Source organism: Dermacentor andersoni, chromosome 1, assembly GCF_023375885.2.
Source record: "Dermacentor andersoni chromosome 1, qqDerAnde1_hic_scaffold, whole genome shotgun sequence".
Lineage (NCBI taxonomy): Eukaryota > Metazoa > Arthropoda > Arachnida > Ixodida > Ixodidae > Dermacentor > Dermacentor andersoni.
This window is the reverse complement of record NC_092814.1, coordinates 78,018,480-78,090,568: the sequence shown is the minus strand read 5'-3', so window position 1 is coordinate 78,090,568 and position 72,089 is coordinate 78,018,480. Positions and strand designations below refer to the sequence as shown.

The 72,089-nt window shown below is 44.0% G+C and overlaps 1 protein-coding gene and 1 long non-coding RNA gene across 2 annotated transcripts; one reads left to right on the top strand and one right to left on the bottom strand.

The window, feature by feature from the left end:
* Positions 1–31,526: 31,526 nt before the first annotated feature.
* Positions 31,527–65,726, bottom strand: LOC126544060 (uncharacterized). The gene is made up of 5 exons (XM_050191264.3): positions 65,430–65,726; positions 64,335–64,476; positions 61,183–61,335; positions 39,129–39,425; positions 31,527–34,870 (listed from the first exon to the last, which is right to left on the bottom strand). Exons 1-5 carry the CDS (start codon positions 65,495–65,497, stop codon positions 34,280–34,282), a joined length of 1,251 nt encoding a protein of 416 aa, XP_050047221.2. The 5' UTR covers positions 65,498–65,726; the 3' UTR covers positions 31,527–34,279.
* LOC129380509 (uncharacterized) lies at positions 46,026–50,690 on the top strand. The gene is made up of 2 exons (XR_008608610.2): positions 46,026–46,238; positions 50,216–50,690. It is a non-coding gene; the product is annotated as an uncharacterized lncRNA (long non-coding RNA).
* Positions 65,727–72,089: the final 6,363 nt, after the last annotated feature.

Here is a 72,089-nt window from a genome sequence, read left to right as displayed (position 1 = left end):
ACAGCAGATTTCTTGAAGGATGGTGGTCAGATTGTTCTAGAGAAACTGGCCACCCTGTATACGCAATGCCTCATAACCTCGAGCGTACCGGAATCTTGGAATAACGCTAACATAATCCTAATCCATAAGAAAGGGGACGCCAAAGACTTGAAAAATTATAGACCGATCAGCTTACTGTCCGTTGCCTACAAAGTATTTACTAAGGTAATCGCAAATAGAATCAGGAACACCTTAGACTTCTGTCAACCAAAGGACCAGGCAGGATTCCGTAAAGGCTACTCAACAATAGACCATATTCACACTATCAATCAAGTGATAGAGAAATGTGCAGAATATAATCAACCCTTATATATAGCTTTCATTGATTACGAGAAAGCGTTTGATTCAGTCGAAACCTCAGCAGTCATGGAGGCATTACGGAATCAGGGTGTAGATGAGCCATATGTAAAAATACTGGAAGATATCTATAGCGGCTCCACAGCCACCGTAGTCCTCCACAAAGAAAGCAACAAAATCCCTATAAAGAAAGGCGTCAGACAGGGAGATACGATATCTCCAATGCTATTCACAGCATGTTTACAGGAGGTATTCAGAGGCCTGGAGTGGGAAGAATTGGGGATAAAAGTTGATGGAGAATACCTTAGCAACTTGCGATTCGCTGATGATATTGCCTTGCTTAGTAACTCAGGAGACCAATTACAATGCATGCTCACTGACCTGGAGAGGCAAAGCAGAAGGGTGGGTCTGAAAATTAATCTACAGAAAAATAAAGTAATGTTTAACAGTCTCGGAAGAGAACAGCAGTTTACGATAGGTAGCGAGGCACTGGAAGTGGTAAGGGAATACATCTACTTAGGGCAGGTAGTGACCACGGATCCGGATCATGAGACTGAAATAGCCAGAAGAATGAGAATGGGTTGGGGTGCGTTTGGCAGGCATTCTCAAATCATGAACAGCAGGTTGCCACTATCCCTCAAAAGGAAAGTGTACAACAGCTGTGTGTTACCAGTACTCACATATGGGGCAGAAACCTGGAGGCTTACGAAAAGGGTTCTGCTGAAATTGAGGACGACGCAACGAGCTATGGAAAGAAGAATGATGGGTGTAACGTTAAGGGATAAGAAAAGAGCAGGTTGGGTGAGGCAACAAACGCGGGTAAACGACATCTTAGTTGAAATCAAGAAAAAGAAATGGGCATGGGCCGGACATGTAATGAGGAGGGAAGATAACCGATGGTCACTAAGAGTTACGGACTGGATTCCAAGGGAAGGGAAGCGTAGCAGGGGGCGGCAGAAAGTTAGGTGGGCGGACGACATTAAGACGTTTGCAGGGACAACATGGCCACAATTAGTACATGACCGGGGTAGTTGGAGAAGTATGGGAGAGGCCTTTGCCCTGCAGTGGGCGTAACTAGGCTGATGATGATGATGATGATGATGAAATTGTTTGGTGCATAGGCACGGTGTAACCTGCTTTGACGTCGCGCCGCGTCGCCACGTCCAGACAAACGGATATCCATGGAAAAGTCTATATGTATCCAGCAACGAAAAGTGCTGGACGAGACGACGCAACTCCCGCGCGTACCAATCAGGTAGACCCCAGCCCGGGCCTTGCACATCTGCTCGCGTGTCTAAAACAATTAAAATCCCCGACAAGCACCACGTGACGGCTGTCCACGAAGTACACGTCGGGGTCACGAAAAAAATCATTGGACTTAGTGACCTGCGCTGGTCCATAGATGCTCAAAATACGTAAGCTAAATGAAGATAGTGCACAATCAAATGCCAATATCCGCCTGTCCTATCATAAAAAAACATGATCTCTCATGAGAGCTCTATTGAAAATAGCAATATCGACTATAGAGCGTGATGTTGCGAAAGAGAAAAAATCTAAGTTAAAGTGCGTTTGAAAGCAACAACATGTTCGATGGTGAAGAAATGCTTCTTGCAAACACATAATGTCACAATTTTTAGCGCGGGCCACACTGATAATTTTGGCTTGTCTTATAGGCCTTCAGAACCCCTGTGCGTTTCATGAAATAATATTCAGGGTGTCAGCCATATTTAGCCATAAAAGTGCCACCGAACTGACCTTATCGTGTTGTTAAGTCACCGGCCAGGGAACAAGTCCAGGGTAAATTCACTACACACGTCACAGGACACACTTCGACCCTCCCAAGGAAGGCAGAGGTTTCTTTGGTCGCTGTAACTTGCCGCGGTGATCCGGGGCGCCGTTCGAGCCAGAGGCTGACGCGTGGGCATACTTCTCGTGTGACCACCATTTCTACATCGAGTACATACAGGCTTGGCAAAAGTCCAATGCTACTATCAACTCCAAGGCTGCACCTGTTTTCTGATGATGATGATGATGATAATGATGATGATGATGATGCCGGTAGCGGTATGGCTGCGGGATCGATGTCACCGCCACCAACAACTTCGGCAGCCGACGGCGCAGTGGCTTTTACAGAAGAGCCACTAATCAGATGCGGCGTTGTAGGCGACGCAATTGAGGCAGGTGGAGCCACAGCAGATTTCGTAGGTGTATCGAGTGTAGAAATCGTAGGGTCAGCTATTGTAGCTATGTTTAAAACTTTGGTGGGGTCAGGAGGGCTGATGGTAGCAGCCGAAGTGGAGGCGCTATCGGCCAAAGCATGCGTGTCCTTTGCTGCTTGGGAGGCCAGCGAACATGGTGCATTGAGATTAGCCACGTCATCAATAGCACGGTCTTTTTCGGTCGAGGAAGCCGGCGAACATGGCATGTTGTTATTGCCCGAGCTGCTTACTTCTTTGTCATTTGCCGACGCTGGTTGATGCGGTGTTAAGGCAATTTCATTGGTTTCGGCGTCATGCGCAGTCGCGGCCGCAGCTGACACCGACGGTAAGAGGGAGAGGCTCCAGCAGCAGCGTCTGAGTATGAGCGCCGTACAGTGCACACGACCGTAGAGTGACCATCCCCGCAGCGCCGACAAGGACGATCACATCCTTCGCTTTCGTGCCTATGGATGCCACAACGGCCACAGAACGCTGCGGTGCACTGTGCACGGTAGAGGTCACTGGAGCCGCACCGATGACACACGCGTTCCAAGCCGCGGTAGTCAAACGTCACACGGTGACCAGAGACCCGCAGGTAATTGGGGACAGGGGTTGTGGTGCTCATTTCCATCCAAACGAAGCATGTGCCCGTGAGAACGCCACGTCGTCCGCTCATAAGACCAGCGTTGACAGAGAGAACCTTGCCATATGGTGATAGTGCCTGGACGAGGACTACGTTCCAAACTAAGGACGGCAAGAAGAAGCAAGTTACGTTGGTTACCTGCGGGCGGAAGGGAACGACAGGACAACGCCCGCCATCGATGACGAGGCAGCCAGTATAGACGATTAGAGTAATTGTAGCCATGCTCTTGACGATGACTTGGAAGTTGAGGCCTCCCATGTGCTGAACGCAGTAGAACTCAGAAATGCCAACTATTGAGGCCATCGCGACGACGGCGGTATCGGGACCATTCCTCGTAGGGACAACAATGTCCAAGACTTGGGCCTTCGAGGGACACTGTGCGCCATGACGTGGGGGGTGGACGTGCCTGCCGTGAAACATGCAGAGACGTCAGCAGAAAAAGTTTTCTTTGTGAACTGACCATGGCTGCTGCGTGAGTGCTGGCTGGTAGCGCGCTGTTGCTACTGTCTACCCGGTTCGCTGCCACCCCATAAGCCGCCTCTACATGAATACGACAACTGGCGCATCGCATCACATCACATCAACTTTCTAGCGCATCGCATTTATGTAAACGGGCCTAATATGCTAGGAAATCGCGTCACATTAATGCGCCAGACCGAGGTGGATTCAGACGAGTAAGTCGACTTTCGCAATGCATCTAAACGCGATCGCATCGCATTAGGAATTCTGGGAAATTGAATGTGCTGCTGATCTGCTGCGCTCGCCGAGCTGCAGCATGGCGTGGCGCTGAACGCGTCTGAAAGCGCTGCTTTACGTTAGACGCTCGCCGACCTGCGGCGCGGCGCCGGAAGCGTCTGATGCGCTGCTCTGCCTTTCGATGTGCGACACCGTGCGCGCCACCATCGCACCAAGGGTAATGCGCTACATGTAAACGCTGGCGCATCGCTCGTGATGCGCTAGGAAAGGTGATGCGCTACATTCATGTAAACGCGGCTATAGAGAGGGGCCACTCAGCGAAAACTGGCAACAGGAAACACGTCACGCCGAGTGTTAATCCCATCCGTTAGTTGACGCGAACATCGGAAAAAAAGAATGTGAAATGAACTTGCAGACAACGTTTTATTTTTATTCTTTCCCGCTAAACTAAAAAGTTTTGCGTATAAATGAATTTATACTTCGCGACTTTTTTTTTTTATTATCTAGCAACAAGCTAGCGGCACGCCAGACGCGCCATGTAATGTGTCATGCGCCAGACGTGCCACCGAAGCGAGCAAGGCCGGCTGCGCATGTGAAGTTCATCTGTTCGGCGACCCGTCTCTTTTGGATATGGCCCGTTCGTTGGGCTCCCGGCGTTTTCTTGCGTTCCTTCAGCATTTCGACACGGCACCACTGCACTATTGGACTACGGCAAGGTGACAAATTTAGTCTGACACTCTGCGACGCATTTCAAGCACATTCAGGCTTACGGCACAAAACCGAGACTAGTGACGCAGTTAGCGAAAAACAGCTCAGCCGTTCTGGCGCAGTTAATTTGAGTTAATGACTCGTACTGGGAGATGTTTGCGACGCTTTCTATGAGCCCGAACATTATTGTAACTTATTTCGGTAGTTTTTGGGCACGCTTGCCGCATCCGACTTTGTGACGCAGTTAGCGAAAAGCAGCTCGACCGCGCGGTGACGGCTTCGCGTGTACTGAATCTTGCTGGGGGCCTGGGGCAAGTTCGTGACGCTTTCCCTGACCCCCAACATTACCGTATTTCGCTACCTTTTGGGATACTTCTGAGGTACGCGCGCCGCGCCTGGCGTTATAACGCAGTTAGCGAAAAGCAGCTCTGCGTTATGCCGCAGTTTCGCGTGTGCTTAATGTGTGCGTGTGCTTAGTGTGCAACGAACTTGGCCCAGTATACTGGGTCAAGTTCGTGACGCATTCTCTTACCCCAAAAATTGTAATTCGTAACCTTTGGGGATACTTTTGAGGCATGGTCGCCGCGCCTGGGGTTGTGAAGCAGTTAACAAAAAAGCAAGCCGGCCGTGGTGACAGTTCGTTTGGCGTGTACTGAATTTTACTGGGACAAGCTTGTGACGCGTTTTATGGCCCTGCAACAACCACATCCTCCTGAGATCCGGCTATGGGGCATTTGTCCAATATATTGGACATCGAATATTCCGCCACTACCCAGGCCGCAGCATGTTTTAGCCTGTAAAACCGAATATTCCAATATTTTATACACCTACTAGCGCCACCTATCAGGTTTTGTTGAAAATGCATTAGTAGTTTGGCCACCAGGGGTGTTTGCAATGGCGGCATTCAGCAACGCATCATTTTGAAAATGGGATATGTAGTTGGGAAAGAGAGCAAGGAAAGCACAATGGCCAGTCCAAATTTGAACGCTGAACAAATAGCAAATATAGTCACTAGAGTTGAGGAAGAACTTGGAAAGTGGCCAAGTAAGGAGTGGGAATATGGCGAGCTTCTAAGCGTAATAACGACAGAAATACGGAAAGAGAAACATGTTCGTTGGAAAGGAAAAAAGAAACCGAAATGCTGGTGGAACAAGGAGATACGAGAAGCGATCGCCGAACGACAGAAAGCATCTCGAGAGCACAGGCAGGCAAAGAAGGCGCAGTTGCCACAGGATGAAGTAACCAGTAAATGGGAAATATACCGGGACAAAAAGTCTATGGTTCAAATACTGGTGCAAGCAAAATTAAAAGGTGAAAGTGAACGTTGGTTGTCAGAAATACGTGAGAAAAAGAAGGCCGCACCTAGAATATTTTGGAATCACATAAAATTATTAGGCAGGAAGTCAACAACAATACAACATATCCTAGACGAAGATGAAAACAGACTGGAAGGAGAAGCGGCAATAAATTACATCCAAAAAGTAACAGCCGAATCTTTCCAAGGCAAGGACGAGGTTGTATATGAAGAAAAAAAGAGCATGAAAGAGACCCAAGTGGAAAAGGAGCTGGTGCTGACAAATTTAGACTGGAAGAAAGCGGAAAAGAAAATTCCTAAGCGCACAGCCACAGGGCTAGACGAGGTTCCCGTTAGGCTGATAAATGAACTGGGACCAAAAAGTAAGGAAGCTCTGGTGAAAGCAGTGGAAAAAACTTTAAAAGATAGACGAATACCAGACAGTTGGCGACAAAGTAGAATGAATTTAATTTATAAAGGTAAGGGGGAGAAAGACAGAATTCACTCGTATAGACCGTTGACCATTACATCGGTAATATACAGGCTAGCAATGCAGGCAATCAAATTAAAGATTCAAGCATGGGCAGAGAATAATGGCATTTTGGGAGAGCTTCAGAATGGCTTTAGAATAGGTAGGCGTTTGGATAACTTGTTTGTTCTTACTCAGTGTATTGAAATATCAAAAGCAGAAAGCAGACCATTGTATGTGGCTTTTTTGGACATTACAGGAGCCTACGACAACGTAGACCGCAACATTTTGTGGGATATTCTGGAAGGGGAAGGCATAGGTAACGATTGTCTACAGCTTTTGAGAGAGATTTACCTAGAAAATACCGTTTGCGTTGAATGGGAAGGGATGAGGAGCGCGGAGAAAGTTAATATCAGCAAGGGACTGAGGCAGGGGTGCCCTTTATCCCCGCTGCTGTTTATGATGTACATGGTGAGGATGGAGAGGGCGCTAGAAGGAAGTAATATCGGGTTTAATCTCTCATACAAACAGGCAGGTACAGTAATAGAGCAGCAACTCCCAGGTTTATTTTATGCGGACGACATTGTGTTACTCGCTAACAAGCAAAGTGATTTGCAACGTCTGGCTAATATCTGTGGACAGGAAGGCAACAATTTAGGTTTGAAATTTAGTGTTAAAAAATCAGATGTTATGGTATTCAATGAAAACAGTGAACAGACAGTGGAGATACAAGGCCAAGAAATACCTCGGGTAACAGAATGGTATATGGATAAACGAAGGCAATGGATATATGGAAACACAGGAAAAGACCATAACAGTCAAGGGGAAGAGAAATGCAGCCATAATGAAGCACAGAGCGTTATGGGGATACAATAGGTACGAGGTCCTCCGAGGTATGTGGAAAGGGGTAATGGTTCCAGGACTTACTTTTGGAAATGCGGTTGTTTGCTTTAAATCAGGGGTACAATCAGGACTCGACGGGAACCAAAGGTCAGTGGGTCGCCTCGCATTGGGCGCTCACGGGAAGACTACAAATGAAGCTGTAGGGGGATATGGGCTGGACTAGTTTTGAAGTGAGGGAAGCTCGCAGTAAAATTGAGTATGAAGAACAGCTGAGGAATATGGAAGAAAGTAAATGGGCTGGGAGAGTGTTCAGGTATCTGTACAGGCAAAACATTGATTCACAGTGGAGGAAAAGAACTAGGAAGCTTACCAGCAAGTATGCGGCCTGTGGGGTGGGCAGCACAGCAACAAAGAAGGTCAAGCGGAAAGTCAGAGAGGCTGAATTAATCTCATGGGTGGCGGCAATGAAAAAGAAACCTGCCATGAGTAACTACTTAAGAGGAAAAAACGAAATCAGGAAAGAAACCATTTATGATAACTCAAAGGGAAGCTCATTACGTTTCGAAGTGAGATCGGGTTGCCTTAGAACACGCACCTATAAAACGAGATATAAGAAGGAAGAAGAAGCATGTGCTTGCTGCGGTAAAGCTAGGGAAACGACGGAGCATATTTTATTAGAATGTGAAGACGTCTACCCAGCGGTCGATTTAGGCACCACTGGCCTCCTTGAAGCCCTTGGGTTCAGCAGGAGCAGTGGTAAAGCAAACAGGTCCGCAATAGACATTAGTAAGAGGCGATTGGAGGATTGGTGGAATAAAAGTAGGGGAACGACAAAAGACGGAGACACACAAAAGCACAGTTCGCAATAGGCGATCAGAGAATTTGGACGTGGTAGTTCATAGTGTTTCTTTTTCTTCTTTTTTCATTGGTTAGCCTAGGTAGGATATTAGGCAGCATAGTAGAAAGAGCTTGGTGGCGCAACCAACCGCCCCGTTCCAAAGGGGACGCTCGTAACATCCATCCATCCATCCATCAGCAGCACGGCTTTCTACGGCGACTGCCGAAAAAGTAAGTTCTATTTCTCATACTTTATCGCACGTTCTTTTTCTGTTATGAAATTTTGATTGATAAACAGAGTTTGCACTTTTGAAGCCATTTTTAATATTAAATTTGCCCTTTGCTACTGCATACCCACTACCCCAAAAATGACCGGGTAGAGTTCCAGTGTCCAATATATTGGACATCATGCTGTGCTAAAACAACCGATAATTGGGAAATACTAAAATTCACTTTTCGTCTCTGTAACGTAAACATCAATTTCTGAAAAGCTCACAAAAATCTCTGAACTTTAATACACCTCGGAACTCGGGAGGATATACCTTCTTTCTGTACCCACGCTCGTCCAAAACGCGACGAGCGATTGCCAAGAGTGATAACACGGGAGTATGTTGCTTGTGCCGGCAGAACGCGCAAAAGATAACGCCGAGGAGCTCAAAAGCCAATAAAAAATTGTCTTCTGAGCGACACAGTGTAACATGGTCTGGATGAGAGCCTTTGTGGCCACCTCTGTGTACTTCGCGTACCATCATGTCGACTGAGGCCAAGTTGTTTTGGAAACGCGTAGTCACCCGTGTATTTGTGCTTTTAAAGTGCAGTAAATAATGCCTGGGAAGGGAGGAATGCTTGAAAATCAGATGTTTTCTTCATATTTTATGGCATTGTTTAGAAGTCTATTTGCTACGAAATGTATGTAAAAGTGAATTTATTTGCAATGCCGCCCGTTTACCACTTATACGCTCGTTTCGCCTCTACACGCAGTGTTCCTGTTAGGTCTATATACCAAAATTATACAAGCTTGTAACTTACTTTTTTTTCAGCTGATGGCATCCGGTGGAACTTCGTACGGCAACTACTGCTGCTTACCTGGTGCCACAACTTTGAATGAATGCACAGAAAGCCCGGAACGAGCATTTATATAGAGCAAGATAAACATTTCATCATTTCAGAAAACTTCTTGCGTTTACTTTATGAAATTGCACGTGGAACAGATTCAGTAGAGGCTTGTAAAGATAGTTTGCAATTATTTTTACTAAATAATGAAAGGATTCCGCGCCAAGGACGCGCGTGGTTCATCAGTAGAAGCTGAAAAAAAAATGCCGCGCCGATCATAAACGTATCTCCAACCGACGAGGGGTACTCAAAGAAGAAAGCCTTCTCTGCCTCGTGCAGTCCTTTGTCATATGTCGCATTACCTACGTTGCTGCGTACCGCAACTGGTACCGGGCTGAGCAAAACAAGCTCGACACCCTGATGCGAGAAGTCTACAAGCAATCACTTGGCCTCCCGCATTACACCAGCACTGAACTCTTCAACCAACTGGGAGTTCACAACACACTTGCCGAAGTCATTGAAGCCCAACAACGCTCTCAGCTTCAACGGCTCACCCTTACTGAAACGGTACGCTTTATTCTATCCACGCTTGGCTTTACCTACCATCAGCAACAGGGCCCCAAACAATCGATCCCGACTGACATCCGTAGCTGGATCTACACAGACCCTGTCCCTAGAAACATACACCCTGAATATAACGGCCCGGTGCCAAGCTCGGGCCGGAGCTATCATAAAAGCCCTTGCTCACGTACCTGTCGTCACATTTGTTGATGCAGCCCAATATTCCCATGGCACACGATTTGTGGCCGTCGCCACACGCGATGGAGTCCTACACCACGCCTTCAGCGTCACTACCCCCACTGCCGAGACGGCTGAAGTGGTCATCGCCCTGGCCACTCTATATATATCCCACCTTTCACACCATCGTGTGACTCTCGCTCAGCCGTCACTAACTTCTGCAAAGGCCGTATTTCTCGTCAAACTCTTCGCATCCTCTGCCAGGCACCACACTCTTAAAGACAGCATGATCTTCCTAACATGGATCCGAGCCCATGCGGACCCTGTCCCCCCACACCTCTCCAATCTCAACGAGGTCACCCATTCCATTGCGCGAGGCCTAGTCAACCGCGCCGGAGTCACTGGAGACGATTTGGACACCACGGACAATATGACAACTTATAACGATCTCGTTAAGGCCTTTTACCTCAGTCGCCGAACCTTCACCCACCTCACCCCAAGTTCAGCCGGGCGCAGGCTACCACCCTGCGTCTGCTACAAACACGTACCCTTCACCCGCCCGCCTCCACCTTATATTTCCAGACGTTTACACTACCCCCAACTGCCGGTGCTGTGGCACTCACCCGGCTACGCTTCCGCTTATGCTGTGGGAGTGCCCAGCGCAGTACACACATATTAACACCACGACCCTCTTGTCAAGGTTGCGTGAGGCTCTGCGGAGCTCCGCCCTCGACGACCAAACCTGGGCGACCCAGCACGACCGTGAGGCAGCGGCGAGGCAAGCCCTCGACGTCACTTCATGGGAGGCTTAGGCCCGGCCATCATGAAGTGCTGGTTCTATAATACAAGTTTATCCCCCCTCCCCCCCGCCGATCAGCGGAGCCGGCTTGGCGTGTGCGAGCTGACGTTCAAAACGCGCGCGCCCAAAACCGAAACCGGAAGGTGTTAATCCCATCCGCTTGGTGCTTTACAATCAATTCGGCCGCTGAGCTCTATGGGAGTGTCCGCTCTTGTTGAATGTTTTTCTCTATAGCCACGCGGTATATCACTGTTGTATTATCTTTACTACCCTTAAAGGTGTGCAGGCTGCTGGCCTTGCTTACTACGAAATTACTGAGTGATAAAACAAACGATACCTGAATATCCTCATTGCAACAAATACACGTCAGGAGCACAATTCCTTTAATGAAGCAAACTTTTCTAACCTATATACGCCTACTATTAGGCCGCAATCGCATGTATACTTCTATCGTGCCGACGCCAACTGCTTCATTGAAATGATCGCCGCGTATTGATGATGATGATTTCCATACCTTTGCAAGTAGCTACAACGGGGGATTGGCCAAGAAGTGGCCGGTACATTTAAATATAAATAAAAAGAAATGAAGAAATAAAAGGCAATACACGAGTTGTCACATTGCGTAGCACCGCGATGCGCGAGAGCACGTGCGTTTTCATTATGTTACAGACGCAAGAATGAAATCGCCAAATTTATAGCATTTCAATAACCGCTTCGCAAAAGCTTCGCTTCGCATAGATTCCAAAATACCCGTTGGATCGTCACAATTTATTCTCGCACTAAATATTCGTGAGCAGTCATCTTTATCACCGACGCTGAAGGCGGCTGCCATGCCTACCACTACAACAACTGCAGCAACAACAACAATAAGAAGAAGAACGGAATATGCAAACTGGCCATACCAAAATCAAGGGAGAAGACGTGGCGATCATCATTTATATTATCTACGAAAACTTTCTGATCGGCTTAATAACTTGAAAAATAGCTTCAACGGGCCATGCAAAAGTCCTAGACAATGTCACCACAGAGTACCTGCGGCAGCCACTGCAGGTAGGTCATTTCTGTATCTCCATTCACAACAACCAGATTTATTATGTCTGTAACGTATTCCGAAGCTACACAATGCAATACACAGAAGCACCATGGACAGCAGAAAGGTTGGGCGACACATCGGTGAGGACACTGCCGAGGGGCACCAAGTTGGCAAGCCTCGCTTCATCAGAGTAGTGACAGGAACTAAGAGCAGGCACAGCTGGAGCAACATCTGTCGATCTTCGGTGGCCAGGGCCACGCAACCACCGCTCGGGCTGCCCAGTTCGTCGGCGATCACTAGGCACAGCTAAGTGGCAGGGGGCAAGCACATGAACAGTGCGTTGCGCGCCCACTGACTGGATGGCATACGCAGAGAAAGGATACCCCTAATCTCTTGCGCGGCTAGCACTCAGACAACGTGGCCTCGCGCCAGCTTCACAAGGGTACCATGAGCGGCGCTACAGGCGTCCAAAGTGGCGCTCAGAGCAGAGTAGAGGCGACGCGTCCGTGTGTGGTATCCACTCTGCACATCCACCGCCCGGCTTGCGACGCGGTTCCGCGCCACCTCCATGACGGGTACCATGCGCGGCCGCTCCTGGCATCCAAAGTGAAGCTCGGTGCCCATTCACAGCAATATGCTCGGCACATTTTTCTTTGAGCGCATGAGCAACCTCTGCTTCCTTCTCCAAGCGAACCTCGAGTTCAGCCTTTTCAGCTGTGCTCTTCTCAATGCACTGTTGAGGTCTGACGAACTTTATCAACTTGACTGTTTTACGAAACGAGGTCATCATTGAGCTCTTCACGAGAATGAACAATCTCACGTAGTTTGTTCGCAAGCATGGCATTCTTTTCGTGTAATTTTACCAGTTCAGAATGAAGCAGTTCAAGCTCGGCCTCGAGCTTTCCAGACTTCTTAGTAAGAGTTTGCTTTTGTTCCTTGAGTCTGATAATCAGGACCTCGGACTGTTTGCTGCTTACTTGTTTCATCAAACTGGTCTTGCTAGGAGGCATGAAGTGCTTGCAGTTCGTTAATTTTGAAAAGTGCAATGTTTTCTTCGACAGCCACGTTAAGCTGGCACTCGCTCTCAATTGCGCCGAAGCTCGGAGCAGAGCGTGTCTGGCTGTTGCTTGGAGGCTTCGAACTCTTGTGTCCGTGCTTGAAACTGGTCTGCTCTGCACATAGCACTGTTCAGTTCATCTTGTACTTCCAGAAGTCGCGTTAACTGAGCCTCATCATCGCATTCAGCCTGATACAACTGTTGTTTCAGCTCTCTGCAGAAAGACCGACTTGCCTCCAGTTCAGTGCGCAGCATGGCTACGGCTTCCTCAAGTTTTGCGCACTGTTCCTCGCTGGCCGACAGTTGGCACGAAGTCAACTCACTTCTTCCAGCCGCTTCTGTAAGCTGCACTTCCAGATTCCCAAGTGTTGTGTCCAGAGCGAGCATCTTTGAATCCTGTTGACACAGTGCATCCTGATCTTTCCTGTTCTCCGCTACAACTTCACGTATCATATCGGCCTGTGCCACCTTTTCCACCTCCGATGATCGCAAAGCTGCGTTCAGCTCGGCGTTTGACTTGAGCTGCTCCTGGTTCATGGCATCAGAAGTGGCCGACTTCTGTGCGCGGCAACCACTCGGATGACTCGTGCCTGCGTCAGCACCACGATGGGTTCCGTGAGCAGCCGGTCTTGTCGTACAATGTGGAGCTTCGAGTAGACGCAGGCCGCCTGCGTGCGGTAACCCTAACGGACGGCCACCAGAGCTCCACGAAGGGTTCCGTGACAGGTTCCAGGCGTCCAAGGTGAAACTCCGAGTAGAGGCGGACTGCGGAGTTTGGTAGGCCCAGCCGACGTGGCGTGCCGTCGTCCCTGGCAAGGAGATAATCGAGAAGAGCAGCGAGTCCAGCGTCTAGTCTTGCCCAGCTCGAGAGCGCGTTCTCATTGCTCGTCGCTCGAGAGGCGAGCTCACGGGATTGGCGGCGCGGTTGCAATCACGAGTGATGATGATCGATCACGATGACGATGACGCTGTATTCGCCCACTGAGTGGGTGGCATAAAAATTCACTGACGAATACGATACTCCGTAATACGAAATTAGATCGCAGCTCTATACGTGTTATATATATAATTTGCATAGAGTTTCTCACTATAACACCTAGAGGGAAATCTGGCGCCACCGTCTATGGGAGTTTCTTAAGAGGAAGCTTTAGCTCGAGTGCTCCTATCTAAATACATGTAAAAGGAGAATTCGTTTTTCTCGGCAACCACTGCACCAAATTTGACGAGGTTTGTTGCATTTAAAAGACAAACTTAAAATCTAGTGACTGTTGGTTTCGAATTTTTGAGTTAGGTCGCCAATGTTTTATTAAAGATTGGCAAAAATCGCAAATTTTCAAAGAACGAAACTATGAAGTTTACAACTCTGTGACTCAACCACTAAAAATGATAATACAATTCTGTGAATTTCATCTCATAGTACATCTAAAGCGGACAAAATTGATATGTTACACATGAATATACAAAAATTTAATCATAGGGAAATACAACTTTTGCAAAACCGTTGTAACCAACGTAACAAATTCACGTAAGATGTAAAATGACATACTGAATTTGTCCGCTTTGAATGATCTAATGGATTCCGTTTACAGAACCGCGATATGAGTTCTGGATGCAGAGCTATGAATTTGTAAACTTCGTGCTTCTATTTTTTTCAAACGGTCAAATACTTGAAAATCATTTTAAGAAAATTCAAGCCCTAAATCGAAATTCCGCTTCCAACAATCACTAGAATTTAACTTTCTCTTTCAAATGCAACAAATTTCATCAAAATCGGTCCAGGGGTTATCTCATAAAAACGTTTTTGCGTTTTACATGTATTTGAATAGGCCGCGTCGGAGTTGGGCCCGAGCTAAAGCTTCCTCTTAAGGGGGCACTGTGCCGTCATGGGAATGACGGTATATGTGTCTGCGAGGCTCGTGTTGGCTGGTGTTGCAAGAGGCTTCGTCTAAAACTTGGATACAGCTACACAAATAACGCGTTCTCAAAGTAAAATCTTCATAGAATGTTTCCATTCACGCATATTACATCTTTACTCACCTACAATGCATGACCAAGCGAAGGAAAGCAAGAACACTGCAGACAACAAACTGTTTCAAAGCGAGCGCGAACCTTGTCGTCTGTTCTCCAACTTTAGCGGCTCGCTGATACTTTTTACGTAACATTTAGTCGTACACGCAATAACAAGTTCTCATAGTTAAACAAAACATGTTTTTGTGTAATAATAAAGCTAAAACAGCTTTTCACGTGCTGTTTTAGTAGAAAATGACTCATTGTGACAGACGGAACGGTGCTTGCCAAGCGCGTCTTCAAGGTGTCCTATCTTTATGCGAACAACGAAAAACTGCGCAAAAAAGAACAAGACAGAGAAAGAACCACAGAAAAAAAAAACACAGGCGCAGACTAACAACTGGTTTAATGCTCCAACGCCACTTTCCTACCAACAACAGAACGCATGCGCACAAACCGCAAAGACCAATGCCGCTATCATGTAGTCAAGCCCAGAAACTCCAACTCCTTGCGGTACAAATGTATGGAAGCCTCACTAACACATGTATCCGGCCCTATCTTGCGATTTCTAAAGCTTCGATTACTTCACGCTCTTTCTTATCACTTGCGCGTCCGACAATCTTAGTCCTGCCGAAAAGTGGAGTACAAACTTTGCCGTCATGCCTGCAGGTTTTGCAATGCTTAGGAAGATGCTGTCCTCTAGAATCATCTAGTGAATTGGCATGTTCTAATAATCTAATATTAATGCAGCGGCCTGTTTGTCCAACGTACACGTTGCCACAACTCAGCGGAATCTCGTAGATGACAGTCGCTCTACAAGGCACAAACTTGTTCCTGTGGTTAGTGCTGCACTCGATTTTCTTTTTCCTATCAGGTCTAGCTAAATTGCACAGACTGGACAGCTTACAAGGTGCCGAAAAGAGAACCTGTATGCCGAATTTACCCGCGACCCTCTTCAGGCCGTGCGAGACCCTGTGGACATAGGGCATAACTTCATAATTCCTCCTCTCCTGTGGATCCGCCCCACGAGGCTTTGAACTTGGTCGGAAGGACTTCAACAGGGACTCGGCAACAGCCCGAAGAAGGGCCAACGGAAAACCGGCCGACCGAAGGCGATCAGCTTGGGCATCAAAACTAGACTGAACCTTGTGTGGACAGGACTTCACTAACGAAGCCCTGAGGCACGTTGACGCAATCACCCTCTTGACCAGCTTCGAATGGCTCGAGTTGAAGGGTAGAAGTGCTTTTTTCGACTTAGGCATGTACGCCCAGCAGAGGTGGTCAGGATCGTTAAAAAATAATTTTAAGTCTAAGAATTGCAAGCAAGAGTTTTCAGGAAGTTCAATAGTAAAATTAAATCTGGCAAAAGCAGACTTAAAGGATGCTAAAACCTCCGATGCCACCTGTGTCAAGTTATCGTTGTAGTCTAAATTTAAAAGAATTAAAAAATCATCGACGTATTGGAACACACGAACGATGCGGTCGTCAGAAAGTACCTGCGCTAGCGAGTGGTCAAGTTCGGCTAAAATGATCTCCGACAAAACAGGGGCTACACACGACCCGATACAGATGCCGCGTTTTTGCACATAAAATTTATCCTGAAAACTCACAATGGTTGAAGAAAGATATGCCTTAAGCAACTCTAGAAAACCTTCCACAGAAATACCGCACGCATTCCGGAAAGACACTGCACCAGGTCGTTCAATACAGTTCCGGACTGCGCGGAACAGGTCTTCGTGGGGAAGGGAATAGAACAGCTCTTCAATGTCAACCGAGAAGCCCGAGTTAACAGCAGAAAGGTTATCCCTTAGTACTTGCGCCACACGGTCTGAGCTGCTGACCTTGTACGGATCGTCAGGTGCCAGACTTCCCAGATGGCGCAGAAGGTACTGACTGACCGCGGCTTGCCAGGAACCAGTTTCCGTAACGATGGCTCTGAAAGGGCACTCCATCTTGTGGCTCTTTCTGTTTTCCTTTCTTGCTGTTTTCCATTTCTATGGAAGGTTTTCTAGAGTTGCTTAAGGAATATCTTTCTTCAACCATTGTGAGTTTTCAGGATAAATTTTATGTGCAAAAACGCGGCATCCGTATCGGGTCGTGTGTAGCCCCTGTTTTGTCCGAGATCCTTTTAGCCGAACTTGACCGCTCGCTAGCGCGGGTACTTTCTGACGACCGCATCGTTCGTGTGTTCCGATACGTCGATGATTTTTTAATTCTTTTAAATTTAGACTACAACGATAACTTGACACAGGTGGCATCGAAGGTTTTAGCATCATTTAAGTCTGCTTTTACCAGTTTTAATTTTACTGTTGAACTTCCTGAAAACTCTTGCTTGCAATTCTTAGACTTAAAATTATTTTTTAACGATCCTGACCACCTCTGCTGGGCGTACATGCCTAGGTCGAAAAAAGCACTTCTACCCTTCAACTCAAGCCATTCGAAGCTGGTCAAGAGGGTGATTGCGTCAACGTGCCTCAGGGCTTCGTTAGTGAAGTCCTGTCCACACAAGGTTCAGTCTAGTTTTGATGCCCAAGCTGATCGCCTTCGGTCGGCCGGTTTTCCGTTGGCCCTTCTTCGGGCTGTTGCCGAGTCCCTGTTGAAGTCCTTCCGACCAAGTTCAAAGCCTCGTGGGGCGGATCCACAGGAGAGGAGGAATTATGAAGTTATGCCCTATGTCCACAGGGTCTCGCACGGCCTGAAGAGGGTCGCGGGTAAATTCGGCATACAGGTTCTCTTTTCGGCACCTTGTAAGCTGTCCAGTCTGTGCAATTTAGCTAGACCTGATAGGAAAAAGAAAATCGAGTGCAGCACTAACCACAGGAACAAGTTTGTGCCTTGTAGAGCGACTGTCATCTACGAGATTCCGCTGAGTTGTGGCAACGTGTACGTTGGACAAACAGGCCGCTGCATTAATATTAGATTATTAGAACATGCCAATTCACTAGATGATTCTAGAGGACAGCATCTTCCTAAGCATTGCAAAACCTGCAGGCATGACGGCAAAGTTTGTACTCCACTTTTCGGCAGGACTAAGATTGTCGGACGCGCAAGTGATAAGAAAGAGCGTGAAGTAATCGAAGCTTTAGAAATCGCAAGATAGGGCCGGATACATGTGTTAGTGAGGCTTCCATACATTTGTACCGCAAGGAGTTGGAGTTTCTGGGCTTGACTACATGATAGCGGCATTGGTCTTTGCGGTTTGTGCGCATGCGTTCTGTTGTTGGTAGGAAAGTGGCGTTGGAGCATTAAACCAGTTGTTGGTCTGCGCCTGTGTCGTGTGGTTCTTTCTCTGTCTTGTTCTTTTTTGCTAAGTTTTCCGTTGTTCGCATAATGTCATACCAACTAGCCCCTCACCGTACGCTTCTAGTGTCCTATCTCTCCGAGAACGATGCCAATCTGAAGTCACAATATACCGGCATTCCCATGCATACCACAGCGCAGCAGCGCCAGATTTCCCTCTAGGTAATGTAGTGAGAAACTCTATGATAATTTGATAAAAGTTAGTGCGGATCCGGTTTTAGTGCAACAGAAGGAAGTAATTGGCACATGTGTATATATGGAAAAGCGTCTTTAATAAAGTTTCGGCATGTCACGGCCTTCGTCAGATATATATATATATTATCACGTTAGCTTCCTTTAAACTTGTATTCAAGGGCAAGTTGTTTTAAAAATGTCTGTTTAGACTACGAATACGACATTTTTGTGTGTGGGGTCACTGTTATTTTATAACGACGCACTTTGTAATCTTTTGAGTGTTTTACGCATTCTAGCAGCTAACATTTCTTTAGAAATTTAATAAAGAACACCTCAAGGGATCTTGCGGCACACATTTAACTGTCATATTTTTTCAACAAGTAAAAAATTTGCGCTCCTGAGAAAACGCGATGTTCGCAGAAATTGTAATTCAATTCGTACCGAAAAATATAACAAGAACAAAAGCATTTTAACACGTTAGAGTACAAGGGTGGAGATGGCTAATTTCTTATTACGATTTATTCACAAAAAGTAAAGAAAAGGTCATCTAAGAGTTTTTGCTAAGCGGGGAATAAAAGTGCAACAACGGTTACCACGGATGTGCTCATTGCTACTGCACATACAGGCTCCAGAATATTTCGCTGCGCGTGTTCGAAAAAAGGTTTTGCGCTCACTGCTGCACTGTTCTTGCTCTAATTTTGCAGGACGATTGCATTTTGGTGTCGATTTCGTTTAGTATAAAACTTGGCACAGTCAGCAGCCTCGATTTTAAGAAAAAATTGGAAATTTGCCTGTGCTTGTGGAGATGCGAGCTGCTGCCGCGGCGGCGGATGCTTGTGTCGCCGTCTGCTGTCAACTGCTGAAGGTAGCGTTTCGGGCAGGGAAATCGGCTGTTCCAGGAGCGGGCCACCGCGTGTTGTGACGGATGACGGAAAGAAATGTGTGACGGCTGGTGGGATCGAGCTTTTGCCTTCCAGCAGAGCAGCCCAATACTCCAACCATTAGACCATGTTAGGAATGGCCGTACGGGGTGACAACGTGCCAGCTTTCAGCCCGCTGCACGTGTTCCCAACCAACCGGACGGGGCGCACTTCAGAGAACTGCGAATAACCGGCAGCCACGTGGCGCGGGGTCAGCTCAGGAATGTGTTACCCGCCAGCGCCACCCGGGACGGAGCAGAGTTCTACGAAGCCCCTCTGACGTCGGCTCCGGACCTTTACACCTGTGTGTTTGTGTGCGGCACTGAGACCTGTGCAACACGAGTATGTGAGCACGCCTCCTCCAAAAGGGCGGGTCATCTTCGGTGACTTCGAAAGATGACTGGACGAACGTTTCCGTTCGCTTGGAATCAAGGGGGGACCAAGTGCTTATAAGCAGCGGTTGTCGGCTGCGAGAGTGTGCTCGTCGTAGTGAGCTGGGTGCTCGTTGTCGTGCTAGAGATATACTAGTAAGCTGCGTGCTCGTTGTCATGCTTGAAATGTACTCGTGAGCTGTGTCCTCGTAAGCTGTTTGCTGTATGTTAGTCTTGCGGGCTCCATTTGGGAGTCACGCTAGACTGTCGATATATGTCTTGTTCAAAATGTTAATTTGAAATTAAATCCTGCTCTCCTAAGTCCCGACGAAGAGTCAAGCTCCCTCCTGCAGCTACGACTGCCAAATCTAATAACCATGATAGCAAGCATGCTTCTCTCGCGCTGAAGTCGCTCTTTGAAAGGAGTGGCGCGAACGTCACGTGCCAGTTTCTCGCTTCTTTTTTTCTCTCGTGACAGCGCGTTGAGACGCTGTGTTATACTGCACTGCCTTCAAGATCGGCCCATATTTTCTGTTAAATATAGAGTTTTAGAATAGGAGCGCCCCAATAGTTTGGAGCCCCAAAGAGCTTTGCAGGTGTTAGCGTTGGGGCATGCAGGAGTGAAGAGTTTTAGCATAGGGCTTTGCGTTTGCGGATAGCGTCTTGCGCTGACAGCGCCGCTACGGCGTCAAAGAAAAGCTATCGGAAAAGGATTAAATAAAATGTACCATTTTATGATAGGAATAGTAATTTTGACTTGCGTGTATTCGCGTTTAATTACATTTTAGAGGTTATTCTGTAAGCAGCAAACAATTAGTTGCGCTTAGTTTTGAGCAAACCAACTTTACATGCCTTCACCAGCCAAGCTTAGCCGTGTTAGGCCTACGAACCATAAGATCCACAATTCGGAATCAGCGGCGTCTAATAAATCAATCTTCATAACACACGCTAGTTGAGAGAAAGCGATAAACGCAGTCACTTCTCCTGGCTTGCGAACTTCACGCGTAACCACGAATCTAACCCAGTTTGGTGCTAGGTTAGAGCCGTCGCTTCGATGGGTGCCGCCATGTTTGTTGACGCAAAAGAGAGAGAGAGAAAGAGAAGGGAAGACGGAAAGGCAGGGAGGTTAACCAGACTGAGTCCAGTTTGCTACCCTACACGTGGGGAGGGGAATGGGGAGTGAAAGAGGGAGAGAGAGAACTTAGATGTAGGATGTCTATAGTCGGGCACTCAAGTCTGTTGCCCTCGGGTAGCGAAAAAGCGCTACCTGACGCAAAGCTTTTGGGAACGCTATTTGAGCTCCCGCTAAATCGGTGAAATAGCGTTCCCAACGCAAAACCCAAACGCAGCTTGCGTCTCGCGCATGCGCAGTGGCTTTGACGCTATTTCTTTGGGGCCCCAAAACGTTTGGGGCCCCTATTCTAAAACTCTCTAATGCCTATTGCAGTAAAACAGCCAGACCGTGATAACACACCAAAAGCGAAAGGTTAAAAGCATGAAAAACAGACGTAGCAGCAATTTTCTTGAGTTTAGGTCGCCAACGTTGCGCAACGTACTACATTGTAAATTACAGTGCCCTGAAGATGTAACAATGAGACCGAGTGCCACAGGACTTTTCTTTTTTTTTTCTATTTAAGATTCAATATCCCCGCTATCAAAAATGGTCAACGACCGTGAAGTTAGATTGCATTTACAAAGAGGGCATAAATTATGTTCTCGTCAAACACTTCGAAAATGCGCATTTTCGAAACTTTTCTTTAGGTGTGAAATAACCTAATTTTGACATACAGGATAATAGAAAAATACCGCGGTAGCAGGACTAACATAAAGTGAGCTGAGCAAGAATACTAGCAAGAAACAGCCTAAACGTACTGGCGTGCAGCTTTTGGACATTCACCATATACGTTTATGTGAGGACTTATGTATACATTATCCTGCACATAGTAAATTTCCATAGTGAGAACCATAACACTCAGGAGTCTGCAAATGACAACTCAAGAACTCCTTGTTTGTCTCGACATCACCGTCTCTGCTGCAGTGCCTCTCAGTTGCGAAAATTGACGCCCGACAAGCGGTAGCTGCAAATAGATCATGTTCACTATCCACTCAAACATCTCGCCCGCCCGCTTCATTACGAGAGATTGCGGCAAGTGCCAGCGCGTCCGCGGCGTTGCTCAACGATCGTAACTACGGGATATGAATGTCAGTTCTCTCTTCATTTATCGCCAATTCGAGTGAGTCAGGCGCTGAATGTGGTGTAAGCCGTCCTGTAATACTATGCAGCATTACAGAATAAAATTAAAGCGTCAGGAATTAGCGGCTTCGCAGAGCTACCATAATATGGGCTGTCATAAAATAGGCTAAACGAATGTCTTTATGTGCAGTGTGCCGCAATGAGGTGGCGAAAGTCGTCTAGAACGCAATCAAACATTTTTCTCGCTCTTCTTATCAGCGCAGTTTCCAGGCACTGACGTCATGCAGCGCAGCAGCTAAAAGAAACTCGCGTAATAAATGTGAGGCTTTCGCCGGGTCTATAGGTATACTGAAGAGGCGATCGGTTTCGCCATTCGAGCTCGTCATACGTCTAGGTGATCGTGGCTTTTGGTTGAGCGCAGAGAAATGATTCGCTCTTCAAGCGCATAAATAAGTCGGTTTCGGCCGAAAGGCGATGCATCGATTGTGATAGATTTTAAATTAGTAGACCGCGACACAAAATAATGGCAGTAGCTTTATCGGCCGTATAAACTCTTAAACATTCGCTTACTAACTAAATAACAAGCCTGGTGTCACGTGCGCACATAACATAAACAACACATCTGACTCGATGAGCACGGACACTCGCTGTCAAAACGCTGGCATGAGGAAGAGCGGCAGCAGCAGCGAGTGAATTGACCTCCGTGCTGCCTCTCGCTTCAACGCGAAGCGGCGAGAAACACGAAACTATTAGCCTTCGGTGCGCCTAAACTTTGTGCTCACCGCAGATCACTTTCAAGATAGGGCTCGCGCGGCTGCACTCAGTCACGCCATATACAGCCGCCACCGGAGTAGAATGACCCCGTGCCCTCCCCCTCCACCCCCCTTGTCTTGTGCACGCGTGGAAGACTGCGCGCTTCCAGTGCGTGCCTTCTACCCTTGCGCGCGAGATCAAGCCATTATCTTCGGCTCGCACTCGCACGCTTTCACTCTCACCTACAGCATACGGCGCGCGGCCACGGTTATCGCACTGGCGCTTTATACAGAACACCATGGCGACGGCGACGGTGGAAATGCTCCTGGAGTGTCCATATAATGGCTATTGCAATAAAAATTGCAAAACGCTGAAGCAGCAGTAGGCGATAGTATACGTCAGGACGGCTAACATGAAAACGCTACACTCGTGATTAAATTGTGATGGCCCCGACGATACAACAAAACATTGCAAAAACAGTCACTACAGTTCAATTTTCGATGTGATACACATGCAGTACAAAATGACAGAACGGGGTTACAACCCCCTCGACGTTGAATCCTCACACATTGCGTATGCGCCTTCACTGCCGCTTTCCCATGTTTACGAACACTTTGTTAGGGTCTTTAAATCCCATTCATTCTTCCATCGGCACACGCCAGTGCTGCCAGCAAGAAATTTTCAATAACCCAAACACCTATACCACGCGTACACCATACGTGATCTCACCCCAAAACACCACTAAAATCTGCAACTGGGGCCTTAAAAAGAGCCGTTAAAGAATCAACGAATACGACACTCCCTAATGTGAAATTTGAGCTTAGCTGCATATGTGTTTTCATTTCACGATATATTGAGCCTTGAGGCATCGCACCGATCACCGCACTGACTGGCAGAGCCACGACGCGCGGCACTATACAGGTTGTCCCGCGAATACACGCAAAATTGATGTGTGACTGGTCGCTCGAAGCACTTGGCATGTACTTGCGGGCTTTTTTCACGCTTGGAAAAACTTTTAGTAGCACATATTGAGCAACAGAAAGCTGTATCGGGAGTTTTTCTTGTTGCTCCACAACTTTCTCACTGACACTTTTCATCTAATTATATTTGAGAAATTGACTAATTAAGACTAGTTATCTAATTAGGTGGAATGCAAAAATAATCTGGGTATCCCCTGCTTAAGCAACGGCAAACAACATTACTTTTGTTCTGTCCGAATACGTGGCATTTGCATATTTTTAAACTCTGGCTTAAGTTAGCTGGGACACCCTGTACATATTTATCAGTCAGGCATTTTGCCCCTCTCCTTAACCTTTTCTCTCTATATCTACCCATACATGTAACGGATCTGGTCCTAGGTCCTATCAACTCCTTCCCTGCTTTTTTCCCCCCGACTGCTGACCGGCTAATCCTTTCAGCCGCTTTAAATACCAGTGCTTCTGGAAAGTGGACTTTTCTTACGGGTCTCCATTGTGTGAATACCTTCGCATACCATTAGGATGCACAGAGTTGTCTCCGGATTTTACTTGTAGCAGATGCATGCCTCATCCTGCTGGGAATATTTGCTTGCTAGGCTTTTGTCAACCTTTGTCAACCAGCTCGGGCCTCGAATAGCAAGGTGCTGTCCTTTGCATTATTGTAGATTTTCCTTTCAAATTTCTTTCTCACCATTCTTGTAAATCTCCATGTTTTTTTTTTTGTTTCCATTCTTATTTGATTTAGTGTATGTTTCTCTCACTTTTTTTATTGTTCTTGGCTGTCTATTTACTTTCAATTACCCTGTACCTGGTTACCAACTTCCTTGACCTCTTCCTCCATTCTGTGTCCACGATTTTGATCATGTGTCCGTCTGTTTTGATCTAGGCACCGCCATTGCAGAATTTAACATCACAAAATTTGGCAGAGAATACCCCAGCACGAACAAAGCGCAGGCTGCCAGCAAAGATATCCTCGAGTGGATAAACTTGGCGCTTAGGCCGTCGCAGGACAGTATCAACGCACGCTCCCAATGCGCTCGGTTTTGGTTAAATAAAGGCTATTTATCTGTCTTAAATAGTTCAAGATTGCCTACATACGTGCAATTAACATTGATGGCCTAACATTTAAAATTCAAAAATTAATTCACAAATCTTAGGCATAGTTAATCACGCTACAAGTGATACATCAGCAAGTTTTGTTTGCCACTGTTGTGAATTTTGTTTAGAAAACGCTATTGTTGGCTTGAATTTTTTTAACTAGAACCGTCATCCCTGAAACACCCAATATATGTGCGTTTGTGTTTGCACGTGGGCGTGCATGTGTACAGGCAAGCTCAAAAGTTTACGGGGTGGGGTTCCACGAAAAACTCCATTATCAGCCCAGTTTTAGACTGCAGCCATTCAACACGCCGTTTGCATACACTACACGTAGCACATTTGAACCAAGCATGCATGCGCAAGCTCAAAAAATATTTTAGCTGATTTTGCATGCTGCAAACATTTGACCTTGCTCCTATATGTATATAGTATGTAATTCCTCCCTTAGGTAACCCCTTTTAATGCTGGTGAAGTTGGTGTTTCCTCTTCCAAATTGCTCTTGCAGAATTAGCAGAAGGGCATCATCTTAGAATTAATCTGCACATCCGTCCCAGAGGAGAATTGGAAAATTGCACTTTTTCCAACGTACCTTTCACATTTCACTAACAATTATTTAACATAAAAAAGTCTATTATTGTCAGTTCAGCAGTCCTAAAGAAAAAGGAGACATTTATTTCAGCACGAACACCCTTTATTGTTTACTGCTATAATACCAGAAGCAAAAGCAAATGCAAATGAAACGGTTTGGCACAATGTAGCTCAAAACAAATGTTTACTAAGCTGTCACCATTGCATATGCAATGCAAGGGAAAAAGTAAAATATCACGGTTTTCATGCATTCAAGCAAAACAAGAAGCAAAAAAGTAGGCTAATTACATTACTGTGTGATCAACAACCACTTGCAAGACCTACAATCTACCTATAATCCTAGCTTGCTACAGGAAAATGAAAAAAAAAGAGACCATCCCTTTTACATGTGCATGATGCACCCACGACAAAAAAAAAAAAAGAAAGATAAACAGAAATGTATCACAAAACTTAATGACAATTCAAAAACACAATGTGCAAAACTATAAACTCTAGGTTTCGTGAATTCTTGCATATAGGCAATACATCCTCCTCATTCCATCACAGTGAATGGAAAGGGCAAGAATACTACTGTTGGTGTTGCACAATAATCCAGTCTAAACATACTAGGAAACATACCACTTAAAAAAAAGATACTTAACATTATCTTCACCATGAGATCTTGTACTTCAGCATAATGGAAGCAAGTCAAGCTGTAAATTACCGAGCTTAGCTGCACCAAAATTTTCAAGTCACCATAAAAACACTATGCAGGCCTTTTTATTGCCAGAGCTATTCACAACTGATATTTTTTTGACAGATTGAAAGGCATGAGCGGAGCAAAGCTCGAGGAAGGGAAGAAGGAAGTGCAAAACATGCACACATCATTTAATGCAGTTCCGAGAGCTAGCACAACAGTGGAGACAAACTATGTGCAGCACTGAAGGTATCAAAACGTTGCAACTGCTTAGTTGCAACCCTACCTTAAGACAAGCTTCCTTTGCTACATGCTCAGCTCTTTAATCGCTTCAGTTATGAATATTAATCAGCTAGTCGAACAGATATTAAAAAAAAACGTTCTAAGCAGTTTATGCGAGAAAGCTGCTATGCACAATCTGTACTCATTAAGGAGCCAACTAATTTCTCTGCAACTATATCCAATGTGACGGTACCACTTATATGAAGTTGACAAAAAAAAGAAAAAAGCAATACGACTAGAAATCAAAGGAAAATGTTTTTGAGATCTCGACATAAAAAAAAGAAATGCAATCATCTAAAATGTGCCAATTGTTCATGTCGCTATCACAGTACACTTGCTTTTACAATAAAGATTACACACAGTTTTGGGCCAGAAAGTCCAGATTTAACCGGCATAAATGTTTAATGTGAAAGAAGTAGGAAAGCTGCTTTTTCAGTAGACTAGAAGGCTCCATCAGCCACATGCTGCTCAACTCTAGCATGCACTATGTGGGAGGAAGAAGAAAACAGCATAGTGAAGATAGGGGAGCAAGTGCTGATTACACCATGTGGGAAAAAAAAAAAATAAAGGACCATACTGCATTGACAAGTCCTTGCAGTGACTATAACAGGACAGAACTTGGCATGTGCTTCTCATGGATACTTGCACACTGTGCAATAGCCATGAAGCAATGAGTATAAAGATGACTATAACACCCTCTACAGAGAGTGCCTTTGTTCCGAGCAAAGCAATAACATCTCTTGTTTGCTTGCAAATTCGGCTGCACCCAGAAGGCCTTTAGTGTACCTATACACGCAAAGAGTAAACTTTTGCAAAACCTTTAAAGCGGCGCATGTGGCAGCTTCAAATGAAGAAGAATATAATACGCATGAAGTGCACCTCTGTGCCCCATCCAGCAGCATGTGGTAGAGTTTTACAGAGCTGATCCGCAAAAGAGTAAGCCACAATCTGAACAACAGGTATACTGCATATGCTTTGCTTATCAGACAATTTCATGGCAATACCAATAGCACAGAGATTACGGTAGCATAAGCAGAGTGCATTAACACTTTGCAACTTTTACAAAAGCAACATCTTCAAGTCACACTTGCTCTTTATATGAATACGACAGACAAATGAGTTTCTGTGCACCATAAACAATAAAAAAACCAAAGTAAACATACACACAAAACTAGTGCGTGACACAGTACATCTGAAAGGAGCAGCAGCAAGTTTAGCAACAAAAATTGTGCCACATGAAAAATCATTCCTGCAGGCATCAATGGTAAATGGGCAAGCACAGGCAAGCTTACACCAAACAGTAATCCCACCACAATAGCCTCACCACAGTCATTCTCCATACTTCAAGCGAAATTTAACAAAACCTTCTTAGCTGATATTATACTATGACTAACTACGACTGCAATATTCAGCAAAAGAACATCAAAGTCATACACACTGCTAAATTCCAACTGCAGTAAAACAAAAAAAAGCACTCGTGTTTCATTCATGCTGGAACTTTTACCTTGCAATGCCTGTATTTAAACAGAGCAATATAAGCTCAAGTGGAATAAAACAAACGCTTCTAAGTTACTTGGCCAAAAAAGTAATACAGAAGTTTACTGAGCCATTACAGAGAGCACAATGATATTGCTTGCTTACAGCACAGTAATTAACACACATATGCACACATACACACACACACACATGCGCGCACACGCGCACACACACACACACACACACACACACACACACACACACACACACACACACACACACACACACACACACACACACACACACACAAAGAAACCTCTTACAGCATAATCAATGAGTGCTAGTGCCAGCAGGCACCACCAAGGTCAAAGATTGCCTTTTTGCTTAACAAGCAACACACTCAAGCATTTAAAGCTTAGCCCCAAAATTTGTGCACTGCGACACTTCCCACATCCCAGGACACCCGCAATAGTTCTAAAATCCCAGATTCCGAAAATGCAGCTTACACAAAGCACCACTTTTTTTCAGCATGGTCTTAAAAAGCCAGTAAAATCACTGACATTAAGCTATCAACATTAGAAATAACTTATGATATATTTTCATGATCCAGAAAAAGAAAAAGCTGAGAGCAAATGGCTTTCATATTATGCAAACAAATACTGCATGCAGGGAGGCATGGATAACATTGTAAGCCAGATTACTGTAGAATTTCTTTACGCAAGTTTTTGTTGTGCATATGGCTCTTAACTAGTACACAAAAGCAGCAAACGGACACTAAATATAAAAAGGCAACCATGATCAGGTGTTCAACACAGTCTTTCACAATCAATTTCAATACAAGCAGCATTATCAATGCTTTTGCCACTCAGTTACCCATGATACAAAAGTAAAATTGTTATAGCACCGAGTACCTTTAAATACATTTTATGCAAGTGATACAAAGGGCATTACTTCCTATTTTTATTTTAACAGCACAGTTGTGCTCTAATGCTGTCCCAAGTTGTGTCACTATGCTGAATGCTAGGCTGTTAATAAAGGCCATTCTTTATTGTACAGTAACCCTTCATTACAGTGAAGAAATTGAATCCAAATTGCCATTTTATGCAGTTTGTCCTGTTTGTATGCCCTTTAGGCCACATTATTTAATAGAAATCCATCACCAATATGAAAGAAAAGACCAGGTTTGGATTGAACATCTGTAATACTCCTCATTCTTGCACTTAAATCTGAAAAGTGCCATGAGGCAGATTTTTCATTACAAGAACCATGGTGCACATAGCAAGAAGTGCATCTCTGAAGGCCACATAAACAGGAAATAAGTTTTCCCTCTCTTACTGATACACAGCGTACAGTGGCAACAGATTACACTAGGTACAAAAGGTGTGCAAGCAATAAACATAAGCCCTACACACAGATAAACACACAGTGGTCTTTTGCTCTCCCTTGTTTCACTTAAGGTAAACACAAAATTGATGACCAAAGCGCAATGCTACGTCAGCTTCTTTGGCCCAAGTACCTGATCACGCAATAACCAAGAACAGACAGCTAAACGACAACAAACAGCAGCACTGCCAGGACAGTTAAAAACATACAAAATTAGCCATGTTAAAACAAGCTAAATGGCCCTTTCTGCAATGTTTCACCTTCACCCATACCGGCTGCACCTCCCCAGCCCCCAAGGACTTCTAGAAGCAATAAGGCATTCACAGGAAACTTCTGTCGTAAGCACAGCTTGTGTCACAAGTTACCGTGTTACCTTCTTTATTTTGCCTCAAGCATGACAAAAACTGCTTAAAGGGACACTAAAGTGAAAAATGATTTCTTCTGCCAACAGTAAATTACCGTTCTACAACACCAAAAACACCACTCTTACAACGATAAGACGTTTGGTAAGCCAGAAAAAGCGCTAGAACGAAATACGGGTGGCGACGCCTACTTAAGTTCCCGCACCTGGAGGCTGTGACGTCTTGGATTTTGATGGCATTTTCTTGGGCCTACTAATTAAATATAGCGGTACAGATTGACTACATTGTGTTCTAAAGTAACCAAATATTAAACATGGCAAGTTTCGGAAACCTTTATTCAGCCAACACGGCCCAAATGCGAAAACATACTTTGGAATCCATGACGTCACGTTGACGTACCGGCGCTGGGGTTTCGGCGCGAAATTCAAATATTGATACCTGGACCTTCATTTTCTCATCTAATCATCAAACTATTTTTTTTAAATGACTGCCTGCAGAGTTCTCAAACAATGCTTTATTAGTCTAAAGTGATTTATTGTTTCGCTTTAGTGTCCCTTTAACTTGTGAACAGAAAGTATGCCATGGTCAAAGAGAAAGTCAGAACAAACATGTATTCTAAAACTTCAATGCTGTGCATCTTCCAAGTGCCCACATTACGTAGGAGTGTGCATCCCGCAAGGCTATTGCAGGTACAGTTAAACCTCGATATAACGAAGTAGGTAAAATCGTCAATTTGATTTGTTATATCGAAATTTCGTTGTATTGAAATTCGACCTTTTATGCAAATAAGTACAGTCGCCGATAGATTTTTCTTGCACAGAAAGGGGCCGCAGAACTTTCCTAATTATAGGGCAACCGAAAAAAGAAAATTTGAATGAGAAAACAATTCATTTTGATGACTTTGGGAGTCGGCGAGGAATGATACAGCCTCATGCCAAGTCGACGATATCTTCACATTGGCGGTAAGAATTAAGCGAAGTCAGCCACGCATTCGCATGCACTCCACCCCCGCGGCTGATAGCGTCGCCCGCACTGAGACGACCGCCTCTCGCTCCCACGGTTCCCCGAAACTCGAGATTACGCAACCTCCAATACTAAACGCGCCGGATGACAGCTTGCATGGTGCCACGCTGTCTCGGCACGCCCACTCTTTGTACACGCGGCAGATTACCTCCAAAACAGGGTGCGCCACTGCTATGTGCTCAGCCGCACTTACAGCCATACGCAGCCACGGTAGAGACAGATATGCGCCAGAAATTGAGACGGGCGCCAACTTAACCTCCACTATGCCTCCTCGCACGCTCTTGATCGCGTTACCACGAACTCGCTCCCCATCCTCTCTTTCCCTTTGCTCGCACAGGAAAGCGGCAATCAAGAAACCACCATCTTTCTTGTCTCACCCTTGTACACTTTGACCCACACCTAAAGCACAAAGTGCGCGGGGGCGCGATAGGATCTTATCGCACTTTGAATTTATACGGAACATGATGCGGCTCCACTTCAGTGATCGCTCTTGTCGAGCTGGGCACGATTTGTGAGGTGCGTTTGCAAGCAACCGCTTGTAATTCAACCATTTGACAATCTGCGTCCACGGAAGTTTGTATTTATTGTTACGGCATTCCTTTGCGGCGGAAGTGAAATTTCAGTATACTGAAATCGCATACAAACACACTTCGTTAAATTGAGGTTCTAAATGCATGGTGTTCTATGCACAATATGTTATGAAACGTTAAATACCTCATTATGTTGAGAATTTCGTTATGCTGAAGTTCGTTATATTGAGATTTAACTGTATATCATAGCTTCTCCACTGCTGTCAGAATACTATTTTTCCTTTCCTGATCGCTTCACTGTAATGGAGGTTTCCTGTAAAGTCAAGAATACGATGCTCACAGCCACATGTAAACAGCAAGGTTGCCTCAATGCTGAGACCAGTAACATGATAGCTTTGTAATAATAGTATTCAATATGCGAATGCTCATGAAGATATGTTTAAGCGACCTGTACAACGCCGCACTGCAATCTGTGAAAACTGCAATGTAGTACTCAGTAAAAGTCGAGAATCAAATTAACTTTAGCTGTGGGCCCTGATGAAAGCATAATGTATGATCAGATTACTGTGACTGAAAGAGGAAGGCAGAAAACCATGCTCCAGTTACTCTTTCATTTCCTTAACTCAATTACTGTGAACAGCAGTCTCAAGCTCACAATCAGTTTTGTGACTTGAGTCCAGTCACTTGAGCCTGCTCTCAACGCCCCCCCCCCCCCCCCCCCCCCCGCCCATTTAAGTCCTCTGGACAGGCATGCTCTGCCCATTTCCTAGCCTACACTTCTTTTTCAGCTACTGCAACTGCACTGCCTGGAATTTTTCATTCCGTTGGTCTATTCCCGCACTGCTAATCACTATTTCACACCCACTTTTCCTCCTTCAATTACTGCCCAACATTCTGTACAGCCCAAGGAATCGCCCCTGCTCTAAGAGGTACATGCCTCAGACTTCAAGAGCCTCGGAAAAGTGGCACTAGTGGTGGTCGTCTCTAATGAACGAACCAACATGTTCTACCATTTCTTAGCTTTTAACTGCTGTTCCCAGTACACATACATACATATATAAAAACCTCTTCAGATGTCATATTACATCAACCAGATGACCTGGCATGTCACAGCCCATCATAGCATAGTGCAGACTGTGTTTCTTTTAAACGAATTTGAAACTTTCAGTGCACAAAGACAAAAAGGTCACAGATGGAATGTACAAGCATGAGACATGTAAGTGAAGTGAGCACTAAAAATTGTATACACACTGTAACATTATAAGTGACAAACATGCCAAGACTACAACACAAAAAGCTGCATGCACATATAATACACTAAAACATTAAGCTTTTATATTCAGAAACAGAAGAAAGAATTGTGTACAAGAAAAAACAAGGACAAATAATGAACTCCTCAAGTATGAAACACTACCTTAGCACTTGTGAAAAAAACTCAATATGTGGGGACAGACATAGAGAAAACACATTACATGCTTTTTGATTTTGGATCTTTACGCAAACAGACAAGAAGACATGTATCACACATCAAGCATTGCATTACATGACCAAAGTAAGAATAGCAAGAGAACAGACCTTTAACAAAGAAAGGCATGACATAAAACTCATAATACATAATGCTCAATCCTGTAAGTAACATGTATTTAGCTGCATGGCTGCTAAGCAGGAGTGTCTATTTAACACCAAGTGGGCACCTCAAGGAACAGTTATTTCTCCAACTGTGTTTGAATTCTTTTTACAGCCACTAACCATTCTGGGCTGATGTAACCATCATTCCTGTAATCTTTCCCAAGCATGTCTAGGGCCCTTCCAATGCCAAAATATTCTGTTCAGTGGCCTTTTGGCTTCTAGGAAGGGCAAACTCAATGCCTACTTTTACTTTATTATGACTTCCAGAATTAGCCAATTTTATTTACTTTCCCTTGCTTGCCAATAGAGGCACAGCATTTGTAAACAAACAAACAGCCTAGTACTAATATAGCAGTTACCTTGCAAGCTCTCTTGCAGAACCACACTATACAATATTCTTGACAACAAAATGCGCAGCTGCATGGTAAATGTAGGTGCAAAGAGCAAGCAAGGCTTTTTCCATTTCACCAAAACACTGTCTGCTGCTTTAACAGTACACTACTTCCAAAAGCTAGGCTGCAATGGTCAGCACACAGGAGCAGATAAACCAGCCATTCAGGCTGCACAATGTGAATATAGTTGCACATTCAGAATTTATCTTTGCAAGATGAAACCAGAAAGGTTCACTGATACAGCCACAAAAAAAAAAGACATGAAAGAAAGCACAGTAACTAGAAGGTTGAATGTAATAACCAGCCACTATAACAGTGGGCCCTTTTAGCAATTAACTCTTCACACAGGCACTAACACAATTGAAAACCAAATGAATGTGTTGTTTCCTGTAGGAACTACTATTTTGATTTATGCTGAAGCAATGTTCACACCATTCACCAGACAAGAAGACTTACACAACCAATCAGCAATACTAAATGGTTACAATGAAGCCACTGTGACAGAAAAAGGAGTGTTCACAGACTTCCCCCTCTTTTACTGCAATATTTCTGAAGTAATCACGGAACAAGTAATTTCAGTCCCAAAACTTTGAACATCTCGCTATCCACACACATATTTCTGCTTTAAGGTCACACATGTACTGAATAGCAGATGCACCAAAGAACTTTTCCACCATGAAAGAAGGAAACACAGTTAAAGCATGACAAAATGAAACACAGCTAAGTATTGCTTGGAGTAGCAACTACAGTGCTATGTACATTCAATGTCTCAAACTCAGATACATGCATGCTAGATAAACAACTTCCATTAATGCTAGACTGCTGGAAAGCAGAATAGGGACAAAGTGGCCTTAAGTAGCTTGCTTTACTTGCAAATGAAATAACATTCAAACAATGGACCATACAAGTCAGTTTTGTTTAGGCCTGCCAAAAAGGTATATTCAACAGAAAAAACAAAGGATATGTCAGGCCCTGGCTTAGTGAATATGATTATGAACCGGCACCCCCAATTAGTAAAAATAAAAAAAAAAAAGGAAAGTATCAATCTCAGAAAACACAACATATAAAAGAAGAAAGTAAATTCGTTGTAGCAATCTCAGTGCAGAAAACGAATGCCGTTTGTTACCGTTAACAGAGGGTATCCAAAAAAGGATAATCCTCCAAGGAAAAGCAAAAGTTACAGCAATCAACCCTTTAGAAAAAAAACAAGCAGACTGTAAACCTAAACTTTAATTAGCATGAAGGCAAGGTCCTCAATGCTTTACCTTTTGACAGCATTTAGCATCTAGGATGCCTTAACTAGAAGAATAAAAAAACTCTGAAAATGTTTTCCAAGATAAACAATGATTAGAGACAACTTGCCCCCCGCTAGAAACAGTAAAACTGAAGAAAAGAAATGAAAGGAGGTGCATAAATCAATGGCACCTTCCTTGCATCCCCTCATGGCTGGGACTCCCGTGGTGGTGGGGGAGGTTGTTGCTGCTGTTGCTGCTGCTGCTGCTGTTGTTGTTGTTGTTGTTGTTGTTGTTGTTGTTGTTGCTGCTGCTGCTGAATGTCTTGCTGAGGCTGCTGAGGTGCTTGCTGCTGCTGTGCCTGTTGCTGTGGCTGCTGCTGTTGCTGCTGCTGTTGCTGCGATTGCTGTTGGGCCTGCTGGTCTGCCTGCTGCTGCTGCTGTTGTTGCTGTTGTTGCTGCTGTTGTTGTTGTTGCTGCTGCTGCTGCTGCTGCTGCATTTCCTGTTGCTGTAGCTCCTGCTGGTGTCGCTGAATCTCTTGCTGGTGTCGCTGCAGTTCCTGCTGCTGCTGGTGGGCTGGCTGAAGATGGCCAGGAGTCTGCAGGTGCAGTGGTTGCTGGTGTGCCGGCAACTGCTGCGGCTGGGCATTGTAGCTGTCATAGTAGGCATGGCAGTTGCATGCTGCAGCACAGTTAGCCACCACCTCTGATGCCCGCGTCACTGCTGGGGGCCTGCCACGGCCTTTGTGCGGTGATGGGCTCATCAGGTTCTGTGCAGGAATGGGTGCTTGAGTCAGGTCCTGCAGGCACATAAGCAGAACAGTGCCACATTAAGTACCATTGAAACAAAAATGAATTTTGGGGTGATTTGATAAAAATACTGCACACTTCTGCATCTTTATCCACTTCAAAAGGTTGCCCGCCCACAATTTTAGGGCACATCAATTTTTCTAATTGAATTGGGGCAACACTACTTCAATCAGCCCAGAAATCAGGCTGGCTTGAGAAAGAGATATTCAACAGTGAATCATATCCACGTCATTAATAAGGTAATCGAAAAGTCTGCAGAAATATAACCAATGCCTCTGTATGGTCTCCATATATAAACAAAAAACTTTAAAATTGCATGCATTTCTTTAAAGCTGCCCTAAGCACACACCATTTGGGAGACACATATGCACTTTATTAATGATTTTTTACCTTTAAACACAGCACATACAATGCAGTAAACTTACAACAGCAGATACTTACAAGCAACACAGTGTTTTATTGCGATAGCAGTTATAAGGACACTTGAGGCACATTCGTGTCGCCACCACTAGCATGCTGTCATGGTATCGACGGCACATGCAAGGTACACGCGTGGTACGTTATACAAGACACACACACACACACAGTATGTTTGGCTGCAAAAACAACAAATCTAAGCGGACACACTGTCATATTCTACTCAATCGGCTCTGCGGCAGAGGCAGGGCAGCATTCCGCCTTCTGCTGCCAACATGAGTGTTGTGTGCACAAACACTAACATTACGGCTGAGCAGCAGTGCACAAAACAGTGGGTTGAGTGGAACGGACAGTATACTTCGAGGCACAAGTGCCGACAGTCTTCCTTTGGTCTGCAAGGTGCAACGCCACTGACTGCACTTGTCATGCCAGCAATCCGAGGCATCTGGTTGCTGCCAGGGCTGTTTCTGCTGTACAGCAGCAGTTCCCTCGCGTGCTGCGTCACACGAACGTGTCGCCCCCATGTACTGTTCGAACACCATCTGAGGAGGTTCAGCACTACACTAAACCTTGCTATCACTTTCAATGCTTAGTCCTTTGTGTGGAAGTGCCAATATTTTAGATTGCAGCGACTTCTTCAGTGAATTTGCTGTTGCCGATTTCACCTGCTTAAGGAACTTTTCTGAATAAACTTGCTTGAACCATGTGCTTCCTGGTTGATAGGGTGCTTTGTGCTGCCTCAAGAGGAGAGTATAGGTACCATCACAATTTCTTTTGCATGAATTTTATTGCTATCTCATCATCATCAGCCTATTTTATGTCCACTGCAGGACGAAGGCCTCTCCCTGTGATCTCCAATTACCCCTGTCTTGTGCCAACTGATTCCAACTGGCGCCCATGAATTTCCCAATTTCATTGCCCCACCTAGTCCTCTGCCGTCCTCAACTGCACTTCCCTTCTCTTGGCACCCATTCTGTAACCCTAATGGTCCACCGGTTATCTAACCTGCGCATTACATGACCTGCCCAGCTCCACTTTTCTCTCTTAATGTCAATTAGAATATCGGCTATACCCGTTTGCTCTCTGAGACAAACGGCTCTCTTTCTGTCTCTTAACGTTATGCCTTGCATTCTTCGTTCCATCGCTCTTTGCATGGTCCTTAACTTGTTCTCAAGCTTCTTCCAAGTTTCTGCCCCATATGTCAGCACCGGAAAAGTGTACTGATTGTACACCTTCCTTTGCAATGATAATAGTAAGCTTCCAGTCAGGAGCTGACAATGTCTGCCGTATGCGCTCCAACCCATTTTTATTCTTCTGTAAATTTCCTTCTCATGGTCAGGGTTCCCTGTGATTAATTGGCCTAGGTATAGGTATTCCTTCAGAGACTCTAGAGGCTGACTGACGATCCTGAACTCTTGTTCCCTTGCCTGGCTATTCATGATTATCTTTGTCTTCTGCATATTAATCTTCAATCCCACTCTTACACTCTCTGTTAAGGTCCTCAATCATTTGCTGCAACCCATCTCCAGTGCTGCTGAACAGAACAATGTCATCTGCAAACCAAAGATTGCCAAGATATTCGCCGTCGATCTTTATTCCTAAAGCCTTCCCAGTTTAATAGCTTGGATACTTCTAAACATGCAGTGAATAGCATTGGAAAGATTGTGTCTCCTTGTCTGACCCCTTTCTTTATAGGTATCTTCCTACTTTTCTTGTGTAGAATTAAGGTAGCTGCAGAATCTCTGTAGCGCCACCCCATCTTGAGAGCTTTAGAGCATTTTTGCAATCAGAATTTATTTTTCATAAAACTTCACAGAACATTCATGACATCATAGAACAAGCCTAATTTTGTAAGCTTTATAAGAAAATTCAGGAAAATTGGCAGCTATGCATACGGCAGGCATTCTCCAAGTCATGAATGGCAGGTGTGAAATATCCTCAAAAAGTATATGGTCAATGTATTCTGCCAGTGCTAACCTATGCAGCCAAAACTTGGAGAATAAGAAAGAAGCTTGAGAAGATGCCAAGGAACACACACAATGGAACACAAAATGAATGGCATGACATTGAGAAACAGGAAGAGAGCAAGAGAGCAAACACAGGTAGGCGATATTCTAGCTAAGATAAAGAGGAAGCGCATGTGACGTAATGGGAGAGTGGAACAACCGGTGGTCCATCAAAGTAATACAACCAGTGCCAAGGGAAGAATAATGTAGCTGAGGTTAGCGAAGGATTAGTTGGTGCAATGAGATTCGGAAATTCGCAGACATATGATAGTCTGCTGACACGAGATGGGTAATTGTAAACCACTGGGTGATTGGAAATCGCCTTCACTTTACAGTGACAACGGCAACACATTTCCCAGCGCAGGAATGTGTTGCCATCTTACACAAACACTGTAAAATCTGAAAAGATGCCAATGGTGTATCTACACCATTTCCCATGCTGAAAGTTGACCTCAGCGATGGTGTCTGCTTGATTGTTTTTTGCGAGTCGCAGCTACAGAAAGTGTGTAAAAGATTTAAACAATTCTTTTGTAAAATAAAGTGTCATTAATTTGAAACTTGCAACAAAGCCTGTTTTGTTGTAGATATGTGCCAGCACTGCAGCATGAAGGTAGCAGAAGAGCAGATGCAACCCATTTGTCAATGCTGTGCAATGCCACTTAGTACAGCACCCTACTCCAGGCAGTATTATGGAAAGGAAAGGACTGCTCTATAAGAATTTTTTTCTTCCTTTCTAAGCAATAGAAAGCCAAGTGTTATGCTGTTTCTGGTGTAATATGGCAATCTTTTTTTTCTTGTTCTTCAGTATCATCTGTTCGGCAGAGGAAAAAATACTTCCAACCAGAAAACTTTTGCAAATGTTACTTAATAAAATCGGCATTTTTTACAGGGAATACTCACGATCACGTCCTGTAAAAGAAATGCATCAGTAGACCCCTGTACAACACACAAAAAATTTGCCCATGAAAGAACTAAATAACATAGTAATGAAACCTTTTGTAATAGTGATGGCAATAATTCTGGCAGCCACAAGACAGCCAAAAAACTCATTAATGTACTCCTGACACTGATTGCAACCTTATTTCGGCATTTTAAATGCTGAAACTCAACACTGTCCCTTTATTTTTACCACATACTTGCATTGCTTACGTGAGCATTCTTTCACAAATTTAGTGCATGTATTCTTAACCCTTTCCATGACAAGAATGAGTCTCACTCATCCAGGAATTTCCTTTTGTCTGCTATGTGCCAAAGACAAGTGGAAATCGTTATAGCATTTTGGTGTAAGTGCTTTACTATTCGATGGCACCAACTTCCTAGAATAATGACTTTTGTAGCCACAGTTGGCCCAAAAACAGTTGCCGCGCAAATGCGCAGCAATTTTGCTCGCATTCGCGGGCTTCTTTCACGCTCGGAAAAACACTTTTATGTAGCACGTATTGAGCAACAGAAAGCCGTATCAGGAGTTTTTAATGTCGCTCTACAACTTTCTCACTGACGCTTTTCATCTAATTATAGTATTTGAGTAGTTGATTCATTAATCAAGACTAATTACCTAATTAGACGGAATGAAAAATAGTTTGAGTATCTTCAAACAACGGCAAGCAACATTATCTTTTTTCTGTCCAACTACGTGGCATTTGCATATCTTTAAACTCTGGCTAAAGTTAGCTGAGAGACATGAGCGTGCACGCACGCACACACACACACACACACACATACATTTGTGCACTGTAGAAAAAGAACAGGAGGTGCTCACTGACTTATTATATGGCTTTATATATATTCATTGTCACCAATCACCTAGCAACAGGCAAAGGCATACCCTCAGGTTGGCCGAATTTCCCACTTCTGCAAGAAGGTCCATAACGTTGAACTCTCTGCGCTCAGTGGTTGAAGCCGAAGGCAGAAGGGACCCGCCAGGACACATAATGTTACGTATATACTCTGGGTGGGGATGGTGGTTGTTGTAGAAGACTGACAGCTCCGCAGCAGCCAGGGCCAGTTCCAATGAAAGGCTCTTGATCACATTCAAGGGTGGCCCAAATGAATGCAGTGGAAAAATGTAGCCTTTTGATGTCTCCTGTGTATAGCCAAGTTGTTTGAGAATTGTCTTTGTGCCCTGAAAGAAATAAAATGGCAGTGAACAAGTCACAATTTGCATTATTTCCACCTATGGTCATATTGTGGCCAAAAGAGACCAGCAATACAACACAGCGAAAATTGCACATAAAATCTGGCGGTAAAAGTGACAAGAGCAGCTGTGACATGAGCTGTTAAAATGAGTTGTGAAAAATCCATCATACAGGCCATTACTGCACTCCAGCCAATGCACTAGAACTTGTTAACACAATAAACACATAAGCAACCCACCTTCAAAGTACGTTTTATTGTGATTTAAGCACATAAAAGTGAAAGCCTGCCTTTCCTAAAACCAGCTTTTTCCTGAATCGTTCTGTATGCTCCACGACATGGATGTCACTGACTAACACAGTAAAACTCCACTTCAATTGAGTTTCAAGAAATTCTTTGTTCAAGTGAAAGGTCATCTGTGTAAAAGTTAACAGATGGGGATCCTGCTGTCACAAGAATTTTACAGTTGTTTACTCAAACGTGAGATGTTCATTAACATGAGGCATGATCAAGCAGTACTTCATGACAGCAAAGTTGCTGCCACAACTCTGCTTTAATATATGTTCTTTATGTAATCCTGTTTCTGTGCTACTGAAGGGTTATCATTACTTCAGTCACGCCACTGCACAATGTTAGCACACTTCACACTTATAGTGCAAACTTGTCCTTGTTCCACTAAATCAATCGGTTTGGCACTTGTGCATGTGGCAACATCAGCTGTTAAGAACTCATCTACACTAAGGGTCTGCCCCGAGTTGTGTGTGTGGGTGATATTCAATGACCACCACAGGCAGTAAGCATATTGTAGGAACTGTGTAGACCCAGTGTAGACGCTGGTGAGAGCCTTACAGTGTGGCTCGTAAAATCCTTAGGTGCATAATTAATCACTAAAGTTACAATGAACCTTAACAGAGCAGGCAGGGCTGCAGCAGCTGGCAGAGTGCCTTCTTAATGTTTCTAATGGTCTCTGTGCAAATTTCTGCAGATTTAAGCGGCTTCAGTGAACGCTCCAGCATCAATGACAAATTGCATTTGGAAATCCTTGTGGGCCTTTAGGGCCCCTGACCCCTAGTTGATGCTATATTTGGATACGTGCCTACTAAGAATCTCCAGAGTGCTAAAGTTTTTTTTAATTAGCTACAGATGAGGTCACCATGGTTTTACACCAGTATCAACCTAAAACTGATGAATGTTTTTTTGTACTTTACAAGCATTAGAAAACTGCATTAGAAAGCTGCAAGTATGTAACTGAAAGCTTTAAAAAAATGGGAAACTGAAAGCTTTAAAAAATTTTTTTTTGTATCATAAGACTCTTAGGCTGTGTAGTCAGCTAAGCAGATTATGACTCCATTAAAACAGATTAACAAAACCACCAAAACCAACAAATGTACCGATTAACATGCGATGGTGGCGTCGCCTTATTGATTAAAAAGGAAATCCCTTATATCGTGTTACTTGATGTCTCAGGAATGGAAGGAATTTTTTGTAAACATTTTCTACATGCAATATTGTCGTCGGCTGTATTTATCGTAGTCCCTCCCATGAGGTTAAAGTGATGGAAAGACTGTGCTTGTATGCGCAAAATAATGTTTTGGGGGCCAGACTAATACTTCTAGTGGATTTTAACCTGCCTGATGTAAACTGGCAAACATTTGAGCACCACTCACCAAGTGCTGATATGCTTTTTGAACTCGTGCTTTCATTTAATCTCAGCCAAATCGTAACAGAGCCCACACGTGTCCAAGGAACTGCTTCCAACACACTTGATTTAGTTTTTTTGAGCCATCATTTCCCGTTAGAGCAAACGTATCTTGAATTCATTAATGGCATATCTGATCATAATATTACTTTATGTGCTGTACCTGCTCAGAAGACTATATTTTCTTCCCAACCACGCATCACTTACCCAGACTTCAGTAGAGCAGACGATACGAGTATTATTGACTACTTATCTAACGAATTTACCGCCTTTGAAGCACTTTCACTACGTCCCACCACAAATATCGAAACGTTGTGGCATAGTTTAAAAAAAATAATGTTTCATTGTGTTTCCAAGTATGTACCTTCTAAAGTTAAAAAAAACGAGGAAGCACAATCTTTGGATCTCACGTGACATCATTCATCCAAACGTAAAGTCAAGCGTCTGAAAAAATCAATGAAAATAGCACCTGATCCTTCATCTCGAAGTAATCTTACTCTAGCTATCCAAGACATGAAATCTAAAATGAAGACAGCAAAGTTAAACTTTTACTCAAACACACTTCAAGGATTCCTAAGAAATTCACCAAGTGAATTCTGGAACTACCTAACCTAAGGCATCAAGTGATCCCCAAGTGTCGCCCGAAACTAACAAAGAAAGTGCTAATTCACTAAATAACTATTTTTCTTCTATCTTCACAACTGACGATGGGAAACTACCTCAAATTGACATCACCGTTAACAGCAGACTAAGCGCCCTTACCATCACTGAGGCCGGAGTACTGAACCTTCTCTCAAACCTGGACACGAAAAAAGGGCCAGGCCCGGATAAAATACCCAACGCTTTCTTGAAACGAGACGCAGAATTGACGACAAAGTACCTTTGTATAATATTTAACAAATCATTATCATCTGTTGTTCTAAAAGATTGGAATCTGCAAAAGTTGTCACAATACATAAATCAGGCTGCAAAGACAACCCGTCCAACTTTTGGCCGATTTCGCTTACGAGTACCGTGTGCAAACTTCTAGAACACATCATACTAAAACATATAACCTTTTTCTTAGAAAAGGAGAATATCGTATCACCATATCAACATGGCTTTCGTAGAGGCCTTTCTACAATCACTCAACTACTGGAACTAACCCACGACATATCATTTAATATCGACCAACACAGACAAACAGACCTCATCCTACTCGATTTATCAAAGGCATTTGATCGGGTATCACACAAAAAGCTCACGAGGAAACTTGAGATTACATTAGGTACAGGCCCCATAATTGACTGGATTTGCGACCATCTTAATAACCGTACCCAATTTGTGGAAGTGAACGGACAGATTTCCCAGACAGCCCCGATAACATTGGGAGTCCCCCAAGGAAGTGTCCTAGCTCCCCTTATTTTAATTTTTATTAATGACCTAACCGCAAAAATCACAGGAAACATTAGGCTATTTGCAGACGACTGCATTCTTTATCAAAATATTAACTCACATGATGACCACATAACATTAAACAACGGCTTGAAAGCTGTATCTAACTGGTGTGCCCACTGGCAGATGACCATCAATACTAAGAAATCTGCTGTTCTTTCAATCACCAGAAAAAAAAAATAACTCGAGCTTTATGTATACCGTTAACAATGTGCCACTACACTAATACGAGTTCATGAACACAAATACCTCGGATTAACGTTAACACTTGACTTCAGATGGAACTCCCATATAAACAATGTTACAGCGACTGCAATGAAATGCCTTTTCTTTCTTGGAAAGCACCTCCGACTAGCACCACCCGATACAAAACTTCTGGCTTACAAAATTTTCATCAGGTCAATCCTTGAGTACGCAAATGTTATCTGGTTCCCTTACACTAAACAACTAATTAAAAAACTAGGTGTACAAAGGAAAGCTCTACGGTATATATACAATAAACATAAATTAACAGACTCGCCCACCGAACTACTTAACAAAGCCGGAATCCTAACAGTACAAAACCGAACTGTACTAGCCCGTTCCAAACTTGCGTACCAGCTCCTACACAACAAGCTTAATATTGATACCTCGAGATGAGTCTCCAGAAATGAAACACGGCCAACGCGACATAAACACACGCAAACACTCGAGTATTCTTTTCATACCGATTGCTTTAAGAATTCATTCTTTCCTTTAGCGATAAGAGAATGGAATAAACTGAGTGAATCCATTAGTAACAGTTCCTCATTAGATACATTTGCTAATTCACTGGAAAAACATCTCGCCTTACAGCTCTGATTTACATACTCCGGTTTGTTACCGATCTTCATAGCCTAACAATTTAACCTACGAGTGTTCTTTTTGTATAATGCATTATACGCATGACTGTATCCTGTTTGTGATGTTCATTAGGTGTTTTTTATCACATGTTTTCCAGGTGGTTTCTTTTGTCTTTCTTGTTTGGTTTCTTATTCTCTGATTCTTTTTCATTATAGTATATTGTACCCAAATATTGCATTTGTGATGAAGTACCTAGATAATTCTTTTGTTTAGTGAAGCCAAAACCTCTGCAATAACACACTCGTGATTATATAATGTATTTATATTCTTTGTTCGCAAATACTACCATATGTACTTGCCCTTCCTGTTATAACCCCATGAGGGATTGACAGTATGTCAAATAAATAAATAATCTGCACATCAGTATAAAATCCATGGCAGTGATCTCAAGAATGATCTGAAGGGTGAAACCAGGCTAGAAATAAACTTACAAGTTTTAATGCAGTACCGTCAAGGTCTACTTGACTACGATTAAGGCTCAGAGATTGATTACCGCATTTTCCGGTGTGTAAGCCACACCTTTATATAAGATGCACATCTTACTTTCCATGATGTTCGAAGAAAGAATTGGTACATTTGATGCCCCTTTGTATAAGACGCACCTATTCTAACTCGGTCAGTATAGTGAAACGTGAGTACACACTTGTACACTCATTACGGAATGTCCTACTCACCCATTTCAAGGCACGAAAATTTCTAAAACAAAATTTCTACGAGCTAATTCTAGCAGAATAAAACTTCAACCAATGTTCCTCTTAGGTGCAGGAAACAGACTTTTATTGCATTTAACTTGAAGCCATCAAAGGCAGCATCACTGCACTACTGTCGCCAACCTATGAACAACTTTTAAGCAATGCTGTAAGCATCTTAAAGCACTTCGTTGGAGCTGCATCTACAGTGTGGCATGCTCGGGACAAACGCATGAACAACGATCATATCACGCCTGAACTCACGCATACAAAAGCAAAATGGCGACCATAAGCCCGTAGCACTGTGAATAATGCTACACTGCCGAGACTTCCGAGACTTCTCACACGGGCGACTGATGATGATAACCAAGAGGTGCTTTCTTTAACAGGTAGATGTCGAGCGTCACAACGTACAATGATTACTGTGTCAGTAGCTAAACTATAACAGTAAAACAGAACACGTGATCCCCAATCACAAAGGTACCTATTATATCATGAAGGCCACGATGGCGGCCTTTACTGCAGCTGCCGTGCTGCCTATACTGTCCTTACATCTGTTGCCACGGTCACTTCAGTGTTAAAACAAGATTCAATTTCGTTCAGAATACTGCCATGCATGGTGGCAAAAAAAGATGTACTTATTGGTCACACCAGCACATTGTTTTCTGCATATCTAAAACACACTAACAATTTTTTTAATGCGTCTTATACAGTTGATTACCATTAATTCAACCCTGAAGGGACCAAAGAAATTGACTAAACTAAAGAAGATGGAGAAAAAGACATATAGGTGCCGGGGCCGGGTCTTTCGGTCAAAATAGAATTAACTGGAAAAAAAAAACTAATTAACCGGAGTCGCAACAATGTAAGTCAACCATGCATAGAAAAATATGGTATTTGCTTGTCCTCGAAGGTGAGAGAAGAACTGCTGCTTGAGCAAAGGCAGAGGTAAACACTAAATTTCTGACAGTGGACACATGTCCACATGTGCAGGTTTAGTTTTCAGTACTTAGTACTGGGAAAATGAGCAAATCTTGGTCATCACTTTCACCACGTGTAGCAGAAGTTTGTCAAATTACCACGCCACCTTCACTCTTTCCTTACCAACCCATAGGAATTATATCAATTTGATTAACAGTTTAATGATGAATAGTTAAACATTACCATCTCAACTTCTCCATTAGCCATGTCAGGCACCATATGAAATGAAGACTGCACTTTTGGAGAGATTTCACAATTTTTAGCATGTTGGGTAGTCCAAAAAGTAAAACTTCGACAGGAAGTATTGTCGAAACTTGTGTACAGTGCTCTTTGCACTTCCCAAATCAAACAATGTAATCATTTGAGTCAGTTACATAATCTTTCAATGAAAGCAGCAGTAAAGACACCAAAGCTTCTGTCGGGTTGTCTAAAAATTAAATTATGGGGTTTTATGTGCCAGAACCACTATCTGATTATGAGGCACGCTGTAGTGGGGGACTCCTGAAACTTTGATCAACTGAGGTTCTTTAATGTGCACCTAAGTCTAAGTGCAAAGCTGTTTTTGCATTTCACCCCCATCGAAATGCAGCCGCCATGGCCAAGATTCGATCCTGCAACCTCGTGCTTAGCATCCCAACACCATAGCCACTAAGCAACCATGGCGGGTTTGGATTGTCTAATTTTCTGCTCGAGCATCTATGCCGTTTTAAAGGGGCCGTGAAACACTGTTCTAATTAATCATAGAATGGCCGTACATTAACAGATGACTAATCTCCTGCGGTAAAATCTTTTCAAACCTTTCAAGTTAAGAGGAGTCTGCCATACTCATCGCACCAATGCCCAGCTTTCTCTCTTATTTCATCTCTGCTAGTGCACTGGAAGCTACACAGGGGGCATAGGATGGCATTAGGGCAAGGCTGCCCAAAAGTTTTTATTTATTTACTTTTTCTCTCTACAGCGCTACTTCCAGTTCAGGCATGTGCAGCCCTCTCTTGACACGAGACGGGCACTCAGGTACCTGGAGCTATGTCACTTACAGAGACCAGCCAGTGCATGCGGTTATCCGATTGTCTCGCCAACAAGAGGACTCATCGCAGCACCCCCCACGATGGCCGCGGTATCTATGCTACACAGCACGTCGGTGCGATCTGCACTTAGTAGATGCAGCTAAATGCAACTGGCATGTGTACACAACTGCAAAAAATGAAACTTTCTTGTCTTTTTGACATAGCAGACACATATTTTTCATTTACTGAAGGGGGAATGTGGGGCTTAAATCAAAATTTTTGTCAGAAATACGCGTTTTCTAATTTTTTGTCTTTTGGATTTCCAAACAAAGAAGAAAATTAGCTTTTTAACCTGGTAGTTGCATGTGTTTTGGCATGTTTTGAGATCTTTTAATGGATTTTTCTCGGTTTGAATTTTACGGGCAATTTGCAGTTTTACACCCATGACACGCAGGCACTGAAAATGACATTAATTTGCTAATATCTTAAATTTTTATGTGATTCATGGGGTGCCACACGGACATGCTTAATGGCATTAAAGCTTAATGCCACTCAAGGTGTAGTGCATACTCATAACTCACTTGGCCATCAAATGCGTACTCTCATTCGCAATGTCTCCACATTCGGACAATACTAAACGATTTTGTAGCGAAAAACAATTATGATATTCTTCACATTCTTTTAAAAAGCACTCTTTTTCCCAATGTAGTGCATTCTCACAACCATCACAACTCACTTGGTTATCGAATGCATCGAAAGTTTTGGCTTCAGTTTGCGGAAGGGTTCAAAAATGACATTTCTGAAGCAAACTACATAAACTACGTCTATTAATATTTTCATGCCATTTCTTAAATGTTTGCTGCCTAAGAAATTCTTTAAAAATTGTATTACGATTGGAAAGCAGCCTTAACCGTTTCACTGCAGCTATCACAATTGCGATGTTTAATGTCATTAACCCTTTCAGGGTCAATGACGTAAATACACGGCGCTGCAAACAAGTCCAAAATGGTCGATGCCGTACATTTACGGTGCTGTCTGTACGCTTAAAAATCACGCCAATTTCCTAACTTTTTCTTTCTTGGCATGTGCTGCCACTATGTGGGAATACATGCAATTTTTTTCTCACGCCTCCCTCTCTCGGTTTTCGTTGCATGGTTTGTTTTAGAGCTAGTTTGCTCCGGTGCATCTATATACTACTGCTCGCACATTGGCGCCCGCACGGGCAGGCAGCGGTTTGGGTTTTGTTCCGCGGGCAGCTTCGGCTTCCTGCGCTCTCAAAACTGATGGCTATCTCGTTACTATTCGCTCAAAGGGCGGCCACCTGTTTCTCGCTCATTTAGTGCTCCCAAGGGCGAGCATAGAAAGGATGCCGCCGTGCATGCGTTTCCTTTTCCTTTCTTTTTTCTTGGAGACTTCTGAAAACTAATCGCCTCTGGTTGGCGATAAGGTGAAGATTAGCGGAAGTTTGTCGCACGTTTTGCTTTTTTGACGGGCACACAACCATAGTTTTCTTGAGTGCGCTCACCTACGCAGTTCGATTATGCTACGAACGTAAATATTAGTGTAAGAGCAGGAACATTTGACTTGCGAAATATTTTTGTTTGCGCATCTTTTAAGCTTTCAACTATGTGTATAACAATGCATCAAATTTTTAATTCTTATAAATTTATTTCCTTTTTTTATTGTTGTTACTCATGAGTAAACAGTACATATATACCAACGCAAAACATTCTTTTCTCACTTTACGGTCACCCTAGAAAAATTATGGTAAATTTCTTTCGAAATAGGTTTCTCAGAAGAATTGGAATCTGCAATAAAAAAAATCAACCCTGGGCAGTTGCATATGGCGAAAAAAATCGACCCTGAAAAGGTTAAGTATGCACGTGTAGCAGTGACCGAAATATAATGGAATTAAGAAACTTAAGGCCTCACATTTTTAATGGCATTAACCTTGTCCATGTGGCAAGGGTATTAGTTTCAAAACTGCAAAGGCAAAAACTATAAGATTGTCACTAGGCTGAAAGTTTGTGAGGAATAAGACTAGGGAAATCTTGAATTTCTAAATTGCCTCTATAAAAAAATTCACCGACAATCATGATACTCCCTCAATCGAAATTTGAGCGCAGCTCTATGATGCTTTCATTTCACTATATATTGGCTGGCACGGACAATCTGTCACGTGCCGCATGTTGCAAATGGAGTGAAGTGTGGCACGACTGCCTCGCTAATCAGGAAATCGTGAGAAGCACTGCATGGGTGACGCGTGGGCACGATTCACAGCAGCCGCTGCAGACAGACCTCCACTCATGCGGCGCTTTGCTTCCATGTATGGTATTGGTGGTGCCATCAGTGAACAGCCGACGCACTCTACTCTGGCACCACCTCGTAGACCTCGTCACAATAGAGCCCATCTTGCATGACAATACGCTATTCTTCTCCCACTTTCGCCATACCCTCCACCTCCACTTTCAGCCTCATGGTTCTGCTGTACCCTCCTCCTCCCCTCTCCTCCTCACGCTCTCCTCACTATCGCAGCCTTTCATCCCCTGCTGCGCTTTGCATTCGCTCTTTCACCCTTTGCTGTACTCATTCGCTCGGTCACAAGGGATGCCGACACTCGCCACAGGAACGGGCGCCTAAAAGCTGTGCTCTAAAAAAAAAAGTACAATTTCTTAATCACTGTAACAACAACAAAAAGAAACGTGGTTTTGAAGTGACACGGTTTCTACAGAAGGCATAAAATTGCAAGTGGCTAGTTCTATCCTACACTATATGGCGTCCAAAATATAGTTATTCAAAAAAATTTTATCGAAGTTTTTAATTTTTAAAATAGTAGTTTTTCTAAGGTGACACTTCTTTGGTCAATGGGACATGAAAAGCTCTTTTTTGTATTTGTGCTAAGATAATAAAATTTTCTACTTGTTCTAACAAGAAGACAAAGCCTCATGTCGAATTTCATTAAAATTGGCATGTCAGCACCAAAGTTGACCTTTCAGCTCCGCATCCCTCCTTTACTCAAAATTAGCAATTACAGTATTACTGAGAATGTTGTCGTGATCACAAAGTCGGCCAAGAACTGCTGGTGGTCCTGGCTGCTTGCAACGTAGCTACATGACATTGCAAAGAAAAGACAAAGCGGTTTTTTGTTGTTTTTGACACGAGACTGTAAGTTCCCTCATGCCTGCAGTGCAATAAATTTGGCTCACATGTTCCCAGTAGCCTCGTCTACAGAACAGGAACATTTTCGTATTATGCTGAAAAAGTATTTCAGGGCCCAGTGCCATAGACGAGTCTTACTTGGTTACAACTTTTTTTTTTTTTAATGTCAAGGCTGAGTTTGTCTCGTCGAGTTTTACTCTGTTCATCCAGCAGAAATATTAAATATGGTGGCTGCCAGTTGGATGTTCCTGCCCCCTCAGGCGTGTGTGTCTTCTCTTGTCCCGTCTTTGAATCGCGCTACCATACTCCCCCTGAAATTTCCAGTCACCGTACATGGTTCTTGTTATTTCGTATTTTCATAATCAAATTGCAATTTTACAACCCCCACGTCTATATATTTAAAATCTATAAAAAAATTGCTATCCAGATGAGCAATTAAAAAATTTCATTTCCTGAACACTTTTTAGAGTTTTTTTTCCACCACTTTTCTAGGGTTAACGATGTCTCAAACATTGCCACATGCTCACAAGTGTGCATTGTTTGGACGATTGTGTTCAACTAATATCAAGTGCAATTTAAATTTGGCTTTTATAGTGGGTAGCTTTTATTCATTGGCATTTCGACAGCATAAGTGCAACTATTATGAGAAATTCTCATCGTGTGGAGTTTTCACTCAAACAAGAGTACACAGACAATTTCAGATCAACAAGGCAGCAGGGAATTTATAGTCTCGTGTATAAAACAACGAAAAAAATGCTTTCTCTTTTCTTTGCAATGTCGTGTGGCTACATTGCACGCAGCCAAGCCCACCAATAGTTACTGGCTGATTTTGTGATCGCGACAACATTATCAGTAATAATCAGTTAGTGGGCTCAGTGGTGCTACAGGAATGGATCGCCCTAACTGCCTTCGCTTCTTCCTCACACAGTTCACCACACTTTCCTGGCCCCGGCTGCTCGCTGTTCTCAGGGTGCTGTCCGCATGCACTTCATCAGCAGCCAACCCGTTGCTGGTGATTACCCCCTACGCATGCTCTAACCAACGCGGACCATCCACTGCAATGTCACGCTTCAACGGCCGTGGATTCCCTGCTTCCGCCACAGTATCTTCATCGCCCGTGGCCAACTTCATCGCTACCTGGGACAATTGCCGCGCCCTCCCCTAGGTTAGACTATGCCCTCCCCTAGATTAGACTATATAAAGTCTGACCAAACCATCGCAGTGCTTAGTAGGCTCGGTGGTACTACAGGAATGGATCACCCTAACTCTGGTGATTTTTCTACGTCCACTAATCTTAATGAAATTTTGAATATACGTTCTCATTTGCATTCTGATTATCGATGCCAAACGATATGGCTGCAAATCACTTAGTTTTCCTGAAAATGAATTTTAAACATCGGTTGCGTTCCTGACTCATGACTTTTTACTGGCCACTCTGTGCTTGTGACGTCAGAGACTACACCGCCACTGTCGCTAAAATCATCGCTGAAATCGCCGCTGTCTTGTTCGGAAAATTTGAAGAAGCTCCCTGTGGCGTCGGGAGATATCATCAGCTTCGCTTCTTTGGTGTGAGCGCCACGTGTACTGCGTGTTCAGCACATGTTCTGCGCATTTGCCTTATAGTAGTGTAGGGTCTGACGTCATTGACTCATTGTGACGTCACATGAAGCAGCTACCTGTTCTGGTTTCGGTATCCATTTGTTGGTTATTTAAAATTGTTGATGAATTTATAAGCAAATTGAACCACCTTACCAGTGACATGACTGCCAATGCCATTTAAAAATGACGACATCCTAATATGGTTAAAAAAACTCCAGAGTTGCCCTTTAAATCAACCGGTTACGCACTGAGTGAAGACTTCTCCCCTAACACCCAACTCGCCTGTAAACGGCTTATTGAATTCACGAAAGCTAGCCACATTTCTTACAAGCTCCGTCACAATAGACTAGTTTCTAGTAGCAAAACTTACATCTTTGATCACACAGCTGATAAAGTACTTGAGCGTAAATCATGGCAGCTATGAACCCACCTAAGCCACAATGTCAAGCCCAGACACGATCGCCTATGACTTCTTTACACCACCATTCGCAGTATAATGCCCAAACGAGATTCCCTATACAGTAGAACCCCGCTGTTACGTTCCTCACTGCTGCATTTTCCCGGCTACTACGTCGTTTTCATCCGGTCCCGGCATAGCTTCCATAGGACCCAATGTATAAGGAACCCCGCTGTTACGTAGTAGCTGTGAAAACGTTCCCGCATGATGCGTCGCAACCCGAACCCTCCTGGGCTAAAGTAGGCAACGCACTCCAACCGCCATTTTGGCTTTTGACGAGTTTTGACCGGGCTTGGCTATGGAACTGGCTGCAAAAAGCCGCGCGCCAGTTCGAGAGAAAAATGAAAAATGCTCTCACTATCATCACTGTGATTACGGTCACCGCATGGTTTGTTGGACGGGTCGACTCACGGAGGAAGGAAACTCGGGAGTGGCCCTGACGTCACTCTTTGTGAAGCTATAGCTAAAGGGAAGCCGGAAGTTGGCGTTGCTCATGGCGTTGCTGCGCCTATCGGGCCAGCTGTCCCCTCTTGTTTACATGTCTCGCGAAACCACGCCGCACTGCGCGCAACCGGGCTGCTCGGACGCGCACGCTCCGCAGCAATACTAAACAATCGTTAGCACGTTAGCATGATTGCACCAAAGAGGGCAACATTTCCCGCGGATATTCCTTCGTCCATTGCCATTGTCGTGGCGCGGTGACGACGAGGAGCACGAGCCGCATGATGCCGGGGAGTTTCCAAATCCTAGCTTTGGAGAAGCCGTCGCGGCTCTGGACCTCCTCCGCAGGTACGTCGCACCTCACAGCGACGCTGACAGCAATGCGGCCTTCCAGGCTATTGAAGAACGTGTGGTGATTTCTAGCGAGCGAAAGAAACGGCAAGCCACCATTCTAGACTTTTTTGTGGAAATAAATAGTCTATAGTTGAAGCTGCACTTTTTTCATTCATTTTCGGAGCTTTCCTCACTGTTGCGTTTTCCCGGCTGTTAAGTTTTTTTTCCCTCGGTCCGGTGAAAAACGCATGAACGGGGTTCCACTGTATAGTCTTATCAGCTCATCGTCCAGTACCATCGTTCTGCTAACCGAAACGTGGCTGAATTCCTCGATCTTAGATTCCAAAATCATGCCCAAGCTAACTGATTTTGATATATTCCGGAAAGACAGACCTGACGGCTGCCCTGGTGGCGGTGTTCTCATCACTGCCAAGTGTTTTTTAAACTGTTCAGTTGTGAACGTAGTAACCTCGTTGGAAATGATTTGGGTGTGCTGTCAAGCTTCGTACCCCCCGTTCTTATTGGTATATGCTATTGACCGCCTGATATGGACAGTTCCTTCATACCTCTATTTCATGACAAGCTCGGTTCACTAATCTCATCTCACCCTAGCACGCCCATTTTGCTTTCTGGCAACTTCAACTTTCCGTCTCTAGATTAGAGTGATATGGCCAACACCCCAACAAAAAGTTATGCTTGTAGTGACTTCTTGAACACTTGTCTAATCTTTGGCCTGACTCAAATTATCTCTGAGCCCACCCGCACGACTGACCATTCATCTAATATTCTTGATCTTATTTTGACTACTCACCCTGAAGATTTTGGCGCTCCTTCGTACATTACGGGCCTCAGTGACCACGGTGTAGTCCATACTACTTTCTCTACCAATATTACCAGAAGTCCAATGTCTAAAAAAATACTAACGCTATACGACAAAGGAGACTACACTAGCATGAATCGCAATCTCTTTGTGTTCTATAACAATTTCACCTCTACCTACGACCTACGTTCAACTGAGTCAAACTGGTCCCTCTTCAAATCAGAGTTGTTGCGCTTAATAGAACTTTACATCCCCACCATCAGAATAACAGAGCGAATGCATTCTCCGTGGTTTAATATCACACTAAAATGTTTAAAGGACAAGAAAAAGCGCCTTTATCGTTCCGCCAAGCTGCCTAACACTGAATGCATGTGGCAGAAATATCACACTATTGCCAAAAAATACTCCACTATGACTGCCTAAGCTAAACGCCAGTTCTAATCTACTACCCTCCCCGAAATGTTACAAACCAACCCAAAGCGCTTCTGGAAAACTATTATCCCCAATGTAAACACTACTGTTTCACTCTGTGACAGCACTGGCTTGCTGGTAGACGTATCTAACGTACCTCCAACACTGAACCACGCATTCTGTTCAGTTTTTACTAACGAAACAACTCACAATGTTCCCAATCTCCCGCCATTGCCGCGTCCACCAATGGACACCATCACCTTCAACCCGCACAGTATTGTCAATATAATCGATTCACTAAAGTGTTCATCTTCCTGTGGTATCGATGGAATTAATTCCAAAGTTTAAAAAAAATACTAAACATGTTTGCAGTCTTATTCTTTCCATCATTTTTTAGCAATCCATTGATACTGGTTCCGTTCCACATGACTGGCAAATTGGTCATCTCAGTTTTCAAGAAAGGTGACCAATCATCCCCAAGTAACTACACACCCACTTCGCTAACTAGTGTATGCTCTAAGATCATAGAACATGTAATTTACTCCAGTGTTGCGACATTTCTAGCATCCGTCAACTACTTTCATCCCAACCAGCATGGATTCCGGAAAGGCCACTCATGTGAAACCCAATTAGCTTTGTTCGTGCATGACATTCAATCTTGACCGCAATATCCTAACCGATGCACTGTTCCTAGACTACGAGAAAGCATTCGACAAAGTACCCCATTCCCACCTTTTACTCAAACTGCCTCTTTTAGACCTTCAGTCGCATGTCTTTAACTTGATTCGAAACTTCTTAACTGGCCACATGCAATTTGTTTCTGTTAATGGCTTCTCGTCTCCTTAATCGCATGTTCTTTCAGGAGTACACCAAGGCACAGTTTTTGGCCCTTTGCTCTTTCTAATATATGTTAATGACCTGCCTTCCATAGTAACATCTACTATACGCCTTTTCGCTGATGATTGCGTAATCTACCGCCCTATAACTAACACTGATGGTTCTTCTGTCCTCCAAAATGACCTGAATAACATACAGAAATGGTGCGCTACTTGGCTAATACCCCTGAATACTGCAATGACTGTACTAATTTCTTTTCACTGCCACCGAAATTATGCTCTACCTACTTATAAAATCAAGGATACCACCACTATTTCCACTAGCTCCGTTAAATACCTTGGCGTTTACATCACTAGTGGTTTATCAAGGTCTTACCACATTAACCCCATAATAAATTCATCTAAATTAAACAATTGGGTACCTTTGCCGTAACCTGTGCATGGCACCTTTTTCCTTAAAATTAGTAACTTACAAAACACTTGTGCGACCTAAACTTGAATACAGTAGCGCAGTCTTTGATCCACATCAGTCTAACCTTATTACAGCTCTCGAATCAGTTCAAAATCGTGCTACATGTTTCATTCTTTCAAACTACTCACGATACTCTAGTATATCTGCTCTAAAGAATCAGTTACAAGTGCCTTCTCTCGCTTCCCGTTGCCATATTTCACACCTCTGCCTTTATCACAAGTTTTTCCATTGTTTACCCCAAGACAGCCAACTCATCCAACCAGTGCATCAAACACCATGCACAGGCCATCCTAACAGCATCATCCTGCATCGTGCCCGCAGTGCTAAGTTCCAGAAGACATTTTTTGTGCACACAGCCCACGACTGGAATGACCTTGGCTGCAGCCAAGCTTTTATCCCTGATCCCGCTGATTTCAATAATTCCATCGAAGAAGCTACATACTCTTTATAATTCTATGCAACAATCATTGTTATCCGCCATTAATGCGCCCACTTCTCATGAAAGGTCCCGTCTGGGGACCCTTGAGGTTCAAATAAAAAAAAAAAAAAAAACCTCCCATAGAGGCTTGGTTAGCAGTCTGATCTCTTACATATTGAACACCACATTGAACACTGCCAATACAAATATTCGTATTCATTACTCTACACTTCTGTTGCTGTACAATACTGTCGATTACTGTACGGTACTGTACAAATGAAGTAAAAAGTATGCAAACACTCCAGTATCACTTCATAGAGCTAGACTAGGCCAGCTTGCTTACAAAGCAAAGTTGGTTGAGCGTGATAATCATGCTCATCAACTTAGTTTTAACAGATGTTCCCCAACCTGACAAACATTGTTTCAAGAGCCTAAAGGCAGAAAGAAAGCAACCTGGCACTTGCTGCAAAGAGAACAAATGCTCCATGCACAATAGGTGCATACATAATTTCACATTTGCAAAGCCACGGCTTTCCCGCATAACATGAACGTCAGTAGAGATAACATTCACATCGAATCTGCACATCTAATTTTTGGTGTGGTCTAAAATACAGACATTGGAACCAGGAGCAAAGCACATACTCTGTAGAACCTTCTCAAATTTTTTTTTTTTTACTCTTCATACCGTATTTACTCGCATAATGATAGCACCCCTAAATTTTGTCGTCAAAATTCGATTTTGTTTTCTTTCCCGTGTAATGATCACACCCTGAACTTGTCGCAGCGATATGTTGTGTGCCAAGTCTAGCTAACTATGACCGCGCTTACCATGTGTCAAATGCTACTCGAACGACTCTTGAAGACATACCAAGCGGTCTGCACGCAGTCAACATACTTAAGCAGGTGCCCCATTTCATTCCTTTCATCACTTTCCGCACTTCCCTGAAAAAAAAAAAACTACAACCTAACTTGCCTCGGCTGTATTATTTGTCTCTACATGTGGATTGAAAATTACCTAGATGGTCGCACAGTCTTCATGTCCATGAATGATGGCAAAACGAGAAGACACATTGTGGTCCGTGGAGTTCCTCAAGGATGAATGCTCAGCCTGACTCTTTTCAATGTTGCCCTTACTGGCCTTGCGGAAATAATTCCTGATACAGTACGCATCAGTACCTACGCAGACGACATATGTATATGGGCGTCCCCAGTCACGCAACCGCAAATTCGTGCAAGATTGCAGCGAGCTGTTTCTTTAACGTCTCAGTACCTGCAGTGCCAAGGACTGCAACTGGCCCCAGGTAAGTGCGCTGTGATAGCATTCACACGGAAGCTTATGTGTGGGTATCCAATTATGATCAATGGCAATGCCATCCCATATGTGACCCACCACAGATACCTCGGCGTTGTCATTGACCGCGGTGTTTCATGGTCGAAACATGTGGCAATGTTAAAGAAAAAATTAACTGGGCTTGCTCAAGTTTTTCGCTTTCTGGCTGGCATGAAGTGGGGTCCATCTGAGCATTCACTACTCCGGCTGTACCAGGCTCTCTACGTCAGCTACATTCGGTATAGCCGGCCAGTTTTATCAAGTATGAGCCGGTCATGCTTGCGTACGACAGAAAGTGCCCAGGCACAGATGCTGAAAACATGTCTCAGTGTTCCACATTGCACCTCAACCTACGGAACAATTGAGGAGGCTCGCGTCACCCCTTTACCTGTCTATCTACGATGCGAACCTCTTCGAGTATTCCTGCGACTGCTGTGCCGTCATGGAAGCCACCCTTTATCGACACTTCATGACATACGGCCGGACTCCACTGTTTCAAGAGCCATTAAATGCTAAGAATCTGCCATACCATCATACTTTGCCCCTGCTGACCTCCCACGTATGCCTCCATACCTACCGTCGGCCTCAGACATTTAACACTTGAATATATGTCGAAAGAATATGACTCCTCGGTGAATGTGTATACAGACGGATCGGTCTCGTCGTATGCATCTGGCATGGCTTTCGTCGTGCCTGCGCATCAAGTTATTCGACGGTTTCGTCTGTGTAACAAGATGACTACAACATCCACGGAACTAGTGGCAATCGGAGAGGCAGTTCAATATATTTCGCGACAGCCTCCTCAAGTATGGGCAGTCTTCAGTGACGCAAAATCGGCTCGGCAACTACTTAGAGTGGTGTTGAAAGAAAGTGCTTACAGAGTGTTGGCTCTTCAAACTGCCGAGCTGTACGCTTTAGCGCAAGAAAACAGCCACCACATCACATTTCAGTGGATTCCCAGTCACTGTGGTATACACGGCAACAAACTGGCCGATGCCGAAGCGAAGAAGGCACTCGAAGAACCAAATTCACTGCTTGCAATTCCTTTCTCAAGAGCGGATGCCAACTGCCTCCTCTGCAGTGTCATCCGAAAACTGGCAGAAAAACACTGGGACAATCCGGATAATCGCCACAGACGACTCCAGAGATTGGACCCTACCATGAAATTCAGGTATAGATAACACCTCGAAGATACATTACATGTTCGGACGTGTGACCATTTTAAGGAAGGGCAAGACTAGAACGAAAGCGAAATCTTAGAAGCTTTTCACATTGGAAATGAGAAAGAAATTTGTGTCATTGATACGTCTATGTTTAACAAACAAGGAACGTGCTTACCTATTGAGTAGGTAAAATATGATTAATAAAAAATTGACATTCATGCACAGGTCTTGGGAGGAGTAGAAGTTGCGCATGCATCAGCTGTTTTTACGCGGTAATGTATCTTCAAGGTGTTATCTATGCACATGTCTTGGGAGGAGTTGAAGATACGCATGCGTCGGAGGTTATGTGTGGCAATGTAAATTTCAATAAAGTACAGTTGAAAGTCCAGCGTCTGTCCATGTCTAACGCCTTTTCCTTGTGTGCGCGTCCTTTGTGTTTCGCTGGTACCCCCCTTTTATTCAATTTCATCATGCACCAACTGGCCCAAAAGCTTGCGCTAATGTTCAGTGCTTATTGCAAATATACACTGTGAATTCTTTTTCTCTTAAAGCGAAGCTCTCTTTGCCTCTTCTCTCGACTTTCTAGGCGCTGCTGTAATGGTCTTGCTGTGCATGCCATTGGGTTTCTTACAACGCCACCAAATTTGTACGTATGGCACGTAGTATGCTTTCCTATGCAAAAAGAAGTGCAGGTGCTGAGGGGTGGAGGTCGCGTGCTGGGCTGTGACAGTGTAAACATTACAATCGTCTATAGCCTGAAAAGACCACTTGGAGTTGGCATCTCAACAGCGTGCTGGTCACATATGCAGGAGCACCTAAACATGCGCCAGCAAAATGGCTCCAAAGCGTTCCCTTAGCGTCAAAGACACTGAGGCCTGAAAGAAGCGTCGCGCGGAATAGGAGCGTCTTCGCTATGCAGCGAAATGTGGTGCAGACCGTGAATGTATGTATACAATGTATACATACAATTTTATAATAACTAATTGAATTACGTACAGCCCCATAATTCAATTAAAGTTTAACAATTCTGCTATGATGCATGTGCCATGCGAGGCAGTGATAATGCTCAACTTTCGGAGATTATGAACAATGATGCACAACAAGGCCTCAAGCAAACAAGTCTCCCTGTGTGTTCTGTGGACTACGCAGACAAGCAGCAGTGGTGCATGCAAGGTAACCTTTAACATCAACTCGCCACTCTCATATTGGACTAAATGTTTAAGAAATTACATGTGCACCACCAACATCACAGCTAATTATTGTCAATCAAAGCAAACAGCGTACAAAGCTTCACTTACATCAATTCTCACAGTGTGTGAGATCTGCATGTTTTCTTCTTCTTTTGCATTTTTACCTTTCTCATCGGTGAATACCACATGCTTGACATCAAATAGCATCGAACTGCATCGCCGCCTTTCAAATTTAAGGAAATGAATTTCTTTCCAATTGAAATTTGTTTTTTCCGATTGGCCAATCATTCGGAAAATATTGCAGCCCCTTCTGTGAAAGAAAATCTATCGGCTGTACTTATTTGCATAAAAAGTTCATTTTCAATATAATTAAATTTTGATATAACAAAGCAAATTGTCATTTTACGAACTTTGTTACATCAAGGTTTCACTGCCTTTCAGAAGCTCGCAAAGATGCAAAGTAGGTACATCCTCCATGCATTTTTCTGCACCATGCAAGCCCTTGGGCGGCTGAATTCTCCAATTTTGTGCACTGGCAGAATTCCTGCAATGAGTAGTTCATATATGGTAGCTAACAGACACATGGTACTATATGCAAAGTAGCATACTCGGATTAAGACTAACACGAGTCAAATTGATCAGCACGTTAACATTGTAAGACAAACTTTTGTTTAAAGATATGAGAAACCCACCGTCCTGTATGCTGATCAGCACGTTAACATTGTAAGACAAACTTTTGTTTAAAGATATGAGAAACCCACCGTCCTGTATGCTGTCTCCTTCCTGTTCATGTTTTTAACTGCTTAAAGTGCAGGCCAGAAATGGTGATGCAAATGCACATATGCTAATGACAGTAGAAGTGAATACAACTTCATTTATTCTCTGCGAATATATCCTACGACTTGATGTGCATGTGTAATGTCTATATGCAGTTGTGCACTGTCTGTGTGTGGTCGGTTTAAGTCAACAGATAAACCAGTCAATTAGGACCTGTCTTCTAACTTTGTGTGTTCTCACTATTGTCTGCACTATAGACTATTTACAGCACCTTAACCATGGGCGACGCCATATATGGTCATGTGACAGCTCCCATCATTGAGCGCTTTCAGGCATTTGCTCGCTTGTTTACAATGGCCAGGCCAGCCACAAACATTGCTCAGCCAGCTGCCATTTTGGCCACCATGGGGAGCAGTCAATTGGTAGGCAAGACTTTGGCCAAAGCTGCAGAGGCAGTGCAAGTATACTTTTCATCTATCCAATCAGTCTGCACTGCAATCGTATCAAGTGCAAGTGTACTATATGAAGACAACGAATGTGGCTCTATGTTTGCTTTTACCCTTTATATTCAGTCTTTACAGCAGTAGATTTGTAAAACTGTTACGGCCGTGCACCTGTTGTCGTTAACTGTATATGTATGACAACTTCGTTTTGACCTGCTCCGACCACAGTGGTTCGTTACGATCACATCATTCTTGTTGCCAGCACTGATAGAACTTGAAAATGGCTTTCCAATTACTCAGAGTGCAGACTGAAATGTATTAGCGTACGCATGGACAAATGTTGCAAGTGGCTGAGCGATCACTCGTCTGCCCTCCGATTCCCGGCGCATAAAGAAAACTCATGGTGTCTGCCTATTATTCCATGTTTGACTTTGCTGCTATAGAAAGGCAAGTTGCTCAAGTATGTCAGTCACACAGAGTTTAACAGTGGGCTAATTGGTCAAACAAAGGAGAGTTGGAGCGCTGAGATAAAGAAAAGACCAGACTGGAGCAGGTACACTTGCGCTTGGTGTCTGGTGTTTGTGTACTTGCTCCAGTCTGGTCTTATCATTATTCTTGTGCACAAACTCTAGTATGTCAGTATGACGTGCGTATGGAGAATGAGCGCTGACTTGCATGCTTATCAAAGTTTCTTGATAGTTTGTGCCAGCGGTGGTGGCACAAGACATGGTGGCACACCTATGTTGTTGCTGCAGGTGGTATTAGCTTGGCGATCATTGCCGGCAGCTGGCTATCCAGCACCGGCGGTTGGATTAGTTGCGGTTGCCTTGCGGAAAGGCGTGCATGACAAACGATCATAAACACAGGCACTCATTGAGCAGCAAAGATGGATGAAGCTCGTGCAGTCTTTGTCACAGTTCTTGCAGTTCCCAACAGAGCACGTCTTCACTCTGCTCTTCCACATTTTAAATAACTAGTACTAAGTGATAGCCAGCCTCTTAGCGGAACGTTGCTGGAGCGGCATGAGGCAGCTGATGCCTGTTTGCTTCCAATTCAGAAGGTTTTCACTGGTGGTGAGCCTGTGGCGGCCCCTGGTATGTAGACTGCTCACTGTAAAAGGTCTATAACCATCCAAGAAACAGCTCAGAAGCCAGAAAATATTCTCTCACACAGGATGTCATTCTGGCCCCAAATACAGAACTTACATCCATCCTGGTCCATTTCTGTGGGGCACCTGCTTTCATAAAGGGGATCTTATTCCAGTGCTTGTACCGTTCTTTTGTAGGCTTCAACATCTCTTTGGCATACTTCGCAAGAATTCTCAAGCAATCAGAGATCTCCATCAGGCTCATGCCATTCTGTAAAAAATAAATGCGCTTCTGGTTTATATCAACTTGTACAATGCCTATCAACAATCTGGAAATAACTTGCAAACTTATCACGAAATTTTGCGGTCCCTGCCACCTCAAACCAATTCATATAGAGAGAGTTGCTCCACTGTGTATCTGACATGCAAGTCTCAGTACAGCACACAAGCATGCTAACCACTGTGCAATGGTTTTCAGCAAATGTGGTCACAACTGCAAAGCGGCAACTTTTTTAAAGGGATATAAAAGGATTAAAGGCCATTTTTTAAATGAAAACAAATGGTCTTTGAAGAAAGCAGGTGTCCACGTTCACTCTTAAACACGCAGCTGGCATAAAGCAAGCACTTGACTGACCAATTAATTATCAAACTCGGACATTTTGGAAATCCGAAGTTGAAGACGGAATGAGCTGGCCAGAGTGTGTGCAATGTCACATGTCTGTGTTGTGCAATTGGGTCATGCTTCGCTGCAATAATTCCATTGTGAGGGCCTTGCAAGTACATTTTTTCTAAATTTTGCGCTGCAAGCTAGTTCTTTCAGTAATGCAGCGTAATGGTGAAGTAGAGGCACTGTGCAGTGAAGTGCGATACACCAGATGTGACTTTTCACAAGTTATCTAAGTATGAAAGGTTCTAGAAACGCAAGTGGCATCTGTTAACTTCAGTTAGGTCACAATTGAAGCATAACAACAGAAACAGCCAATGCTGACAAATGCACATCCCTCCATTTAAAAGATACTGGGTCAACTAGATTTGCAGGCAGCATAACCGCTCATCCCCAGGCCGAAATTCACTGCATGTGCACTTGAAATGACCCCATTGCGGTCATTTATGCAGTTGTTTAAACATAAAGGCCAACCCACATTCAGAATTGCTACCGTCGTCTTCTGGCATAGAGTCACTCAGTATCATTTGGTGTTGATGCAGAGCCAAGAGGCAAGCAAAAAGTCAAAAGCTGGACATGCAAGAACTTCACAATTATGTTTCTGCCCGCGTCAGCTGGCATGCTATCACTCAACGTTGCTCAGTCTCGACGTGGAGAAAGGCGAAAGCCAGAACACCAAGGACAAAACATGCCAGTTTAATCTAATCCTCTTCATCATCATCAGGACCAAAGTTCCTAAAGTAGTCCAAACAGCATAAATCAGAGCTGTCATTGCTTTATGACTCCAAAGAGCTCCCACAGCTCTCTGTTTCATTGAAAGACATGGCACTGAGGGCCCATAGAAACATGCAGTGCCTATTTCCCTCATCGCACACACAGCTGGGATATGGTGGCAAATGGAAAAACAGGAAATAAAAACAATGCCTGAAGTCAAACAAGTCTCCAAACGCGATAAACACTTTCCAAACTATGCACACTTGGTAGATCTTGCTCAGAAGGGGCTTCTACTCCCAGATGCTTCATTAATAAAGCATTGGCATGAGCAAAAAAATTTACTGAAACATGTTTGTGTGCCAACAGAGAGCAAAACATGCAGCAAATGCACACAGCAGACAGCTTCGAATGTGCTGTCGTGTCACAATGGCCGCCGCTCATCAGAATATCTAGGGCACGTTTTGTACATATGAAACAAAAACTAAATAAAAAGCTTTACAAGACTAAAATAGCCTAAAAAAATCGCAGTTGTGTTTTTCACATGTGCAAGCACGATACACACCACAGTTCATCATGTTTACTCTCATGCTTGGACCTTAACTGGTAAGCAGAATGTACTAAATAAAATAAACAATATCGCCGGACTATTCCCTTAATGCAACAGTGCGACATGAGCTCCTGTTTATAGCAGACACACTTGCTCATTGCATACTGCAAAACCTAGCATTCATGCTCATGATTGGGCACAAATTCCCTATGCTCAGCACAAATGTCCATGCTTGGGAACAAATGCTCTGGCCTTCATGCAAATTAAGGAAGACCAAAATGCAACCAAGTAGCAACAATATTAAATAGTTATAGTATAAGGAAGCCCCAAATGTGATGCCCCTGGTCACAAACCAGAATTGCTGATAAAGCTTCCTATGACACCTATGACATGCCAATAATTTCGCTAACACAAAATGGCAACACAAACACAACCTATTTGAAACATGATTTGCTGTAGTTTAAAATTCACAAAAGCAGTTTTCAAAAGCAAAGCTTCTCACCCACCCTTTTCCTTTTTAATTGTACTTATTTCTCACTTGCGTATTCAATGTCCCTTCTGACATTACATCGAGACAGCTGTGGACTTTCTCAATACCCTATGTGATCCCTTCAGTTCTCAATTACCTACGTGACCAGGTGACCAGTTCCTCACATCACAAGCAGATTAGGGTTGATTTTGCAGAGTTAACACCGAGAGGGTGACATGATCCTGTCGGGTTGGGATGGAACATGATGAAATAAATAAGACACCAACCACATAAGATTTAGTAAGGCTCACGTCTAAGCTCCCACACGGAAGCCTTACTAACAAATGAGAAGATTTGCTTGCAGAATTATTCAGTCATTTATGCTGGTTTTGGGGATTTGTTGAAAATGGAGCAATTCCAATACAAAAAACAGTAATTTAACCCATATTCATGAATTTGTGAATTGTTTCACATACCAAAGTTTTCAGGTAACCTAGACTGATGCATCCACTTCCCATTGGAAAGAACAGGAGGAACCAAAATCTCTCGGAATCATTGCTTAACATAAGCATTACTACAATCTGTAACGACGACTGGTTTTTCACCACTTTTCTTAAGTACCACTAACCAGCCGTCTCCTCAATCATGCATACAAATACACAAATGTATGTCCTTAATTAAACAATCTCTTATTTAAAATAAACCACTTTGGTAAAATGCTATGCTTGTTTTGAGCTATCTCAGGACAATCCATGCCACTCATGAGGGCCTGTTTTGACGGAGCTTTGCAATTGGTGGCCTGAGTTCATCTGGTCACCCTGCCACGCCACAATGCACTAGTACCATGACATGACCCTAGTGAAATACATCACTTACTCGCAGATTTGTGACTATTATTTCTGAAATGTTCAGAAACTCGAACTTTTTGATGAAGTCGCAGTTCATCTGCAACATGACATAAACAGAATGGTCGACAGACTGCAGTGTCAGTGACTCCAAGGCGACACTTTTTGCTGTCCTGAAACAAAAAAAAAAATTATAATAATAATGAGGAAATAGAGCCACCAGTTCAATAATCTGAAGTAAATGTATGTAGTGGCTTGCAAAATCAAAGGTTAACTCAGTCGGAACATAACAGTAACACACATGGAAATACATAAACGCTAGTATTGGTCGTTATTAAAACGGGCGACATGCACAACACACGCAAGTATAATGCATTACACTGCAGACCTAAAGCTCAAAGAAACAAAGGTTGCATACTGAAAGCAGTGCGAACCGAAATACGCCCACCAGTCAAACTAAAGAGTCTTTTGCTCACTGCAGACGCTAAAACTCCGCAGTAACCATCAAGAAAAAATGAGGTGCACAATGACGCACCCAATCACCTTTCGATACCAACACGCCTGTGAATTGTTCGCATTTTGTTCCCACAATACCAGTAACTTGAATATTGGCGTCACAACATAAACTCAACCATACACTGCAGTTCGGCGCTAAGTCTTACAGAATTTGCTTTGAATATGCAGTCGATTCCGGCACCTCTCCAGACATATCCCTTCCCAAATTAATCTGCAAACTAGGCACTAAATAACTTTCTTTTTCTCAGTGATTTCATAAAGTAAGCATACGTAGTAGTCGGTTCAAAGGACGCTGGATGTTACCAAAGCGAACATTCAGCAGAGCTCACATTCTACGACACTGCGATTAACATCTGAGACAACATAGATTACGTAAAACAATACTTGAGGGCTTTCTTCCTGCGCCGAATCAGTAGACTGGCAATAAAACCTTGCAAAATCATCTAAAAAAGACGGAACCCAGTTTAGCCTGCCATATTTTTCGTTGTTTTTTTTTTCTCCCCGAGACAGCCATTTACGAAAAGTAAAACTAACTCTTAAAACATCAGAAAAGCAAAGCTTATTCGATGAATACTGCCAAAAAAAGACAAAGAAACCACCATACACTCACCTGACATCGCCCTTTATGCTGTACCAAAGCTTCAGCGGATCACTCGGAGATATTTTGGGCTCCGACATCGCAACGGATGACCACTGAACCGCCACTATAAAACGGAATTAATAACTCAGACTGAAGGGCAACCGATCAACTGTTAACTACTTTGTTTGCAGCAGTTGTTCACCTACAGCATAAAACAATCAGACCACCGAAAGGTGCCAAAAAATGTAGATCATTTGCATTAAAAGAGGACCGTCTTTACCCATGTGCCACAGTTTATTTGTGCTAGCGCCCTCTGGATTTCGCGCCTTGGGGATCGCGTTCGCGTTTTTGCCGCGATAAATGAGTGGCTTCAGAACGCTATGCTTTCCTCAGGGTAGATACAAGTTCGTCTCTACAACAGTGACACAATACCCTTGACTGGATCTAGTTATAAATGAGTGTTCTTTGTTCTGAAAGGTTTTCGAGGTAAAAGAAATATCGACATTTTGGACGCCGCTGTGGCGTTGCCTTCCCAGGCGAGGGCGTGGTTGCCAGACCTACCAGACCTGTTTTTCTAAGCGGTGGCCCGCGTAAAAGCTCTTCCCCAAAGCCGGCACGCATTTTTCCCTAGACACAAGGCTGGTTCTTCAAAATGACATGTGGCAACTTCACAGGATGCACAGACTGCACTGCATTAAAGAAAGCGTGCTTGCAAGGAAGCGCATATACAAGCTTGCTTCCGGCAACGAGATCGATATGCATAGCGAAAAAAAAGTAGATCGTTTGAAAAATACCGCTTTATTCTTTTGTTTCTATGCTTCCGGGCCGAGCCTCAGAGCTTCTTTTGGGCGATACGCTATTACTTGCCGGTTGGATGCGAGTACGAAATGCAATTACGCCCAAAGAGTGACTGTCTTTGCGCCCGGTCGTTGATGACAGACAAAGTAAAAATTGGGCCGTTAAACACAACAAAATTTTCCTTCGGTTCTATTCATTTCATGTCACCATATTGTGTTACCTTCCGCGCCGACAAGAAGATGTAGTTTAACAAGATCGATGCCGTGTAGTACATGGACAACATCACATTTTCCGTAATGGGGAGGCAACGAGAAAGCACAACAAATTATCAAGGAAACGCGTAGTTTCGAGCGTGTGCTTTCTAATGATGGTGAAAAAATAAGCAACAATATCTGCCTGCGCACTCAGGCAGACGATTGGAAAAACCAAAACGTAAGGAAAGGTTTGTTTTCCGATTTTCTAGGTTAACGCTGGCACAGATCTGGTCAAGGGTCTGGGTATAATTAAGGACGCAGTAAGAAAGTTTTCTAATGTCATAATAGGCCGGTCGGAATGCGACGTTGGTATAACGCCGTGTAGCGATATACGGTCGACTTACTGCAGTCTGAAATAGTTCTGTAACCGTACGTCACCAGCTATTGTGCATGCATATGTATACCAATGCTATTTATATTATAAGGTACATCCATTCTTCCATTCTTTCCCTCAAGTCTAAATATTTTAAGGCAGTTTGTCATATGCGTATCATGGCCACGCACGCTTATATCGCCTTCCGTTTCTCTACCACGGGATGCGCTTTAAAACCACGGCGCTGTAATTTTGCTTCAGAGACTTTCCTTCCCTCCCTTCTTCTCCGCCCTTAAACTGGCTCTCTCAACTACTACACGCAAAGACAAAGCAACAGCGCGCGCATTAGATCCCATAGATGAGATGAATATTTACAATTAGTATTAGGGTTATAATTATATTCGAGTGCTGATTGCTGTGCTATCGTTTGTTACCGAAGCTTTCCCTCAAGTCTAAATATTTTAAGGCAGTTTGTCGTGTGCGTATCATGGCTACGCACGCTTATATCGCATTCCGTTTCTCTACCACGGGTGCGCTTTAAAACCACGGCGCTGCAGTTTTTGCTTTTCTCTTCTTTCTTCTTCTCCGCCCTTAAACTGGCTCTCTTAACTGTACTACACGCAGAGACAAAAAAACAGCGCGCGAATGAGATCCCATAGATGAGATGAATATATATATATATATATATATATATATAGAAAACTATCAGTCATAGCTCTCGTAGTATAGCCCTCTGGGCCGTTTCCTTTTTTTTTCGAAAGTAATCCTATTAGGGTTATTATAATTACACGAAGGTATTTCGCCCTCATCAGCAGCAGTCCTTGGTATAGTTATTCTGGCGGCTAGCTTCCCACGCTATGCGTGCCGCCATCGCACCTGGTTAAGCTTTTCCTAGACGCTAGAGTTATGCTTTGTCCGCGCAACCTTGAGCGATCGGAAAGCGCGTTTCTCCCTCTTGGCCGGCGGAGAAGGGAGGCTTCGTTCCGGCCGCGAAGCTCTCCACATCTCTGTAAGGTGCCTTGTGGATGTCTCGTGCTGAAGATGCCCTCTCGGTGAGCGCATATTTCACCCCTCATCTTTTAAGAGGTTCAATACATACGAGCATTTGTCTAGCAAACCAGATTTTTTTTTTCAAGGGAATTTTCCACGTCTCAGTAATTTCTCTCGTCGTATTCGAGTGCTGATTGCCGTGTTATAGTTTGTTAACGAAGCTTTCCCTCAAGTCTAAATATTTTAATGCAGTTTTCCTAGCCTCTAAAGCCGCTCGAGTTCGCTCTTCTCCTTGAGCGGCCATTTTTCCTAGAAAGTATGCCTTCCAACTACTCAAAAACCGACTATCGCGGACAACATGAGTCTCTTTCCACGTAAGTGTGAGGCTCGGAGGAGGAGCTGTGGCGCTTGAAAGTAGCCTGGGGCCTGACGAACCAACCGACTGAGCTATCTTTCCAGGCAACATCGAAGGGTCACGAGTTCAAATCACCTGTTATGTTCCTATTTTTTTTCCGCCCCTTTTCTTTCTTTTAATGTCTTTTCCTTTATTTTATCACTGTACGGGAACCCTCCTAAAAAAAAAGAAAAGAAAGAAAGATAAATATCTTCAAATATGTATGGCCTCACACTCACATGTGCAGGTCATAAATACCAGGTTCTCTAGCCGAGTGCCATCCATGCGGTATAACCGAGCTCAGATTGGTCCACCTTGACTGACCAAGTAGGGCACCACTGTAGGTTAAATGAGGCGTACAACTCCTGCGGGACCCGCCGTGGTTGCTCAGTGGTTATGGTGTTAGACTGCTGAGCACGAGGTCGCGGGATCGGACCCCGACCACGGCGGCCGCATTTCGATGGGGGCGAAATGCGAAAACACCCGTGTACTTAGAATTAGGTGCACGTTAAAGAACCCCAGGTGGTCGAAATTTTCGGAGTCCTCCACTACGGCGTGCATAATCAGAAAGTGGTTTTGTCACGTAAAACCCCATAAATTAATTTTTAATTTAACTCCTACGGGGACGGTAGAGTATCCGTCTCCAGTGCAAGAGGACCGTGATTCAAATCCCGGTGCCGCGCTATTCTCCACCGGAAAATACAAAAAAAAACCGTGTGTTGAGAAAATTGCACAAACAGGCCTGGAGTGCGGCCTGATCCCGGTGACCAGAACCGGTAACGCACTCTCTCACCAGAGCAGGATTGGCCACCCTGGTGCAGTACTTGGCCACAACCTCCTATATGAATACAACAATCGAACCCCGGCCCTCAGTCCCCAGCAGCCGCGAAGCAACTGACCACGGCGGCGGTCAGATCTGTGACGCTGTAGAGGGTGCTAAGAATACCTGGCTCCGGACAGGCCGCCATTGGAATCTGAACCTGGCAACGTTTAACGTTAGAACGCTATCTAGTGAGGCGAGTCTAGCAGTGTTATTGGAGGAATTAGAGGGTAGTAAATGGGATATAATAGGGCTCAGTGAGGTTAGGAGGACAAAAGAAGCATATACAGTGCTAAAAAGCGGGCATGTACTGTGTTACCGGGGCTTAGCGGAGAGACGAGAACTAGGAGTCGGATTCCTGATTAATAAGGAAATAGCTGGTAACATACAGGAATTCTATAGCATTAACGAGAGGGTGGCATGTCTTGTTGTGAAACTTAATAAGAGGCACAAAATGAAGGTTGTACAGGTCTACGCTCCTACATCTAGTCATGATGACCAGGAAGTCGAAAGCTTTTATGAAGACGTAGAATCGGCGATGGGTAAAGTCAAAACAAAATACACTATACTGATGGGCGACTTCAATGCCAGGGTAGGCAAGAAGCAGGCTGGAGACAAGTCAGTGGGGGAATATGGCATAGGCTCTAGGAATAGCAGAGGAGAATTATTAGTAGAGTTTGCAGAACAGAATAATATGCGTATAATGAATACCTTTTTCCGCAAGCGGGTTAGCCGAAAGTGGACGTGGAGGAGCCCGAATGGTGAGACTAGAAATGAAATCGACTTCATACTCTGCGCGAACCCTGGCATCATTCAAGATGTAGACGTGCTCGGCAAGGTACGCTGCAGTGACCACAGGATGGTAAGAACTCGAATTAGCCTAGACTTGAGGAGGGAACGAAAGAAACTGGTACACAAGAAGCCAATCAATGAGTTAGCGGTAAGAGGGAAACTAGAGGAATTCCGGATCAAACTACAGAACAGGTATTCGGCTTTAACTCAGGAAGAGGACCTTAGTGTTGAAGCAATGAACGACAATCTCATGGGCATCATCAAGGAGTGCGCAATAGAAGTCGGTGGTAACGCCGTTAGACAGGAAACCAGTAAGCTATCGCAGGAGACGAAAGATCTGATCAAGAAACGCCAATGTATGAAGAATAGAACTGGCAGAACTTTCTAAGTTAATCAACAAGCGTAAGACAGCGGACATCAGGAACTATAATATGGATAGAATTGAACAGGCTCTCAGGAACGGAGGAAGCCTAAAAACAGTGAAGAAGAAACTAGGAATAGGCAAGAATCAGATGTGTGCGTTAAGAGACAAAGCCGGCAATATCGTTACTAATATGGACGAGATAGTTCAAGTGGCTGAGGAGTTCTATAGAGATTTATACAGTACCAGTGGCACCCACGACGATAGTGGAAGAGAGAATAGCCTAGAGGAATTCGAAATCCCACAGGTAACGCCAGAAGAAGTAAAGAAAGCCTTAGGAGCTATGCAAAGGGGGAAGGCAGCTGGGGAGGATCAGGTAACAGCAGATTTGTTGAAGGATGGTGGTCAGATTGTTCTAGAGAAACTGGCCACCCTGTATACGCAATGCCTCATAACCTCGAGCGTACCGGAATCTTGGAAGAATGCTAACATAATCCTAATCCATAAGAAAGGGGACGCCAAAGACTTGAAAAATTATAGACCGATCAGCTTACTGTCCGTTGCCTACAAAGTATTTAATAAGGTAATCGCAAATAGAATCAGGAACACCTTAGACTTCTGTCAACCAAAGCACCAGGCAGGATTCCGTAAAGGCTACTCAACAATAGACCATATGCACACTATCAATCAAGTGATAGAGAAATGTGCAGAATATAACCAACCCTTATATATCGCTTTCATTGATTACGAGAAAGCGTTTGATTCAGTCGAAACCTCAGCAGTCATGGAGGCATTACGGAATCAGGGTGTAGATGAGCCATATGTAAAAATACTGGAAGATATCTATAGCGGCTCCGCAGCCACCGTAGTCCTCCACAAAGAAAGCAACAAAATCCCTATAAAGAAAGGCGTCAGACAGGGAGATACGATATCTCCAATGCTATTCACAGCATGTTTACAGGAGGTATTCAGAGGCCTGGAGTGGGAAGAATTGGGGATAAAAGTTGATGGAGAATACCTTAGCAACTTGCGATTCGCTGATGATATTGCCTTGCTTAGTAACTCAGGAGACCAATTGCAATGCATGCTCACTGACCTGGAGAGGCAAAGCAGAAGGGTGGGTCTGAAAATTAATCCGCAGAAAACTAAAGTACTGTTTAACAGTCTCGGAAGAGAACAGCAGTTTACGATAGGTAGCGAAACACTGGAAGTGGTAAGGGAATACATCTACTTAGGGCAGGTAGTGACCACGGATCCGGATCATGAGACTGAAATAACCAGAAGAATAAGAATGGGTTGGGGTGCGTTTGGCAGGCATTCTCAAATCATGAACAGTAGGTTGCCGCTATCCCTCAAAAGGAAAGTGTACAACAGCTGTGTGTTACCAGTACTCACATATGGGGCAGAAACCTGGAGGCTTACGAAAAGGGTTCTGCTGAAATTGAGAACGACGCAACGAGCTATGGAAAGAAGAATGATGGGTGTAACGTTAAGGGATAAGAAAAGAGCAGATTGGGTGAGGCAACAAACGCGGGTAAACGACATCTTAGTTGAAATCAAGAAAAAGAAATGGGCATGGGCCGGACATGTAATGAGGGAAGATAACCGATGGTCACTAAGAGCTACGGACTGGATTCCAAGAGAAGGGAAGCGTAGCAGGGGGCGGCAGAAAGTTAGGTGGGCAGATGACATTAAGACGTTTGCAGGGACAACATGGCCACAATTAGTACATGACCGGGGTAGTTGGAGAAGTATGGGAGAGGCCTTTGCCCTGCAGTGGGCGTAACTAGGCTGATGATGCTGATGATGATTCTTCACACGGCGTCAGGCAAAGGACGGAGCTGACGCTAAGATTTCATTGTGTGTGTATATATATATATATATATATATATATATGTGTGTGTGTGTGTGTGTGTGTGTGTGTGTGTGTGTGTGTGTGTGTGTGTGTGTGTGTGTGTGTGTGTGTGT

What these genes read in the sequence shown, in the direction of transcription:
- LOC126544060 (XM_050191264.3), bottom strand. Translation starts at nt 65,497, where the DNA reads ATGTCGGAGCCCAAAATATCTCCGAGTGATCCGCTGAAGCTTTGGTAC. An exon ending in TAATAGTCACAAATCTGCGA is followed by an intron (nt 61,336 to 64,334) that starts GTAAGTGATGTA and finishes TATTTTTTACAG; the next exon opens with AATGGCATGAGCCTGATGGA. An exon ending in AGAAATGGACCAGGATGGAT is followed by an intron (nt 39,426 to 61,182) that starts GTAAGTTCTGTA and finishes TATTTCTTTCAG; the next exon opens with GGCACAAAGACAATTCTCAA.